The sequence below is a fragment of the Arachis stenosperma genome, chromosome 5 (assembly GCF_014773155.1).
Source record: "Arachis stenosperma cultivar V10309 chromosome 5, arast.V10309.gnm1.PFL2, whole genome shotgun sequence".
In the NCBI taxonomy this organism is placed as follows: Eukaryota; Viridiplantae; Streptophyta; class Magnoliopsida; order Fabales; family Fabaceae; genus Arachis; species Arachis stenosperma.
The window spans coordinates 10,119,117-10,191,205 of record NC_080381.1 but is presented as its reverse complement, the minus strand read 5'-3'; the positions used below and the strand labels follow the sequence as shown (position 1 = coordinate 10,191,205).

Genomic DNA, 72,089 nt, shown 5'->3' with positions numbered 1-72,089 from the left:
TTCTTAAAACTAGTGAATTTTGTTGTGCTGCATGTTCTCAGGGAAAGTTAATTTTAAGGCCATCACCAGTAAAGATTGGATTTGAGTCCCCTGAATTCCTAGAAAGGATTCAAGGTGATATATGTGGACCTATTCATCCACCATGTGGATCTTTTAGATATTTATGGTCCTGATAGACGCATCTTCGAGATGGTCACATGTGTGCTTATTATCTTCTCGCAACCTGGCGTTTGCGAGATTACTGGCTCAAATTATTCGATTAAAAGCACAATTTCCAGAAAATCCAATTAAAGCAATTCGTCTTGATAATGCTGGTGAATTTACTTCCCAAGCTTTTGATGCTTATTGTATGGCTAATGGAATAAGTGTTGAACATCCAGTAGCTTATGTTCACACACAAAATGGGTTAGCAGAATCACTTATTAAGCGCCTCCAATTAATCGCTAGACCCTTGCTTATGAGAACAAATCTCCCAACCTCGGTTTGGGGGCATGCTATTTTACATGCCGCAGCACTTATTCGTTTGAGGCCAACGAGTTATCATCAATTCTCTCCTATGCAATTAGCTTTTGGCCAGCAGCCAAATGTTTCCCATTTAAGAATATTTGGATGTGCAATATATGTTCCCATTGCACCACCTAATCGCACCAAAATGGGACCCCAAAGAAAATTGGGGATATATGTTGGATATGATTCTCCCTCTATAGTGAGGTATCTTGAGATACAAACTGGTGATGTGTTTAAAGCCCGGTTTGCGGATTGTCATTTTGATGAATCAAAATTTCCAACATTAGGGGGAGAGAATAAGCTTCCTGAAAAGGAACTTAATTGGAATGCATCATCGTTGATGCATTTAGATCCTCGATCAGGGCAATGTGAACTAGAAGTTCAAAAGATTATACATTTGCAAAGAATAGCAAATGAATTGCCTGATGCATTTTCCGATACAAAGAGGATAACCAAATCTTATATACCAGCGGAAAATGCCTCAATTCGAATTGACGTCCCAGTAGGACAAGTAGCCACTGAAGCAAATTCACGCCAGAAGCGTGGCAGGGCGGAAAATGCCCCAATTCGAATTGATGTTCCAGTAGGACAAATAGCCACGGAAGCAAATACACGCCAGAAGCGTGGCAGGCCTGTCGGTTCCAAAGATAAAAATCCTCGAAAGAGAAAAGAGGTAAATACGATTCCTGTTGAAAAAGACATAGTAAAGACACCGGCAGTTGTCCAAAATTCTGATATAACGCCAGAAGACGTTCAGGTACCTGAAAATTGTGAAAATGACGAGATCTCGATAAATTATGTCTTTACAGGAGAGAAATGGGACCGAAATAAGACAATTGTCAATGAAATATTGCATATAATGTGGCAGTAGATATCATGCATGAAAGTAAGGATCTTGAGCCAAGATCAGTTGAAGAATGTCGACAAAGAAATGATTGGCCAAGATGGGAAGCAGCCATGAAGGCTGAATTAGACTCACTTGCAAAACGTGAAGTCTTTGGACCTGTAGTCCGTACACCTGAAGATGTAAAACCTGTTGGATATAAGTGGGTATTTGTGAGAAAACGAAATGAGAAAAATGAAGTTGTGCGCTACAAAGCCCGACTTGTGGCACAAGGTTTTTCACAAAGGCCCGGTATAGATTATGAAGAAACGTATTCCCCTGTAGTGGATGCGATAATATTGCGTTATTTGGTCAGTTTATCTGCATATCATAAACTGCATATGCATTTAATGGATGTGGTAACAGCCTATTTGTACGGCTCATTAGATCGGGATATCTATATGAAAGTCCCTGAAGGACTAAAGATATCTAAACCATCCAGTGAATATTCGCAAGGGTTATACTCAGTCAAATTGCAAAGATCTTTATATGGTCTAAAGCAATCTGGACGAATGTGGTATAATCGTCTTACTGAGTATCTGGCCAAAAACGGATTCAAGAATGATGATATCTGCCCATGTGTTTTCATAAAGAAATCTGCATCTGGATTCGTTATAATTGCTGTGTACGTTGATGATTTAAATATCATTGGGACTCCTGAAGAGATTCCAACAATTATAAAAACTCTAAAAGAAGAGTTTGAGATGAAAGATCTTGGAAGAACTAAATTTTGTCTCGGCCTGCAGATCGAGCATATAAAAGGTGGGATCTTTATTCATCAAACAACATACACAGAAAAGATCTTGAAAAGATTTTATATGGATAAGTCACATCCATTAAGTACCCCAATGATTGTAAGATCTTTAGATGTGAAAAAGGATCAATTCCGTCCTAAAGAAGAAAATGAAGATATCCTTGGTCCTGAAGTACCATATCTTAGTGCCATTGGAGCGCTAATGTATCTTGCTAATAATACGCGACCTGACATATCATTCGCGGTGAATTTACTAGCAAGGTATAGTTCCTCTCCAACCAGAAGACATTGGAGTGGAATCAAACAAATTTTTCGATATCTTCATGGAACGGTTGATATGGGATTGTTTTATCCCTATGGATCCAAGTCACAACTAGTTGGCTATGCAGATGCCGGATACTTGTCTGATCCTCATAAAGGGAGATCTCAAACAGGATACCTATTCACATATGGTGGTACAGCTATATCTTGGAGGTCCACGAAACAGACAATTGCTGCAACATCCTCTAATCATGCTGAAATACTGGCGATTCATGAAGCTAGTCGCGAGTGTTTTTGGCTGAGGAGTTTGATTCAATATATTATGTCATCATGTGGATTGATTGATCATAAGATAGCTCCAACTGTCCTGTTTGAAGATAATACAGCATGCATTGCTCAACTTAAAGGCGGATACATCAAAGGCGATAGAACAAAGCATATTTCTCCCAAATTCTTCTTCACTCATGATCTTCAAAATCAAGGGACAATTGATGTCCAACAGATCGCTCAAGTGACAATCTGGCAGATTTGTTCACAAAGTCACTCCCAAAATCTTCCTTTGAAAGATTGGTACATGAGATTGGGATGCGCCGATTTCGTGACATCAACTGATGTCGACAAGAGGGGGAGACTGTACTCTTTTTTCCTTGGTCAGGTTTTTCCCATTGGGTTTTTCTTGACAAGGTTTTTAATGAGGCAGCCCCATTATTAAAGGATATTGTACTCTTTTTCCTTCACTAAGGTTTTTTCCCAATGGGTTTTTCTTTAGTAAGGTTTTAACGAGGCAATAATCCTAAATGAGCATTCAAGGGGGAGTGTTACAGCATGGATAGATAAGGATGAATGCTCATTTAAGGGTGGATCTGATTTCCTATGTAAGGAGCAAATTCACATGAAAAGTATAATTAATAAAGTTTGAATAGTTGAATTTATTTGCCTATAAAAGCATGAACGAGGCAAATGAATTGGACACAGTTACAGTTACAAATACTTCCCTTTCTCTATCTCTTTACAACAAATATTATTCTTTTATGTTGCAAACAAATACTCTTCTCCTTATATTACTATTACAATTCTTTCTCTTCTTTTATTTTATAAGTATTCTAAATTCTATTTTTTATTACTCTTTACATATAATATTAATAGCAATATTAACCATCTTTATTGTATTGAGATAATATCAAATGCAAATATCTCTCTCTTTATTTTTAATACTTTTTCTTATCTTTGTATATATATACACAATACAACATATAATATTATTATATATATATAATAATTATTGAGCTAATTATATTAATAATAGAGTCTTCTATTTATACATCTTTATTTGATATATCCTTTATTTTACAACATTTATCAGGCAACATTTTAAATTTTTAGTAATACGGTGGCTGGTGGGATTTTCAAACAACCACGAATGGATGCTTCTGCATTATTTTCAGCGTCCTCAGAACCAATAATAAATTGGTTATCAAATCAAAGTAACCGATCAATTAGGAATGTTAGCGTAGCAGGATAGAAGTGAGAATATTGTTGTGATAAGGATACTATCACACCTTATGTGGATGTTCATTTTTTATAAGGTGTAATTTTTCAAGGATGATTATTATTTAATATGATCTTGAAAAATTGCTCATGTACATATATAAATAGGCTTAAGCCTCTGAGTATTATACACAAGTGAAAAATAATAATAAAATAAAAGCAAATGTTATTCTATTTCTCTTTATTTTTTATATTCTTTTTTATCTTTATATATATACTTATACAATTCTCTCTCTATTATACATTACAACATATAATATTATTATATATATATATATATATAAATTATTCTTGAGCTAATTATTTTAATACTAGAGTCTTCTATTTATACATCTTTATTTTATATATCTTTTATTTTACAACACGTTATCAGCACGAGACTCTGATCAAATTTTTAGGAAGACTCAGAGAATGGCAAAGATATGTAATGAAGATGTATGCCTTGCGGATAGTGCAAGTTTACACACTATTCTCAAAAGTGATATATATTTTACCCATCTTGTGCCAAAAGAGGAATATGTTAATACTATTATTAGCTCAGACAATGTGATAGAAGACTCCGGAAGAGCTATAATTTTGTTTCCTGGAGGAACAAAATTTATAATAAATAATGCACTGTTGTCTACCAAGTCTCGAAGAAACTTGTTGAGCTTTAAAGATATTCGTCGAAATGGATATCATATTGAGACTATGAATGAGAAAAATCATGAGTATTTATGTATCACAACTCATGATTCAAATAAGAAAGTTATATTAGAAAAATTACCCTCACTTTCAGCTGGGTTGTATTATATCAAGATTAGTGCAATTGAATCATGCCACTGTAAACTAGAAGTTTACTAGCCCAAATGAATTTATAACTTGGTACGACCGATTGGGTCATCCGGGAACAACCATGATGAGGAGAATTATTGAAAACTCTCATGAACATTCACTAAAAAACCAGAAGATTCTTAAAACTAGTGAATTTTGTTGTGCTGCATGTTCTTAGGGAAAGTTAATTCTAAGGCCATCACCAGTAAAGATTAGATTTGAGTCCCCTAAATTCCTAGAAAGGATTCAAGGTGATATATGTGGACCTATTCATCCACCATGTGGATCTTTTAGATATTTTATGGTTCTAATAGACGCATCTTCGAGATAGTCACATGTGTGCTTATTATCTTCTCGCAACCTGGCGTTTGCGAGATTATTGGCTCAAATTATTTGATTAAAAGCACAATTTCCAGAAAATCCAATCAAAACAATTCGTCTTGATAATGCTGGTGAATTTACTTCCCAAGCTTTTGATGCTTATTGTATGGCTAATGGAATAAGTGTTGAGCATCCAGTAGCTTATGTTCACACACAAAATGGGTTAGCAGAATCACTTATTAAGCGCCTCCAATTAATTGCTAGACCCTTGCTTATGAGAACAAATCTCCCAACCTCGATTTGGGGGCATGCTATTTTACATGCCGCAGCACTTATTCGTTTGAGACCAACGAGTTATCCTCAATTCTCTCCTATGCAATTAGCTTTTGGCCAGCAGCCAAATGTTTCCCATTTAAGAATATTTGGGTGTGCGATATATGTTCCCATTGCACTACCTAATCGCACCAAAATGGGACCTCAAAGAAAATTGGGAATATATGTTGGATATGATTCTCCCTCTATAGTGAGGTATCTTGAGATACAAACTGGAGATGTATTTAAAGCCCGATTTGCGGATTGTCATTTTGATGAATCAAAATTTCCAACATTATGGGGAGATAATAAGCTTCCTGAAAAAGAGCTTAACTGGAATGCATCATCATTGATGCATTTAGATCCTCGATCAGGGCAATGTGAACTGGAAGTTCAAAAGATTATACATTTGCAAAGAATAGCAAATGATTTGCCTGATGCATTTTCCGATACAAAGAGGATAACTAAATCTTATATACCAGCGGAAAATTCCCCAATTCGAATTGATGTCCCAGTAGGACAAGTAGCCATTGAAGCAAATTCACGCCAGAAGCGTGGCAGGCCTGTCGGTTCCAAAGACAAAAATCCTCGAAAGAGAAAAGAGGTAAATAATATTTCTGTTGAAAAAGACATAGTAGAGACACCTACAGTTGTCCAAAATTCTGATATAACTCCAAAAGACATTTAGGTACCTGAAAATTGTGAAAATGACGAGATCTCGATAAATTATGTCTTTACCGGAGAGAAATGGGACCGAAATAAGACAATTGTCAATGAAATATTTGCATATAATGTGGCATTAGATATCATGCATGAATGTAAGGATCTTGAGCCAAGATCAGTCGAAGAATATCGACAAAGGAATGATTGGCCAAAATAGAAAGAAGCCATGAAGGCTGAATTAGACTCACTTGCAAAACGCGAAGTCTTTGGACCTGTAGTCCGTACACCTGAAGATGTAAAACCTGTTGGATATAAGTGGGTATTTGTGAGAAAACAAAATGAGAAAAATGAAGTTGTGTGCTATAAAGCCCGACTTGTGGCACAAGGTTTTTCACAAAGGCCCGGTATAGATTATGAAGAAACGTATTTCCCGGTAGTGGATGCGATAACATTGCGTTATTTGGTCAGTTTATCTGCATATCATAAACTACATATGCATTTAATGGATGTGGTAACAGCCTACTTATACGGCTCATTAGATCGGGATATCTATATGAAAGTCCCTGAAGGACTAAAGATATCTAAACCATCCAATGAATATTCGCAAGGGTTATACTCAGTCAAATTGCAAAGATCTTTATATGGTCTGAAGCAATCTGGACGAATGTGGTATAATCGTCTTACTGAGTATCTGGCCAAAAATAGATTCAAGAATGATGATATCTGTCTATGTGTTTTCATAAAGAAATCTGTATCTGGATTCAATATAATTGCTGTGTACGTTGATGATTTAAATATCATTGGAACTCTTGAAGAGATTCCAACGATTATAAAAACTCTGAAAGAAGAGTTTGAGATGAAAGATCTTGGAAAGACTAAATTTTGTCTCGGCCTACAGATCGAGCATACAAAGAATGGGATCTTTATTCATCAAGCGACATATACAGAGAAGATATTGAAGAGATTTTATATGGATAAGTCACATCCTTTGAGTACCCCAATGATCTTAAGATCTTTGGATGTGAAAAAGGATCAATTTAGTCCTAAAGAAGAGAATGAAGATATCCTTGGTCCTGAAGTACCATATCTTAGTGCCATTGGAGCGCTAATATATCTTGCTAATAATACGCGACCTGACATATCATTCGCGGTGAATTTACTAGCAAGATATAGTTCCTCTCCAACCAGAAGACATTGGAGTGGAATCAAACAGATCTTTCGATATCTTCATGGAACGATTGATATGGGGTTGTTTTATCCCTATGGATCCAAGTCACAACTAGTTGGCTATGCAGATGCCGGATACTTGTCTGATCCACATAAAGGGAGATCTCAAACAGGATACCTGTTTACATATGGGGGTACAGCTATATCATGGAGGTCCACGAAACAGACTATAGCAGCAACCTCCTCTAATCATGCTAAAATACTAGCAATTCATGAAGCTAGTCGCGAGTGTTTTTGGCTGAGGAGTCTGATTCAATATATTCTGTTATCATGTGGACTGATTGATCCAACTGTCCTATTTGAAGATAATACAGCATGCATTGCTCAACTTAAGGGTGGATACATCAAAGGTGATAGAACAAAGCATATTTCTCCCAAATTCTTCTTCACTCATGATCTTCAAAATCAAGGGACAATTGATGTCCAACAGATCCGCTCAAGTGACAATCTGGCAGATTTATTTACAAAGTCACTCCCAAAATCTTCCTTTGAAAGATTGGTACATGAGATTGGAATGCGCCGTTTTCAAGACATTAAATGATGTCGGCAAGAGGGGGAGACTGTACTCTTTTTTCCTTGGTCAGGTTTTTCCCCATTGGATTTTTTTGACAAGGTTTTTAATGAGGCAGTCCTCATCACTAAAGGATATTGTACTCTTTTTCCTTCACTAAGGTTTTTTCCCACTGGGTTTTTCTTTAGTAAGGTTTTAACGAGACAATAATCCTAAATGGTCATCCAAGGGGGAGTGTTGTGATAAGGATACTATCGCACCTTACGTGGATGCCTGGTGCACGAAATTGTGATCAATACTTTTCAAAACATAAACAATCCCTAGTAATGGCTCCAAAGACTTGGTGCTCAATACCATGGCATAAACACAACTTCGCACAACTAACCAGCAAGTGCACTGGGTCGTCCAAGTAATAAACCTTACGCGAGTAAGGGTCGATCCCACGGAGATTGGTGGTATGAAGCAAGCTATGGTCATCTTGTAAATCTCAGTCAGGCAGACTCAAATGTATAATGGTGATGAACGAAAATAGCATAAAGATAAAGATAGAGATACTTATGTACATCATTGGTGTAAGAGCTTCAGACAAGTGCATGAAGATGCCTTCCCTTCCGTCTCTCTGCTTTCCTACAGTCTTCATCCAATCCTTCTTACTCCTTTCCATGGCAAGCTCGTGTAGGGTTTCACCGTTGTCAATGGCTACCTCCCATCCTCTCAGTGAAAATACGTCCCTGATGCTCTGTCACAGCATAGGCTAATCATCTGTCGGTTCTCGGTCAGGCGCGGAATAGAATCCAGTGATTCTTTTGCGTCTGTCACTAACGCCCCGCCTTTCGGAGTTTGAAGCACGTCACAGTCATTCAATCATTGAATCCTACTCAGAATACCACAGACAAGGTTAGACCTTCCGGATTCTCTTGAATGCCGCCATCAGTTCTTGCCTATACCACGAAGAGTCTGATCTCACGGAATGGCTGGCTCGTTTGTCAGGCGAGCACTCGGTTGTCAGGCGATCAACCATGCATCATGCAATCAGAAATCCAAGAGATATTCACCAAGCCTCGAATGCTTGTAGAACTAAGAATGGTTGTCAGTCACCTTGTTCATAGGTGAGAATGATGATGAGTGTCAATCATCACCTTCATCAAGTTGAATAACAAGTGATATCTTGGACAAAGAACAAGCGGAATTGAATAGAAGAACAATAGTAATTGCATTAATACTCGAGGTACAGCAGAGCTCCACACCTTAATCTATGGTGTGTAGAAACTCCACCGTTGAAAATACATAAGAACAAGGTCTAGGCATGGCCGAATGGCCAGCCTCCCAAAGTGAGCTCAATCATCAAAACATGATCAAAAGACTCTCTATCTCAAGATGTCTAATACAATAGTAAAAGGTCCTACTTATAGAAAACTAGTAGCCTAAGGTGTACAAAGATGAGTAAATGACATAAAAATCCACTTCCGGGCCCACTTGGTGTGTGCTTGGGCTGAGCAATGAAGCATTTTCGTGTAGAGACTTCTCTTGGAGTTAAACGCCAGCTTTTATGCCAGTTTGGGCGTTTAACTCCCAATTAGGTGCCAGTTCCGGCGTTTAACGCTGGAATTTCTGTAGGTGACTTTGAACGCCGGTTTGGGCCATCAAATCTTGGGCAAAGTATGGACTATCATATATTGCTGGAAAGCCCAGGATGTCTACTTTCCAACGCCATTGAGAGCGCGCCAATTGGGCTTCTGTAGCTCCAGAAAATCTACTTCGAGTGCAGGGAGGTCAGAATCCAACAGCATCTGCAGTCCTTTTCAGTCTCTGAATCAGATTTTTGCTCAGGTCCCTCAATTTCAGCCAGAAAATACCTGAAATCACAGAAAAACACACAAACTCATAGTAAAGTCCAGAAAAGTGAATTTTAACTAAAAACTAATAAAAATATACTAAGAACTCAACTAAAACTACTAAAAACATACTAAAAACAATGCCAAAAAGCGTACAAATTATCCGCTCATCACAACACCAAACTTAAATTGTTGCTTGTCCCCAAGCAACTAAAGATCAAATAAGATAAAAAGAAGAGAATATGCAATGAACTCCAAAAACATCTATGAAGATCAGTATTAATTAGATGAGCGGGGCTTTTAGCTTTTTGCCTCTGAATAGTTTTGGCATCTCACTTTATCCTTTGGAACTCAGAATGATTGGCTTCTTTAGGAACTCAGAATCCAGATAGTGTTATTGATTCTCCTAGTTAAGTATGATGATTCTTGAACACAGCTACTTTATTGGGTCTTGGCTGTGGCCCAAAGCACTCTGTCTTCCAGTATTACCACCGGATACATACATGCCACAGACACATAATTGGGTGAACCTTTTCAGATTGTGACTCAGCTTTGCTAAAGTCCCCAATTAGAGGTGTCCAGGGTTCTTAAGCACACTCTTATTGCCTTGGATCACAACTTTATTTCTTTCTTTTTCTTTCTCTTTTCTTTTTTTTCTCTTTTTTTCTTTTTTTTCGATTTTTTTTTTCGTTTTGCTTCTTCTTTTTTTTTTATATTCACTGCTTTTTCTTGCTTCAAGAATCATTTTTATGATTTTTCAGATCCTCAGTAACATGTCTCCTTTTTCATCATTCTTTCAAGAGCCAACATTCATGAACCACAAATTCAAAAGACATATGCACTGTTCAAGCATACATTCAGAGAACAAAAGTGTTGCCACCACATCAAAATAATTAAACTGTTATAAAATTCAAAATTCATGCAATTCTTTTTCTTTTCAATTAAGCACGTTTTTATTTAAGAAAGGTGATGGATTCATAGGACATTCATAACTTTAAGGCATAGACACTAAGACACTAATGATCATAAGACACAAACATGGATAAACATAAGCACTAAAATTCGAAAAACAGAAGAATAAAGAACAAGGAAATCAAGGAACGGGTCCACCTTTAGTGATGGCGGCTCTTCCTTCCTCTTGAAGGTCCTATGGAGTGCTTGAGCTCCTCAATGTCTCTTCCTTGCCTTTGTTGCTCCTTTCTCATGATTCTTTGATCTTCTCTTATTTCATGGAGGAGAATGGAGTGTTCTTGGTGCTCCATCCTTAGTTGTCCCATGTTGGAACTCAATTCTCCTAGGGAGGTGTTTAGTTGCTCCCAATAGTTTTGTGGAGGAAAGTACATCCCTTGAGGCATCTCAGGGATCTCATGATGAGAGGGGTCTCTTGTGTGCTCCATCCTTTTCTTGGTAATGGGCTTATCTTCATCAATGGTGATGTCTCCCTCTATGTCAACTCCAACTGAATAACAGAGGTGACAAATGAGGTGAGGAAAGGCTAACCTTGCCAAGGTAGAGGACTTATCCGCCACCTTGTAGAGTTCTTGGGCTATGACCTCATGAACTTCCACTTCTTCTCCAATCATGATGCTATGGATCATGATGGCCCGGTCTAAAGTAACTTCGGACCGGTTGCTAGTGGGAATGATTGAGCGTTGGATAAACTCCAACCATCCTCTAGCCACGGGTTTGAGGTCATGCCTTCTCAATTGAACCGGCTTGCCTCTTGAATCTCTCTTCCATTGTGTGCCCTCTTCACATATGATTGTGAGGACTTAGTCCAACCTTTGATCAAAGTTGACCCTTCTTGTGTAAGGATGTTCATCTCCTTGCATCATAGGCAAGTTGAACGCCACCCTCACACTTTCTGGACTAAAATCCAAGTATTTTCCCCGAACCATAGTAAGATAATTCTTTGGATCCGGGTTCATACTTTGATCATGGCTCTTGGTGATCCATGCATTGGCATAGAACTCTTGAACCATCAAGATTCCAACTTGTTGAATGGGGTTGGTAAGTACTTCCCAACCTCTTCTTTGGATCTCATGGCGGATCTCCGGATATTCACCCTTTTTGAGTGAAAAGGGGACCTCGGGGATCACCTTCTTCAAGGCCACAACTTCATAGAAGTGGTCTTGATGCACCTTGAGATGAACCTATCCATCTCCCATGACTCGGAGGTGGAAGCTTTTGCCTTCCCTTTCCTCTTTCTAGAGGTTTCTCCGGCCTTGGATGCCATAATGGTTATGGAAAAACGAAAAAAAAAAGCAACGCTTTTACCACACCAAACTTAAAATGTTTGCTCGTCCTCGAGCAAAAGAAGAAAGAAGAGAGTAGAAGAAGAAGAAATGAGGAAGAGGGAGATGGTGGTGTATTCGGCCAAGGAGGGGGAGAAGTGGTGTTTTGGTTGTGTGAAAATGAAGGAGTGAAGAAGGGTATTTATAGGAGAGAGGGGAGATGGGGTTCGGCCATATTGGGTGGGTTTGGGAGGGAAAGTGGTTTGAATTTGAAGGGTGAGGTTGGTGGGGTTTTATGAAGGATGGATGTGAGTGGTGAAGAGAAAGATGGGATTTGATAGGTGAAGGGTTTTTGGGGAAGAGGTGTTGAGGTGATTGGTGAATGGGGGAAGAAGAGAGAGAGTGGTGGTGGGGTTGGTGGGGATCCTGTGGGGTCCACAGATCCTGTGGTGTCAAGGAAAAGTCATCCCTGCACCAAATGTTGCTCAAAATCACGTTTTGAGCCATTTCTGGCGTTAAACGCCGGGCTGGTGCCCATTCCTGGCGTTTAACGCCAGGTTCTTGCCCTTTTCTGGCGTTTAACGCCAGTCTGGTGCCCCTTTCTGGCGTTAAACGCCCAGAATGGTGCCAGACTGGGCGTTAAACGCCCAACTGCTAGGTTTACTGGCGTTTGAACGCCAGCAACATCTTCCTCCAGGGTGTGCTATTTTTCTTCCTGTTTTTCATTTTGTTTTTGCTTTTTCAATGGATTTTGTGACTTCTTATGATCATCAACCTACAAAAAACATAAAATAACAAAAGAAACTATATAAATTATAATCATTGGGTTGCCTCCCAACAAGCGCTTCTTTAATGTCAGTAGCTTGACAGAGGGCTCTCATGGAGCCTCACAGATACTCAGAGCAATGTTGGAACCTCCCAACACCAAACTTAGAGTTTGAATGTGGGGGTTCAACACCAAACTTAGAGTTTGGTTGTGGCCTCCCAACACCAAACTTAGAGTTTGACTGTGGGGGCTCTTCTTGACTCTGATTTGAGAGAAGCTCTTCATGCTCCATCTCTATGGTGACAGAGGATATCCTTGAGCCTTAAACACAAAGGATTCTTCATTCACTTGAATGATCAGTTCACCTCCATCAACATCAATCACAGCCTTTGCTGTGGCTAGGAAGGGTCTGCCAAGGATGATGGTTTCATCCATGCACCTTCCAGTCTCTAGGACTATGAAATCAGTAGGGATGTAATGGTCTTCAATCTTAACCAAAACATTCTCTACAAGTCCATAAGCTTGTTTTCTTGAGTTGTCTGCCATCTCTAGTGAGATTTTTGCAGCTTGTACCTCAAAGATCCTTAGCTTCTCCATTACTGAGAGAGGCATGAGGTTTACACTTGACCCTAAGTCACACAGAGCCTTCTTGAAGGTCATGGTGCCTATGGTACAAGGTATGGAAAACTTCCCAGGATCTTGTCTCTTTTGAGGTAATTTCTGCCTAGACAAGTCATCCAGCTCTTTGGTGAGCAAAGGAGGTTCATTCTCCCAAGTCTCATTTCCGAATAACTTGTCATTTAGCTTCATGATTGCTCCAAGGTATTTAGCAACTTGCTCTTCAGTGACATACTCATCCTCTTCAGAGGAAGATACTCATCAGAGCTCATGAAAGGCAGAAGTAAGTCCAATGGAATCTCTATGGTCTCATTTTGAGTCCCAGATTCCAATGGTTCCTCATTGGGGAACTCATTGGAGGCTAGTGCACGCCCATTGAGGTCTTCCTCAGTGGCGTTCACTGCCTCTCCATCCTCTCCAAATTCGGCCATATTGATGGCTTTGCACTCTCCTTTTGGATTTTCTTCTGTGTTGCTTGGGAGAGTACTTGGAGGGAGTTCAGTAACTTTCTTGCTCAACTGTCCCACTTGTCCTTCCAAATTTCTAATGGAGGACCTTGTTTCATTCATGAAACTTTGAGTGGTTTTAATTAGATCAGAGACCATGGTTGCTAAGTCAGAGGGGTTCTGCTTAGGATTCTCTGTCTGTTGCTGAGAAGATGATGGAAAAGGTTTGCCATTGTTAAACCTGTTTCTTCCACCATTATTATTGAAACCTTGTTGAGGTCTCTCTTGATTCTTCCATGAGAGATTTGGGTGATTTCTCCATGAAGAATTATAGGTGTTACCATAGGGTTCTCCTAGGTAATTCACCTCTTCCATTGAAGGGTTCTCAGGATCATAAGCTTCTTCCTCAGATGAAGCCTCCTTAGTATGCTTGGTGCATTTGCATTCCAGACAGACTTTGAGAAATCAAATTGACTTGTTGAGTCAATATTTTATTCTGAGCCAAAATGGCGTTCAGAGTGTCAATCTCAAGAACTCTTTTCTTCTGACTAGTCCCATTGTTCACAGGATTCCTTTCAGAAGTGTACATGAATTGGTTATTTGCAACCATTTCAATTAATTCTTGAGCCTCTGTAGGCGTCTTCTTCAGATGAAGAGATCCTCCAGCAGAGCTATCCAAGGACATCTTGGATAGTTCAGAGAGACCATCATAGAAAATACCTATGATGCTCCATTCAGAAAGCATGTCAGAAGGACATCTTCTGATCAATTGTTTGTATCTTTCCCAAGCTTCATAGAGGGATTCACCATCCTTCTGTCTGAAGGTTTGGACTTCCACTCTAAGCTTACTCCATCTTTGTGGTGGAAAGAACTTTGCCAAGAAGGCATGACTAGCTTTTCCCAAGAGTCCAGGCTTTCTTTAGGTTGAGAGTCCAACCATATTCTAGCTCTGTCTCTTACAGCAAAAGGGAATAGCATCAGTCTATAGACCTCAGGGTCAACCCCATTAGTCTTGACTGTGTCACAGATTTGCAAGAATTCAGCTAAGAACTGATGAGGATCTTCCATTGGAAGTCCATGGAACTTGCAATTCTGTTGCATTAGAGAAACTAATTGAGGCTTAAGCTCAAAGTTGTTTGCTCCAATGGCAGGGATAGAGATGCTTCTCCCATAAAAATCAGGAGTAGGTGCAGTAAAGTCACCCAGCACCTTCCTTGCATTGTTTGCATTATTGTTATTTTCGGCTGCCATGTCTTCTTCTTCTTTGAAGAATTCGGTCAGGTCCTCTAAAGAGAGTTGTGCTTTGGCTTCTCTTAGCTTTCTCTTCAAGGTCCTTTCGGGTTCAGGGTCAGCTTCAACAAGAATGCCTTTGTCTCTGCTTCTGCTCATATGAAAGAGAAAGAACAAGAAAATGTGGAATCCTCTATGTCACAGTATAGAGATTCCTTGAGGTGTCAGAGGAAAAGAGAAATAGAAAGAAGAAGGAGAAGAAGAATTCGAACTTTAATTAGATAAGGTTCGAATTGTGCATTGAGAAGGAGTGGTACTCCATAAATAGAAGGATGTGAGAAGGAGGGAAGAGAATTTTCGAAAATTAATTAAAATATCTTGAAAACATTTTTGAAAAACACTAATTGATTTTCGAAAATAAAAGTGGAAAAGAAATCAAGTGATTTTTGAAAAAGATTTTGAAATTAGAAATTAAAAAGATTTGATTGAAAACTATTTTGACAAAGATGTAGTTAAGAAGATATGATTGGTTTTAAAAGATGTGATGAGAAGATATGATTTGAAAACAATTTTAAAAAGATATGATTTGAAAACAATAAAAAAAAAGATTTGATTTGAAAATAAATAACTTGCCTAACAAGAAAAGATATGATTCAAACATAAAACCTTCCTCAACAGAAAAGGCAACAAATTTGAGATGTTCAATCAAATCATTAATTGTTAGTAAGTATCTTTAAAGAAGGAAAGAAATTAATTTGAAAACATTTGATTGAAAAGATATGATTTGAAAAAGATTTGATTTTGAAAAACTTTGAAAACTTGAAAAAAATTGATTTTGAAAACAAAATCTTCCCCCTAGCACCATCCTGGCGTTAAACGCCCAGAATGGTATCCATTCTGGCGTTTAACGCCCAAAATGCACCCTTTTTGGGCGTTAAACGCCCAACCAGGTACCCTGGCTGGCGTTTAAACGCCAGTCTGCCTTCTTCACTGGGCATTTTTGAATGCCCAGCTTTTTCTGTATAATTCCTCTGCAGTATGTTCTAAATCTTCAATTCTCTGTATTATTGACTTGAAAAGACTCAAATTAAAAATATTTTTGGATTTTTAATAATCAAAATGCAACAAGAATCAAATAACAATGCATGCAAGACACCAAACTTAGCAGTTTGTATACTACTGACACTACATGAGACACATAAACACTCAAGTCAAGAGAATTCAAAGATCAGAGTAAGAAATCATCAAGAATTACTTGAAGATCCTTAAGACACAAGAATGAATGCATGCAATTGACACCAAACTTAAGATGAGACACTAGACTCAAGCAAGAAATATTTTTGGTTTTTATGATTTTCTAATTTTTTTTTTGTGTTTTTCGAAAATTAAGTGGAAAAAGATATCAAAATTCTTAATGAGAATCCCAGGAATCAGTGCAATGCTAGTCTAAGACTCCGGTCCAGGAATTAGACATGGCTTCACAGCCAGCCAAACTTTCAAAGAAAGCTTCGGTCCAAAACACTAGACATGGCCAAAGGCCAGCCAAGCCTTAGCAGATCACTGCTCCAAAAGCAAGATCAACAAGCTCTTGTGATGATAAGTTGAAACCTCGGTCCAATGAAATTAGACATGGCTTTACAGCCAGCCAGATTTCAGCAAATCATCATGAAACTCTAGAATTCATCTTCAAGAATTTCGAAAAAAAATAAATGCCTAATCTAAGCAACAAGATGAACCGTCAGTTGTCCATACACAAGAACAATCCCCGGCAACGGCGCCAAAAACTTGGTGCACGAAATTGTGATCAATACTTTTCAAAACATAAACAATCCCTAGTAATGGCTCCAAAGACTTGGTGCTCAATACCATGGCATAAACACAACTTCGCACAACTAACCAGCAAGTGCACTGGGTCGTCCAAGTAATAAACCTTACGCGAGTAAGGGTCGATCCCACGGAGATTGGTGGTATGAAGCAAGCTATGGTCATCTTGTAAATCTCAGTCAGGCAGACTCAAATGTATAATGGTGATGAACGAAAATAGCATAAAGATAAAGATAGAGATACTTATGTACATCATTGGTGTAAGAGCTTCAGACAAGTGCATGAAGATGCCTTCCCTTCCGTCTCTCTGCTTTCCTACAGTCTTCATCCAATCCTTCTTACTCCTTTCCATGGCAAGCTCGTGTAGGGTTTCACCGTTGTCAATGGCTACCTCCCATCCTCTCAGTGAAAATACGTCCCTGATGCTCTGTCACAGCATAGGCTAATCATCTGTCGGTTCTCGGTCAGGCGCGGAATAGAATCCAGTGATTCTTTTGCGTCTGTCACTAACGCCCCGCCTTTCGGAGTTTGAAGCACGTCACAGTCATTCAATCATTGAATCCTACTCAGAATACCACAGACAAGGTTAGACCTTCCGGATTCTCTTGAATGCCGCCATCAGTTCTTGCCTATACCACGAAGAGTCTGATCTCACGGAATGGCTGGCTCGTTTGTCAGGCGAGCACTCGTTGTCAGGCGATCAACCATGCATCATGCAATCAGAAATCCAAGAGATATTCACCAAGCCTCGAATGCTTGTAGAACTAAGAATGGTTGTCAGTCACCTTGTTCATAGGTGAGAATGATGATGAGTGTCAATCATCACCTTCATCAAGTTGAATAACAAGTGATATCTTGGACAAAGAACAAGCGGAATTGAATAGAAGAACAATAGTAATTGCATTAATACTCGAGGTACAGCAGAGCTCCACACCTTAATCTATGGTGTGTAGAAACTCCACCGTTGAAAATACATAAGAACAAGGTCTAGGCATGGCCGAATGGCCAGCCTCCCAAAGTGAGCTCAATCATCAAAACATGATCAAAAGACTCTCTATCTCAAGATGTCTAATACAATAGTAAAAGGTCCTACTTATAGAAAACTAGTAGCCTAAGGTGTACAAAGATGAGTAAATGACATAAAAATCCACTTCCGGGCCCACTTGGTGTGTGCTTGGGCTGAGCAATGAAGCATTTTCGTGTAGAGACTTCTCTTGGAGTTAAACGCCAGCTTTTATGCCAGTTTGGGCGTTTAACTCCCAATTAGGTGCCAGTTCTGGCGTTTAACGCTGGAATTTCTGTAGGTGACTTTGAACGCCGGTTTGGGCCATCAAATCTTGGGCAAAGTATGGACTATCATATATTGCTGGAAAGCCCAGGATGTCTACTTTCCAACGCCGTTGAGAGCGCGCCAATTGGGCTTCTGTAGCTCCAGAAAATCCACTTCGAGTGCAGGGAGGTCAGAATCCAACAGCATCTGCAGTCCTTTTCAGTCTCTGAATCAGATTTTTGCTCAGGTCCCTCAATTTCAGCCAGAAAATACCTGAAATCACAGAAAAACACACAAACTCATAGTAAAGTCCAGAAAAGTGAATTTTAACTAAAAACTAATAAAAATATACTAAGAACTCAACTAAAACTACTAAAAACATACTAAAAACAATGCCAAAAAGCGTACAAATTATCCGCTCATCACAACACCAAACTTAAATTGTTGCTTGTCCCCAAGCAACTAAAGATCAAATAAGATAAAAAGAAGAGAATATGCAATGAAATCCAAAAACATCTATGAAGATCAGTATTAATTAGATGAGCGGGGCTTTTAGCTTTTTGCCTCTGAATAGTTTTGGCATCTCACTTTATCCTTTGGAACTCAGAATGATTGGCTTCTTTAGGAACTCAGAATCCAGATAGTGTTATTGATTCTCCTAGTTAAGTATGATGATTCTTGAACACAGCTACTTTATTGGGTCTTGGCTGTGGCCCAAAGCACTCTGTCTTCCAGTATTACCACCGGATACATACATGCCACAGACACATAATTGGGTGAACCTTTTCAGATTGTGACTCAGCTTTGCTAAAGTCCCCAATTAGAGGTGTCCAGGGTTCTTAAGCACACTCTTATTGCCTTGGATCACAACTTTATTTCTTTCTTTTTCTTTCTCTTTTCTTTTTTTTCTCTTTTTTTCTTTTTTTTTCGATTTTTTTTTTTCGTTTTGCTTCTTCTTTTTTTTTTATATTCACTGCTTTTTCTTGCTTCAAGAATCATTTTTATGATTTTTCAGATCCTCAGTAACATGTCTCCTTTTTCATCATTCTTTCAAGAGCCAACATTCATGAACCACAAATTCAAAAGACATATGCACTGTTCAAGCATACATTCAGAGAACAAAAGTGTTGCCACCACATCAAAATAATTAAACTGTTATAAAATTCAAAATTCATGCAATTCTTTTTCTTTTCAATTAAGCACGTTTTTATTTAAGAAAGGTGATGGATTCATAGGACATTCATAACTTTAAGGCATAGACACTAAGACACTAATGATCATAAGACACAAACATGGATAAACATAAGCACTAAAATTCGAAAAACAGAAGAATAAAGAACAAGGAAATCAAGGAACGGGTCCACCTTTAGTGATGGCGGCTCTTCCTTCCTCTTGAAGGTCCTATGGAGTGCTTGAGCTCCTCAATGTCTCTTCCTTGCCTTTGTTGCTCCTTTCTCATGATTCTTTGATCTTCTCTTATTTCATGGAGGAGAATGGAGTGTTCTTGGTGCTCCATCCTTAGTTGTCCCATGTTGGAACTCAATTCTCCTAGGGAGGTGTTTAGTTGCTCCCAATAGTTTTGTGGAGGAAAGTACATCCCTTGAGGCATCTCAGGGATCTCATGATAAGAGGGGTCTCTTGTGTGCTCCATCCTTTTCTTGGTAATGGGCTTATCTTCATCAATGGTGATGTCTCCCTCTATGTCAACTCCAACTGAATAACAGAGGTGACAAATGAGGTGAGGAAAGGCTAACCTTGCCAAGGTAGAGGACTTATCCGCCACCTTGTAGAGTTCTTGGGCTATGACCTCATGAACTTCCACTTCTTCTCCAATCATGATGCTATGGATCATGATGGCCCGGTCTAAAGTAACTTCGGACCGGTTGCTAGTGGGAATGATTGAGCGTTGGATAAACTCCAACCATCCTCTAGCCACGGGTTTGAGGTCATGCCTTCTCAATTGAACCGGCTTGCCTCTTGAATCTCTCTTCCATTGTGTGCCCTCTTCACATATGATTGTGAGGACTTGGTCCAACCTTTGATCAAAGTTGACCCTTCTTGTGTAAGGATGTTCATCTCCTTGCATCATAGGCAAGTTGAACGCCACCCTCACACTTTCTGGACTAAAATCCAAGTATTTTCCCCGAACCATAGTAAGATAATTCTTTGGATCCGGGTTCATACTTTGATCATGGCTCTTGGTGATCCATGCATTGGCATAGAACTCTTGAACCATCAAGATTCCAACTTGTTGAATGGGGTTGGTAAGTACTTCCCAACCTCTTCTTTGGATCTCATGGCGGATCTCCGGATATTCACCCTTTTTGAGTGAAAAGGGGACCTCGGGGATCACCTTCTTCAAGGCCACAACTTCATAGAAGTGGTCTTGATGCACCCTTGAGATGAACCTATCCATCTCCCATGACTCGGAGGTGGAAGCTTTTGCCTTCCCTTTCCTCTTTCTAGAGGTTTCTCTGGCCTTGGATGCCATAATGGTTATGGAAAAACGAAAAAGCAACGCTTTTACCATACCAAACTTAAAATGTTTGCTCGTCCTCGAGCAAAAGAAGAAAGAAGAGAGTAAAAGAAGAAGAAATGAGGAAGAGGGAGATGGTGGTGTATTCGGCCAAGGAGGGGGAGAAGTGGTGTTTTGGTTGTGTGAAAATGAAGGAGTGAAGAAGGGTATTTATAGGAGAGGGGAGATGGGTTCGGCCATATTGGTGGGTTTGGGAGGGAAAGTGGTTTGAATTTGAAGGGTGAGGTTGGTGGGGTTTTATGAAGGATGGATGTGAGTGGTGAAGAGAAAGATGGGATTTGATAGGTGAAGGGTTTTTGGGGAAGAGGTGTTGAGGTGATTGGTGAATGGGGGAAGAAGAGAGAGAGTGGTGGTGGGGTTGGTGGGGATCCTGTGGGGTCCACAGATCCTGTGGTGTCAAGGAAAAGTCATCCCTGCACCAAATGTTGCTCAAAATCACGTTTTGAGCCATTTCTGGCGTTAAACGCCGGGCTGGTGCCCATTCCTGGCATTTAACGCCAGGTTCTTGCCCTTTTCTGGCGTTTAACGCCAGTCTGGTGCCCCTTTCTGGCGTTAAACGCCCAGAATGGTGCCAGACTGGGCGTTAAACGCCCAACTGCTAGGTTTACTGGCGTTTGAACGCCAGCAACATCTTCCTCCAGGTGTGCTGTTTTTCTTCCTGTTTTTTCATTTTGTTTTTTGCTTTTTCAATGGATTTTGTGACTTCTTATGATCATCAACCTACAAAAAACATAAAATAACAAAAGAAACTATATAAATTATAATCATTGGGTTGCCTCCCAACAAGCGCTTCTTAATGTCAGTAGCTTGACAGAGGGCTCTCATGGAGCCTCACAGATACTCAGAGCAATGTTGGAACCTCCCAACACCAAACTTAGAGTTTGAATGTGGGGGTTCAACACCAAACTTAGAGTTTGGTTGTGGCCTCCCAACACCAAACTTAGAGTTTGACTGTGGGGGCTCTTCTTGACTCTGATTTGAGAGAAGCTCTTCATGCTCCATCTCTATGGTGACAGAGGGATATCCTTGAGCCTTAAACACAAAGGATTCTTCATTCACTTGAATGATCAGTTCACCTCCATCAACATCAATCACAGCCTTTGCTGTGGCTAGGAAGGGTCTGCCAAGGATGATGGTTTCATCCATGCACCTTCCAGTCTCTAGGACTATGAAATCAGTAGGGATGTAATGGTCTTCAATCTTAACCAAAACATTCTCTACAAGTCCATAAGCTTGTTTTCTTGAGTTGTCTGCCATCTCTAGTGAGATTTTTGCAGCTTGTACCTCAAAGATCCTTAGCTTCTCCATTACTGAGAGAGGCATGAGGTTTACACTTGACCCTAAGTCACACAGAGCCTTCTTGAAGGTCATGGTGCCTATGGTACAAGGTATGGAAAACTTCCCAGGATCTTGTCTCTTTTGAGGTAATTTCTGCCTAGACAAGTCATCCAGCTCTTTGGTGAGCAAAGGAGGTTCATTCTCCCAAGTCTCATTTCCGAATAACTTGTCATTTAGCTTCATGATTGCTCCAAGGTATTTAGCAACTTGCTCTTCAGTGACATACTCATCCTCTTCAGAGGAAGAATACTCATCAGAGCTCATGAAAGGCAGAAGTAAGTCCAATGGAATCTCTATGGTCTCATTTTGAGTCCCAGATTCCCATGGTTCCTCATTGGGGAACTCATTGGAGGCTAGTGCACGCCCATTGAGGTCTTCCTCAGTGGCGTTCACTGCCTCTCCATCCTCTCCAAATTCGGCCATATTGATGGCTTTGCACTCTCCTTTTGGATTTTCTTCTGTGTTGCTTGGGAGAGTACTTGGAGGGAGTTCAGTAACTTTCTTGCTCAACTGTCCCACTTGTCCTTCCAAATTTCTAATGGAGGACCTTGTTTCATTCATGAAACTTTGAGTGGTTTTAATTAGATCAGAGACCATGGTTGCTAAGTCAGAGGGGTTCTGCTTAGGATTCTCTGTCTGTTGCTGAGAAGATGATGGAAAAGGTTTGCCATTGTTAAACCTGTTTCTTCCACCATTATTATTGAAACCTTGTTGAGGTCTCTCTTGATTCTTCCATGAGAGATTTGGGTGATTTCTCCATGAAAAATTATAGGTGTTACCATAGGGTTCTCCTAGGTAATTCACCTCTTCCATTGAAGGGTTCTCAGGATCATAAGCTTCTTCCTCAGATGAAGCCTCCTTAGTACTGCTTGGTGCATTTTGCATTCCAGACAGACTTTGAGAAATCAAATTGACTTGTTGAGTCAATATTTTATTCTGAGCCAAAATGGCGTTCAGAGTGTCAATCTCAAAAACTCTTTTCTTCTGACTAGTCCCATTGTTCACAGGATTCCTTTCTGAAGTGTACATGAATTGGTTATTTGCAACCATTTCAATTAATTCTTGAGCCTCTGTAGGCGTCTTCTTCAGATGAAGAGATCCTCCAGCAGAGCTATCCAAGGACATCTTGGATAGTTCAGAGAGACCATCATAGAAAATACCTATGATGCTCCATTCAGAAAGCATGTCAGAAGGACATCTTCTGATCAATTGTTTGTATCTTTCCCAAGCTTCATAGAGGGATTCACCATCCTTCTGTCTGAAGGTTTGGACTTCCACTCTAAGCTTACTCCATCTTTGTGGTGGAAAGAACTTTGCCAAGAAGGCATTGACTAGCTTTTCCCAAGAGTCCAGGCTTTCTTTAGGTTGAGAGTCCAACCATATTCTAGCTCTGTCTCTTACAGCAAAAGGGAATAGCATCAGTCTATAGACCTCAGGGTCAACCCCATTAGTCTTGACTGTGTCACAGATTTGCAAGAATTCAGCTAAGAACTGATGAGGATCTTCCATTGGAAGTCCATGGAACTTGCAATTCTGTTGCATTAGAGAAACTAATTGAGGCTTAAGCTCAAAGTTGTTTGCTCCAATGGCAGGGATAGAGATGCTTCTCCCATAAAAATCAGGAGTAGGTGCAGTAAAGTCACCCAGCACCTTCCTTGCATTGTTTGCATTATTGTTATTTTCGGCTGCCATGTCTTCTTCTTCTTTGAAGAATTCGGTCAGGTCCTCTAAAGAGAGTTGTGCTTTGGCTTCTCTTAGCTTTCTCTTCAAGGTCCTTTCGGGTTCAGGGTCAGCTTCAACAAGAATGCCTTTGTCTCTGCTTCTGCTCATATGAAAGAGAAGAGAACAAGAAAATGTGGAATCCTCTATGTCACAGTATAGAGATTCCTTGAGGTGTCAGAGGAAAAGAGAAATAGAAAGAAGAAGGAGAAGAAGAATTCGAACTTTAATTAGATAAGGTTCGAATTGTGCATTGAGAAGGAGTGGTACTCCATAAATAGAAGGATGTGAGAAGGAGGGAAGAGAATTTTCGAAAATTAATTAAAATATCTTGAAAACATTTTTGAAAAACACTAATTGATTTTCGAAAATAAAAGTGGAAAAGAAATCAAGTGATTTTTGAAAAAGATTTTGAAATTAGAAATTAAAAAGATTTGATTGAAAACTATTTTGACAAAGATGTAGTTAAGAAGATATGATTGGTTTTAAAAAGATGTGATTGAGAAGATATGATTTGAAAACAATTTTAAAAAGATATGATTTGAAAACAATAAAAAAAAAGATTTGATTTGAAAATAAATAACTTGCCTAACAAGAAAAGATATGATTCAAACATAAAACCTTCCTCAACAGAAAAGGCAACAAATTTGAGATGTTCAATCAAATCATTAATTGTTAGTAAGTATCTTTAAAGAAGGAAAGAAATTAATTTTGAAAACATTTGATTGAAAAGATATGATTTGAAAAAGATTTGATTTTGAAAAACTTTGAAAACTTGAAAAAAATTGATTTTGAAAACAAAATCTTCCCCCTAGCACCATCCTGGCGTTAAACGCCCAGAATGGTATCCATTCTGGCGTTTAACGCCCAAAATGCACCCTTTTTGGGCGTTAAACGCCCAACCAGGTACCCTGGCTGGCGTTTAAACGCCAGTCTGCCTTCTTCACTGGGCATTTTTGAATGCCCAGCTTTTTCTGTATAATTCCTCTGCAGTATGTTCTAAATCTTCAATTCTCTGTATTATTGACTTGAAAAGACTCAAATTAAAAATATTTTTGGATTTTTAATAATCAAAATGCAACAAGAATCAAATAACAATGCATGCAAGACACCAAACTTAGCAGTTTGTATACTACTGACACTACATGAGACACATAAACACTCAAGTCAAGAGAATTCAAAGATTAGAGTAAGAAATCATCAAGAATTACTTGAAGATCCTTAAGACACAAGAATGAATGCATGCAATTGACACCAAACTTAAGATGAGACACTAGACTCAAGCAAGAAATTTTTGGTTTTTATGATTTTCTAATTTTTTTTTTGTGTTTTTCGAAAATTAAGTGGAAAAAGATATCAAAATTCTTAATGAGAATCCCAGGAATCAGTGCAATGCTAGTCTAAGACTCCGGTCCAGGAATTAGACATGGCTTCACAGCCAGCCAAACTTTCAAAGAAAGCTTCGGTCCAAAACACTAGACATGGCCAAAGGCCAGCCAAGCCTTAGCAGATCACTGCTCCAAAAGCAAAATCAACAAGCTCTTGTGATGATAAGTTGAAACCTCGGTCCAATGAAATTAGACATGGCTTTACAGCCAGCCAGATTTCAGCAAATCATCATGAAACTCTAGAATTCATCTTCAAGAATTTCGAAAAAAAATAAATGCCTAATCTAAGCAACAAGATGAACCGTCAGTTGTCCATACACAAGAACAATCCCCGGCAACGGCGCCAAAAACTTGGTGCACGAAATTGTGATCAATACTTTTCAAAACATAAACAATCCCTAGTAATGGCTCCAAAGACTTGGTGCTCAATACCATGGCATAAACACAACTTCGCACAACTAACCAGTAAGTGCACTGGGTCGTCCAAGTAATAAACCTTACGCGAGTAAGGGTCGATCCCACGGAGATTGGTGGTATGAAGCAAGCTATGGTCATCTTGTAAATCTCAGTCAGGCAGACTCAAATGTATAATGGTGATGAATGAAAATAGCATAAAGATAAAGATAGAGATACTTATGTACATCATTGGTGTAAGAGCTTCAGACAAGTGCATGAAGATGCCTTCCCTTCCGTCTCTCTGCTTTCCTACAGTCTTCATCCAATCCTTCTTACTCCTTTCCATGGCAAGCTCGTGTAGGGTTTCACCGTTGTCAATGGCTACCTCCCATCCTCTCAGTGAAAATACGTCCCTGATGCTCTGTCACAGCATAGGCTAATCATCTGTCGGTTCTCGGTCAGGCGCGGAATAGAATCCAGTGATTCTTTTGCGTCTGTCACTAACGCCCCGCCTTTCGGAGTTTGAAGCACGTCACAGTCATTCAATCATTGAATCCTACTCAGAATACCACAGACAAGGTTAGACCTTCCGGATTCTCTTGAATGCCGCCATCAGTTCTTGCCTATACCACGAAGAGTCTGATCTCACGGAATGGCTGGCTCGTTTGTCAGGCGAGCACTCGGTTGTCAGGCGATCAACCATGCATCATGCAATCAGAAATCCAAGAGATATTCACCAAGCCTCGAATGCTTGTAGAACTAAGAATGGTTGTCAGTCACCTTGTTCATAGGTGAGAATGATGATGAGTGTCAATCATCACCTTCATCAAGTTGAATAACAAGTGATATCTTGGACAAAGAACAAGCGGAATTGAATAGAAGAACAATAGTAATTGCATTAATACTCGAGGTACAGCAGAGCTCCACACCTTAATCTATGGTGTGTAGAAACTCCACCGTTGAAATACATAAGAACAAGGTCTAGGCATGGCCGAATGGCCAGCCTCCCAAAGTGAGCTCAATCATCAAAACATGATCAAAAGACTCTCTATCTCAAGATGTCTAATACAATAGTAAAAGGTCCTACTTAGAAAACTAGTAGCCTAAGTGTACAAAGATGAGTAAATGACATAAAATCCACTTCCGGGCCCACTTGGTGTGTTGCTTGGGCTGAGCAATGAAGCATTTGTCGAGAGGAGTTTAAACGCCAGCTTTTATGCCAGTTTGGGCGTTTAACTCCCAATTAGGTGCCAGTTCCCCGGCGTTAACGCTGGAATTTCTGTAGGTGACTTTGAACGCCGGTTTGGGCCATCAAATCTTGGGCAAAGTATGGACTATCATATATTGCTGGAAAGCTCAGGATGTCTACTTTTCAACGCCGTTGAGAGCGCGCCAATTGGGCTTCTGTAGCTCCAGAAAATCCACTTCGAGTGCAGGGAGGTCAGAATCCAACAGCATCTGCAGTCCTTTTCAGTCTCTGAATCAGATTTTTGCTCAGGTCCCTCAATTTCAGCCAGAAAATACCTGAAATCACAGAAAAACACACAAACTCATAGTAAAGTCCAGAAAAGTGAATTTTAACTAAAAACTAATAAAAATATACTAAGAACTCAACTAAAACTACTAAAAACATACTAAAAACAATGTCAAAAAGCGTACAAATTATCCGCTCATCAATGCCCATTTTCCATAAGATGTAGTTTCTCAAGGATGACTATTATTTAATATGATCTTGAAAAGCTACTCATGTACATATATAAATAGGCTTAAGCCTCTGAGTATTATACACAAATGAAAAACAATAATAAAACAAAAGCAAATGCTATTCTATCTCTCTTTACTTTTTATATTCCTTTCTATCTTTATATATATACTTATGCAATTCTCTCTTTATTTACTTTTTATACTCCTTTCTATCTTTGTATATATATATATACATTACAACATATAATATTATTATATATATATATAAATTATTATTGAGCTAATTATTTTAATACTAGAGTCTTCTATTTATACATCTTTATTTTATATATCTTTTATTTTACAACAAATATCTTCATTTTTTATAGGATCTCATTTTTTGCAAGAATTCTATTTTTTATTTTTTTTGTCTGATTAATTATTAATTTTCATAAAATTTTATTTTATACAAAAAGTCTAAATAACAAGATGGTGAATAAGATAGTAATTTCTTTTAGAATTGTGAAAAGAAACGCCACAGATATAGAAAATGACGCAATAATATATATATATATAGCACATATAAAATGACTAAAAAATATATATAAAAAATAAACTATTAAGGACAATTAAATACATTTATTAATTTCGGAGACTAACGGAGATGGAACGGGGATCTCCGCTCAGGTCCTCGCGCTTGTCTCGGGAGAATTTCGCTCTCCGTCTCCATTCCCATAGAAAAAATTTCCACAATCGAATTTTCATTTGGAGCCGTCTCTGCAGAAATTCCTGTGTCTTAGAAAGTTTTGTCATTTCTACGAAATAATCAGTTAATTAATCAAATAAGTATAATTTTTAAAAAATTAATTAATTTACAATAATAAAATAAAAAATATTTTATATATAAATATATTGTTTTATTATATTCAATTTAATTTCAATTAAATTTTATTTAAATCTTTAAATTTTTTAATTTTTAATTTTTCTGTTTCTAAAATATTGATTATTTTACCTTTCAAAATACTGATATGATAATATATTTGTAAGTGATAATATAAAATTTTTATTTGGTAAAATTTTTACTTTTTAAAAAATAATTTATAAAAATTAGTTTTGAAAAATAGGATAAAGTATTAAATTAAGGGGACGATTCAAATAAAAATATTTATTTTATTTTTTGCTAAATATATTTTTGTATTGTATTTTAATTGATTTTTAACTAAGTTATTCGGTGTTTCTCGTCAGATATTATTATATCTTTCAAAAGATTTTCTTCTAAAAACAATAAAAATATTTAGATTGGATTAAAACCAAAAAAAAATAATAAATTAATTATTAGATTTTTTCTAAAATTATTTATATAAAAAAATGTCACACTCATCAAAAAATATATATATATAATTTTTTAAAAGTAAAATTTATCATACGAGTTATATCAATAACAAGGTTCAAGTCTCAATAAATTTTTGCAAAAAAAAATAATAACTAGTTTATATTTGTGCGATATATAAAATAATTACTATATTATTATTACATTAAAGATTAAAATTTATTAATTTAAATTTATTTTTATTTTTAATATAAGTATTAGAAATAAATAAAATTTTTATACCTAGATATCATGTAACAAAATATATATAATATTAATTAATTTTTAAAAATTCTTAAAAATAGTTTCTTTTTGTTTAATCATATAACTATTTATTAAAGTGGACAGACTAATTAATTTCTTCTCATATATATTTTTTAAAAAACAATAAAAGTAATTAATTAGGACATTGGTTGAGATAATTAAAATTACTATTTCATTAAATTTTAATTTAAAGAGAAATCTTAGTTAATTTTGATATAAAAATTTTGATTTTGAAAGCATTGATAAAAATTATGTTAAATTTTGATTTATTTTATTCTCATTAAAATTAATCACTATATAGGTTAAAGTTCTATTTTAAAGTTATACTCGAACTTCAATCTGATTTTTAAAATTTTAATTTACTTAAGTTAAAAAAAATATTTATATTTGTGTGACATATAAAATAATTATCATATTATTATTATTACATTATATATATATCGGCAAAAAAAGTCCAACTTATTTAAAATATAATTTTCTTCTAATATTTGATTAAATTGTTCTTATATTTAGTACTCTTTTTATTGTTGAGACTTCCTCTTAGCTAAAAGTATAATCATTATAAATATTTTAATTACTATTGCTAGAGGTGTTCGCAGATCGGATATGGCCAAAATTTTGATATGATCTGCACTAAATTCATCAGATCAGATTCGATATCCGCACATTTTATTTTTTAATCGGATATTAAATATATCCGTAATATAAAAAATATTAAAAAAATTATTTCTATAAAAAAATCAATAATTTTTTTTTACTCTTTTAAACATATTTAGTTGTTTACTCCTATCTGATTAGAGTTTGGATCAGATTCAATCCAATCCGATCATCTTACGGATCGGATCATATCCACAAATTATAGACTAGATACGGATAAATAACATGAATTTGTGGTTATAATCCGATCTATAAACACCTTTAACTACTGCTATAAGTTCGTTGCTGCAAAAGTATATTTTTTTTATTATAAACCATTATTAGATCTTAATTATCATTAAAAGCCTTAATTGTCAATAAAGAGATAATACTTTTATTAGTTTATGAAGTTATGTTCGTATTTCAATCTAATTTCGAAAGTTTCGATTTACTCAATTTAGTCTCCTAACTTAGTAATTATGATTCACGTTGGTTCCTGTCTTATTTTTGTCACGGTCTCATAGAACCGTTAACGGCATGTTGAGATGAACTAACGACGACTATGCTGTACTTTCTAGTGACTATTTGATATGACAATTGAAGCTTTTTTACCTTGATTTTTTTCATAAAACACTTAAAATCCTAGTGTGAATCATGGATACCAAGTTAAAATATCAAACTAAGTAAATTAAAACTTTAAAAATTAGATTGAAATTCAAACTTAATTTCAAAACAGAACTTTAACTTATGTAGTGATTAATTTAAATGAGAAAAAAAACCCAAAATTCAATATAATTTTTATCAATGCTTTTAAATTCAAAATTTCTATACCAAAATTAACTACGATTTCTCTTTAAATTAAAATTTTAATAAATCAGTAATTTTAATTATCTCAACTAATGCCCCAATTAATTAATTTTATCGTCTTAAAAAAAACTGTATATGAAAAGAAATTAATTAGTTTGTCCATTTTAATAAATAGTTATTTGACTAAAATAAAAGAAATTTTTTTTTCAAATTTTTTAAAAATAAATTAATATTATATATATTTTGTTACATGACATCTAGTTATGAAAATTTTATTTATTTCTAATACGTATATTAAAAATAAAAACAAATTTAAATTAGTGAATTTTAATCTATAATGTCATAATACTATAGTAATTATTTTATATATCGCACGAATATAAACTAGTTATTTTTTTGCAAAAATTTTATGAGGCTTGAGACTTGTTATTGATATAATTTGTATGATAAATTTTATTTTAAAAAAATTATATATATTGATGAGCGTGACATATTTTTTTATATAAACAATTTCAGAAAAAATCTAATACATAATTTATTATTTTTTTGGTTTTAATCCAATCTAAATGTTTGTTATTGTTTTTGAAAAGAAAATTTTTTAAAGAATTTAATAATATGTAACGAAGAATACCAAATAAGTTATACAGAAAATAATTAAAATGTAATACGAAAACATCTTTAACAAAAGATGAAATAGGCATCTTTATTTGAGTCGTCCCTTAAATTAATCCATTACGTTTGGACTTAATCCTGTTTTAATTCTTAAAATTAAAGTGTCTTATTTAAAATAAAAAAATCATTTAACTTTAATATAGTTCTACCGTGAGTTCAAGATTAAATAATTAATAGAATGTCTTGCGTCACAGTAGTACAAGAACAATGTCGATAATTTGGAAAAGATGTACAAGTTCGAGAGGTACAGCAATGGATGCATCTCCGCGAGCCGCTAACCTTAACTCAAGCACATGGAGAACATTGTCGGAAACTCGCTTTCCGTGAAAAAGTTCACCAGCGACAACGAGGACAAAGTCATTGTCATCTTTATCACGGAACTCACATCGGTTACCGAAGGGGTTGATTATGAGTTTTTCAGATTTGGAAACTTAGCTTCGTTGATGATTTAACTTTGACTTCAACAATGAAATTAAATGAAATTTTTTTGAATTCAAATAGAATATTTTAAATTTTAGAGATCAAAACAGAATTAGACTCAAACATAACAGACCGATTTTACCCTAAAAAATAGCTTTTTAAAAATTTTAGTATTTATATTTGGTAAATTAAATTAAAAATAATTTTTAATAAACATGAACAACAATAAGTATTTAGTAAAATAATTTTTAAATTTAAAAATACTATAATAAATATTAATATAAATATCAATTTTAGATATTAATTAATGAATAAGATTATATTAGACTTTTTAATTTTGATAAGTACAAATTAACTTTTAAATTTTTTTTTTAATTTTAAAATATTACAAATATAAGTACATGAATTTTTATAAGAGAATATCTCAAAAACTAACACTTTTATTAAAATTTAGCCAATATTTAACTATAAAAAATATAATTTTATACTATTAAAAATATTAATAATAATTAATTAACAACTATAAATTATAAAATATACTAATTTCTTAATACTACTATTTGTTTTTTTAATTTATCAAACACAAAACAGTCGCTGTACTTCAAAAAACTTTTCCAAACAAACAAAGTCTAAGTATATACTTAACCATATTCAATCATGTTGTTAATTCTAGAAAATTCAGCGACGGAATCAGATTATGCAGCATCGACGACTCGTTAATTTATGGCAGCATCAACAAGAAACGTTCAGCAACGTATTTAACAGCCAGGTTGTATTATGTAGTTATGTACAGCCAAATACTACTACTTGGGCTTGGGCCCACTTGCTACAATATTCAGCCAGCTACATCGTACGCTCATTCATGCTGATGTTGCCAGTGCGATTTTCTATATGAAAAAAGGGAGCTAGTATTATTTATATAAACACTACATCTTATATCATTCATTTTATACAAAATTCACAATACAAGATAAATAAATGGTATAAGATGTTCAGACAAAAGAGTTTAAAGGATCAAATGTGAAGAATTAAGTACCTAATTAATAATTAATTTAATATGGACTGCATCAATTACATGGGTATGGAAACATATACAGAAAGAAATGGAATAGAGCAAAAGCGAAGTTAATTAACGCCGTTGAACAGAGTTGGTGGTGGCGGCGGCGAGTGCAGAACTCGCTTTAACGGCGAGATCACAGAGGAGAGGCAGAGTTAACGGCTCACGAGATTTGGAGGCGGGAACGAGGAAGTAGATTCGGCCAGGGAGAAGTTCCTCGTCGTCGGGAACGCGTGGCATGCACGTGCCTACATGCAATGACTCTGCGTTGCAGAGGAAGCAACCGGGAGTCTCTGAAGCCACGTGGCTGGCTGGGATTGGGCGGTGGTACTCCCTGATCCCTTTACCCTCCATGTCCATCACCATGATGCTCGACGGTCTCCGGAAAGATTCGAAAACTCCTGCTTCGCGGCGTTTGCTGGCGGTTAGCGATGATGACGAAGGTGCCTTTGTTTTTGACGGTGTGGTCGGAAACTTGGAGTGAGAATGAGAAGACGCACAAACACCCATTGGAGATGTATGATGTTTATGACTTAATGAGTTCGTAACTTCACCACTTGCTTCTACCTTTTTATTGCGGCTTCCTTTTTAAAAAAATATTAAAAAATTATTGAAATTTATTATTTTTATTATTATTAATTCATTATTAATATTTAAAAATATAAAATAAAATATATTATTAAATTGTTAGACTAAAAAATTAAATTAATAATTACATAATGATAAAAATAAATAAATTTTAATCATTTTAATATTCTTTAATTTTTTATTATTTAATTTGTTTTGTAGTGTGGGTTGTGGATCTAGTTTGTTCTATGGTGCGTGCGTCCAAAGATTAGGTTGCAAAATGTAACTGGGTCAGGGTCTCTCACTTATATATATTGACATAACACAAGTGCATTATGTAGGAGACTTTAGCAATTGATAATCAAATGTGAATACTATATACTTAATATAGTGATATGTACATATGAGATGAGTTGTCCCTATCGTGTGTGCGCGTGCGTCCTCGCTCTGATGTGCCTTCAAGATTAATCGTTATCAATTCCACAAACAAGATTAAAAAGAGAAACGGCAGATACACCTAAAATTATTATGTGTACTGTAGAATGTGGATGGTTGATTTTGTTTTTCAGTATTTCAAAATGTAATCTCTTGTGTGTGTGTGCTGCTTTCCCGCAGATACAGATTGAAAATAATCAAATATACTATTTGTTTTGTTAGTATTAAACTATGGGATTTTTTGTCGGACAATAGTTGAGGTTACTTTTGTTCTGAACCATTATCCACTGTGAAGCATTCTCCACCAATTGAGACAATATAATAGCTCAACCCAAAGCTAGTTACCAATCCCATCATCGCTACTAATGACGATCCCATATTTCCCCCAACTACTTCTAGCATTCTCCCATGATTTGCTCTCTTTTTTAACTCCGTCGTCACTTCTTCAAAGCTCGCAAGATAATATATTACGAATTGGTCTCTTTTTAACCCATTCGCCCTCAGCCCTCTTTTTAACTCATTCTCCCATGATTTGGTCTCTAGCACTGAACGAATGAGTGATTTAGAACTTGGAAAACAATCGTACACATTTGTAGTATTAATATTAGTATAGATCTATTATTAATTTATTATATCAGCACTCTGGACTTTGGAAATTTTTTTCATAATTATGTGACACTGAAACTGATGACAAACTCGATATATTTTTATCTAATAATATAAATTACTGAAAATAATATTGATACTTCTTGATGATGATGATATATCAAACTATATAACAATATTCTTCCAAAATAACATCAAGGAGATTGAGAATTATTATTTTAAAAAAGATGAGTGATACATAAAGTATTAGTATACAAAAAATGTCGAGTATTAGATATGACCAAGAGAAAAGGGAGTGCCATTTTATGAAAGGACTATGCTATACAAGAGTCAAAATGAGTGTGTTTTTTAACCACTTTGTTGGGGACGGATTCGGTGTGTCGAGATTCTTTGGCATACCAGTGCACATGATGTTTATGTTTGGCTGATCGGTGCGTCATTTGAGGGTGGCCGTCGGATCTCTCTGTTTTTTCAATCCAATGGTAGAGATTATTCTTTCTCTCTCCTCTTATGATTGGTTAGTGGTGTAGGTGTGTCAGAGGGGTTAGTTTGCAAATTTCACTTTGTAGCTGGTTATTTTTGTTATAATTAAAAATTAGTTGGGTTTATGTGGAATTATTTTATCATGTTTTAAGAGCTAAATTAATGACTGTTAGTGACTCTGTTTAACGCCAAATCTGACATGATAGAGGAGGGCTGAGAGGGAAGGAAAAGCGCCGTGGACGTCGTCCGACGCATACAAGATAAGCTGCGCTGGATACGTATCCGTCACTGACCCATCAATGGAGTAACGGAGTTGCAGGAAGCTTTCTCCCGCGGAGTCACACTACAAAGCTGCCTGCTCTCCGAAATGCCGCCTCTGTCGCGACTCGTTGGTTCGGAGGATGAAGATCTGCATAGCGTCCTTGCCGGAGCTGGATACGGTGACCGTCCGATAACAAGGAGTGATGTTTCGGCTAGATGCATGGCTTTGCCGGAGACGCCCAACAAGGAAAGATCGAAGCGGCGCGGGGATGGTGGGCGACAGGATGACGAAGGAGAAACCCATCGTGTTACGGGTCGGGCGGGTTAGGTTAGAACACAGTTGGTTGAACTTGGGTCAGTCGTGATGGGCCTATGGATTTTTTTTCCTGAGATGCACATTTTTTCTGAAACCAATGCTGGGCTGAAGTGTTGGGCTATTACAAGTGTTGTTAAAACAAGATAAATGGTCTAGTATGGTAGTCCTTTTCACCGGACGAGCTGGTCCGGTGTCGAAAGAGGCAGAGAAAGGAAACGATGAAAGGGGGTGCAGAGGTGCGGTCTTTGTCGCCAGACAGGGCATGATCGAGTTTCCTCCCACTTAAATCCCAACACCAGAATGAACACACAAGAGGGTGCATCATACTTTAGTGGTGAGGGCGTCGGTGAAACTTGCAGAAGGGAGGACTCGTCTGCGGAGGATGAGGTAAGACTTTGCCAACAAATTTGTTTAGTCGTCTTTTTCAATTTATGTATTGCTGTTCATCGATTCCGAGTTAATGGCTAACTGAAAGTATCGTCGTAGCTGGCATGGGACGATGCATCGGACGTTGCCTTGGACGATGGTTATGATTCACAGGGCACAATTTGGTAACCATTCATTATTTTTAGTGCGCTCACAGCTTAATCCAGTGGGAACCTGGGTCTTCAAATTAGGCAAAGGTTTGGTGATGCAGCAGGTGTTTTAGCTTCTTAGAAGATCATGCGTGATGTTCTATGTTTGGACAAAGAATAGGTAGCTATAGTAAACTGTTTTGGACTGTTATACTTCCAATTTGACCATATCCAGGCCGCTATATGACTTTATTTTGTAACGCCCTATATTTAAACTGGAAATTATTTTAGAGCATCCATGGTGCTGTATGGATTGAAATTGCAAATTAGTGTAGAGAGCATCCATGCTGCTGTGTGAATTGGAATTGTAAAGTAATTTAAGGAACACTGATATTTTGAAAAGTTCTTAGTTACACCGGTCATAAGATTATATCATGTACAAAAAGAGTGAAGTCTAGCAGTTTGCAACATCGACAATCAGAACACAATAGTTGTTGCCAAATCAGAAAAGGCAATCCAAAATAACATGGTCAGCTAGGTCATCAACCCAGTTGGATTCATTCAAAATCAAGAAATTTGACCAACAGCTCCACTTCTGGGTGGGTACTGGAGATCTCAAAAACGGCCAGCTTGGGCACACTTATGTTACACTTGCGCAAGAAACCCACCCACCCTTTGCTAATGGCCCCACAATTGCGCCTTCTCTTGCCCCCGTATTTGTTGTAGACGGCCCGGACGGAGATCTCCCCCGATCTGAGAGTCACCATGACACAATCGTTGACGTCGTCTCCAAAGTGCGGCACATTTGGCTGGGCAAACCAAAATGGAGCAAGGAGATGTAGTTAATGAGATGTGTAACATGAATGCAATGTGCATGCAGTCAAACAGAATGAAACGACAACTACTGACGATGGCATCATGAACAATTAGCATGCAGAGGAACAACACTTTATGTAGAAGGGCACACATGCCTACAAAGTAAGGACCATCGAAAGAACAAAACTTTATGTAGACCAGGTATTGGCCGCCACATTACTTCTAATAGAGGGCACAGCAGGGGAACAAAACAGATAATGCGGTCCCCAAAGTTAAACAACGTAACACGTGTATATACAGTGGAGAGGGAAAGCCATTACCAGGAAGTGGGTGCCCAAGAGCCTTTTCGTGATGTGCATGATGAAGAAGGGGTGCTCGGACCGAAATGTCTGCTCCACCTCAGCTGCAGCTGCGGTCCTGGGGACATTGATGCACCCCGTTCGACGCCGGGGCGCTTCAGGAGAGTGTGTACGGATCCGTCGAACCTTCTGGGGTGTGACGTCGACGACTTCATCACCGGACGTAGCATACGTCCTCTCGAAACCCGGTGACTGAAAGATGCGAACGCTGAAGTCGTCTCTGCCCTTGTGCTTGAAGAGCAGAATGTTAGGGTTGGAGCTTGTATTCACGATAGAACCTTTGCCATCCCGTGAGAGCGATCTCTTCCACCCGTTGGGTCTGCATTCAATCTTGTAGGTATGGTTTGACCCATCGGTGACCGTGACGTAGAGATGGTTGCTACCTTTCGGCAGGAGCCGATTCGGAAACGGTAGACGCTGCATATAAGGGCACATGAGGAGTCGGCGTCAGAGATAGAACACAATGCGGATAGGAGAGTCAGAAATAATGGAAAGAACAGAAGAGCAAGCTTTAACCTACCATCGGTCGCGACGGATCTCCTGCCGCTTTGATAACCCTAAGGACGTCACCTTTCGCGTTCTCGTACCATTTTCTCGTCCAGGCACGAACAGAGAAGAAGGGGATATTCTTAGTTAGGAGAACACCAAGAGAGTGGACAGCGTGTGAATCGAGCGGATATGAAGGCTGAATCCTATCTAATTAAATAATTTAGTCAGAGTTCCACCCCCTTAGCACTGTGCGCCATCACCCTTCCATGAAGTCTTCCTCTAGAAGCCAAAAAGTTTCGTCCCTGAAGAGGATAGGAGCTTCGAGTGGGGTCGGTTATTAGGGGTTGGGTTTCTGGCGAGTTCGGGTTTTCGTTTTTGGGTCGAGTCTATTTCTCTGGCCCAAATACCAGATAAAAAAAAATGTTATTTTTCAGGATGACCAAACCAAAAAAAAATTTAAAAACCGTAAATATACAAAATAATAAGTGTAATTATGAACAACTTACCTGCTTCCAAGGACTACATCAATCCGTGCATCCATCAACGGGTCAAGGCTGACAACACGAAGGGATTTTTCACTGACTCACTGAAGTGGAATGATTGATAAGATTTGGTTAAGGCTATAATTTAAATTTTGAATACATTCGGTGGTAATAGCTTTTTTTAGAAATCCGTTTATTGCCGTTGGTAATTGCACCCACATTAATTCCCAATTAATGACCAGTCTAATCAGGTTTAAGGGTTATTTATTAAAAAGATAAAAAAATTTTAAAAGGCGGGAGGTGTTTCGCCAGATTAACGCGCGTACGTTTACGTTTTTCACAACCCCCCAAAAAAAAAGTGCGTACTTTTCAAAGAAGGAAATCACACTGAGGTTCGTACTTGTATAAACCAGTCCCTTCGTATTCTTTGTTGATCCAAGCATTTTAGTTCGAAACAGGTTTATCCTTTGTAAAGGAACGGAATTTGGCATAACATAAGGATACGCTAAATGAAAATAATTCCGAATGTTTATTCCGGTAGTGTAAAACCGTTTTGCAAGGATAACTCGATAGACAGATCTTCCATAACGCACCCGTAAATACTTGACGTAATGTTCTGGAATCATGAGTTGGAAACGTTAAATGCTAACGGCTCTAGGCAATTCCGTGATTTTATTTAAACCGCTCAAACGACTTGTTTTATTTGGGTGAATTACAGGCATAGGGGCTGAGTTATGAGTAACAACAAACAATTTACGATAAGAAGAGAATGAACCGCTGGAAGTAGATATAATAATCGCTACAGAGTTTTAATTACCTTTTCATAAGATCAAAAGGACGACGAAACAAACAAACCAGATAGATCATTCAAGGCTTTAGTCATCGACAAAAAACCAAAACAACATGAAGATGTCACTCACGTGAACCACTTGAAATACCTCCGTCACTGTCTTCATCCTGCTCCGGTCGAACGCCTGCCTGGCGGGACAAAGATTTCTCCTTGGCTTTCAAAACATCGACGACACTGTTTGCCAGGAGTCGCCAATTTGAGCTTTCCGCCAACATTTCGGTTGCTTTGTCATACAGTCGTCGACCGGCCCAGTCGTATTGTTGCAACCTCCTGCGAAGCAACTTTTCATCCCGTCGCCGTGCCTTCCTCTCTTCCTCCAGTTGATCCTCCTTTTGCTTCAATTTGACCATTAAGTCTACGTTCTTGGCATCGACCTGGAAGAGTTCCTCTGCCGTTTTTTCAATCCTAGCCTTCCATAACTCCTCCCTCCTGACAAATTCGGCCTCAACGAGGTCAAAATCCGTGGACTGTTCATTTTTACGGAAGATGTTGATCAGATTAGACATCGGCTCTTCCGTGAGGTCGACGGGACTAATGGTGGGGTCGGTGACGGTGTCGTTCGACATTTTCTCAGAAGTACACAGTGGATAGAGCGGTGGAGGGCGGCAGAAAAAAGGAAGAGGATAAGGATAGACGGAGAGGTGAGAGAAGGAGTTACGGCAGACAAGAACTGGGAAAGAAGCATTGGCACGTATAAATTGGGAAGCTTCGTCGAATAAACGACTAATTAATGTACTTGGTTTATTTTTGGGAAAATAAACGATTTATATTTAAAAACTAGTTGGATGGTAGAAATAAAAAAATGAACATTTTGCGTTAATATAGTTTTAAATTTGTTTTTCAAATGGCCTTCAATGCTCAGCTTTAGTAATTACGTCTAGGATCTCCTCGATTCACGTGCCAAATCCACAGATGGAGCATCGGTTACAGTGGGCGTAAATGAAGATGTACGTGGCACGGTATCCGACTTTTCTGGTAAGGCGTTTTACAGTATATAATCTCCCTCCCCAGCGTTCCCTCATCGCGTCTGGTCTTCCATGCTAACACCGCAAGATAATTCCCTACTTATGTATCAAACCCTCAGATAATTCCCCGTTTTTTGCTTGGTCCTGTAAACTATCAGATACGTATACATTTAATTGATACAAAACAGCTCAGAAAATTGTAAACTCGATGGCGAGTCGCCGAAATGCGTGTTTTGCGTATTTATGAGAAATTATTTCAATTTAAATCGACTCAAATTATTACTAACAATACAGGAGATGAGAAGATATTGATAGTTAACCGCATCTGGATTAAACGAAATTGTACTGACTAGAAGCATAGAGTATTAATCTACCGAAACAATGCCATTCAAAATGGAAATGACTCAAAAATGGTTGTTGACGTGTAGTCGTCATTGGCGAGGAAGGATAAAGTGATTAACAATTCAATATTAACGGATTTTTGAAATCGAACCGATGAAAGTAGATATAATAATCGCCGCCAAGTTTTAATTAGCATTTCAAAAGATCAAAAGGGCGACCTAACAAACAAACTAAATAGATCGTTCAGGGCTTCAGGCTTCGACAGAAACCAACACAACATAGAGATGCCACACATGTGCACCAGGTCAAATTCCTCCGTCCCTGTGTTCAGTCTGCTCCGGTTGAACGCCTAATGGAGGGGACAAAGATTTCTCCTTGACCTCCAAAACATCGACGACCATTTGTGCCAGGTCACGCCACTTTGAGCTTTCGGCCATCATTTCGTTTGCTTTGTCATACATTCGGCGAACGGTCGCGTCACACTGTTGCTGCTCCATGCGCAGAAACTTTTCCTCCAGACGCCTTGCCTTCTCCTCTTCCTCCAGTTTATCCTCCTTCTCGTTCAACTTGACCATTAACTTCAAGTTCTCGGACCTGACCCGGAAGAGTTCCTGTGATATTGTTTCAACGCTACCCTCCCAAAATTCCTCCCTCCTGACAAGTTCGGCTTGAACGAAGTCACATACCAGGCACTTTTCATCTGTACGGACGATGTCGATCAGTTTGGCCGTGGGCTGTTCCTTGAGTTTGATAGGACTGGCGCCGTTGTCGTTGACGGTCCCCTTCGACATTCTCTCGGTAGTACACAACGGAGAGAGCAGTGGAGGGTGGCAGAATTAAGGATGTGGACAAGGATAGACGGAGAGGTGAGAGAAGGAGAAACGGCAGAGAAGAACTGGGAAAGAAGCATTGAGAGGGATAGGGTTTGTCATTAACGTGCACGTATACCTATATAGTGTAGGCCTTATAGTGTAAAGTGAGAAGCTGCTTCGAATACTTTTTTTTTTAATAGAAAATGTGTTATTAATTAATGTAAGTCGTTTGTTTTTTGAAAAAATAAGATATTTATATTTAACGAAAAACAAGGGATAACAAATTTAATGTAGTTTTAAATTTAAATTTAAAGTTATTTTTCAGCGTTCAGGTTCTAAACCGACGTTTAAGATGTCTTCGATTCCCGTGCCAACCCTAAAAATGAAGCATCGGTTACAGACTTACAGCTGGCGTAAATGAAGGCGTGCGTGGCACGGTTCCTGACTTATCTGGTGAGCCGTTTTGCAGTTTATAAGTTCAGTACCCAGTTTTCCTTCCTCGCATCTGGTGATCCATACTAACAACGGTCCTCCTGTAAACTTCCCCTTCCAGCACCTATTCAATAAATTTAGATCAAATAGGATGAGATCTAGTGCAACCACCGAGAAAGGCAGAATAGGAGAGAAGGCCGAATATGGGAGAAGGAAAGGGAAAGGGAAAGGGAAAGGGAAAGGGGTCCCACCGCACGTCTGTCCGCAGACTCTTCTGCCTCGCGAAATATGGGAGAGAATTGCATTAAGGGTTGCGTCGTCGTCCATCCAGGATCTGTTTAACATGCAGGCGACCTGCAAGGTATTTTTGGACATCTGCCGCTCATCTGCGGTGTTCAAGGTGGCCTCCATGGCGGAGATACCCGTCGTGTTCGGTTATGACTTGGAGGACCGTCCTGAGGATGGGTTCCTTTGTGTCAGCGCGCGCGCAGAAAATCTGGGCGCTATATTCCGTATAGGGATGAGAGAATTCTGTTGGATGGGCCGACACGTCGCTGGGGTCGACACCCTGCTTGAGGCCGCCAATGCGGGTGATGTCCAAGCCCGCTACATTTGTGCGATGCTGCTGCTGACGCCAGGTGTTGGGGACGGGGTGGACGCTGGAAGGGGGGTTGAAATGTTTGAGAACGTGCTGGCTGCTGGAAAAATCGAAATGTGCAGAGAAATCTTCGGTCATAGTCATGGCAACCAGATGGATGATCTGGCAACGAAGAATAGACAAAGATATAAAATAAACAAAAACCCCGACGATGTCTCGCAACACCATATATGTGTTTTTCCTACTCAAAACAAGCATAAACAGGTGCCATACCTTGTCATCAACGTCATTTCCCGGTAGTAAGCTGTGTAAATCAACCCTGTCCGCGGTCTTGACTCTAATACAGACAAGTTCCTCGCTATAGTCAGAGGAAAGTGTTAACGATTTAATATAACCGCGATAAGCACGTTTAAAGATAACATAACTCGAGTTTTACCATGGATCAAGGTTTTCGTCGAAGACGTACGCGAATAAGGCCGATTGTCGGTTGTTAAAGTCCATGGCAGGTGTGATCTTGAACCTCATCTACGACACATGTTTGTCAAACGTCAGTAGGTTAGCGCAGTTTTCGATAAACAAACTTACCGATTAGTTACCTTCTTGCTCGTTGAATGGCCAGACTTTTCCCTGCTGGAACCAGATCGCATAGAACTGTCAGTTCCATCACCGGAACGTCGCTGTTTGGCGTTCCTTGTTGCCGATGGTGGTGTGCGAAACAGCTTTCTCATGATGCTGTCCGTTCCTGAAAGGGGTGGAGTACTATTCTCAAGCGGATCTGGGACAGTAGGCGTTCCACTAGCGATGCCAGATGCAAATTTCATGGACTGCGGGGTTGACTGTTCATCCGTCTCCCCGTCGGAATCCAACAACACGATGGTTTTCTCGGAGATTGCCGCAGCTGCGTTGTCGGTCTCCTTCTCGAGATCCCTCTGTCGGAGAATAACCAAAACCGGTTTAGTATCAGGGACACCTACATGACACGTTACATACATGGCTATGAGTGAAACCTAACCAGAACCTTTTCCACGAAGCCCCTCATCAAGTCTTTGACGATGAGACCGATCTTCGAAAACGACCAGTCCTCTTCTGACTGGATCTGGTTACCTTTGACCGCATTAACATCATCCGGCTGGGGAGCTTCGGCTGAGTTTTCCAACTCAGATTTGGGTCCACCGGGGACTTACAGATAAAAAAAAATAAAACAATATCAAATCAGTTATTTGTTTAAAGAATGTGTGAAGTACACCTGATCAGAAGATTTACCTCAGACGCTTGCCGGGGCTGCGACTGCTCAAGTGTATCTGCGTCGTGGACCTCTTCGCATACGTCCCTGCATGTACTCCGTACGTGGCTGTTAACGCGAATATTCGTCTACCATGCATATGCAACGTAGTGCGTTTTGTTGTATTCTAAAAGTCATAAATGAAACATGTCTAACCTGCTGTGTGTGTCACCGTCGGAGCGTGCTTCACCGTTGCCCATTGTGTTTGTTTTTTTCGTTTTTTTTTTGTGTTTCGAATATTGATCGTTTAGCACGGTACGTGGGTTTATTTTAAATGCGAAGGAACTTGCAAATGCCTACGGCTTTATCCTCCGTTTACGGAATGTGATGCGTCTATGTTAACGGTACTCGGGTGTTGTGGATGGAGTCACGGCTATCTGTTGTAATCGTCAAACTCGCGACAAATCTTTCACTCCAATGGTACGTTGTTATTTGGGCTCGTTTTATGGTGTGTTCCGTATCCAAAAGTGAAAGTTCTGAGTGACACTATACTACAAAACTTCCTTATGCAATCACTCATGCTGTGACCACTGCGGTCAAATCAATCCAAAACTATGGACTGGCCTCCAATCAGGCGCTAAGTCACACCATGCCTTCCCCACCCCCCTCGCCATCATTATTTTAATTCATTATTTCGTAGAGGCATAGGACTGCGCGCTGTATATGCGATGGGCGTAATGCTAAATTTCCTACATAAGTAAACCGTCAAAAGGCATTCGTTGGGAGATGGGACAAAGCCAAAATGGCTAATACATTCGCTTCCTTCCGGTTCCCTTCCCAGCGATCGTATTAACCTTTTGTCCAAAGTTGTACCATTGTTGTTTAAAGCATAAATATCTACAGAAAGCGTATTGTCCCATACCCCGAATTGACATATACACATGCTCCTCTGCAGCTACCCATGCTCTAGGTCAGCACGTCATAAAGTTTCGCCTCGGGGGCATCACGACGAAATGAGTGGCGGAGGTTGCTTTCCACTATCGTGCGCGGATTAGTTGCATCTAGTTCTCTCCCGGTTATGACCACCATTGCCAACCAATCTGGTTACGTTTTTTTTTTATGCATGAAGCACAAGGTTTACGTATAGGTGGACTTTCTAGCGAAGTCTTGGAAAAACGACCGTTGGATAAAATTTCAGATTGAAGATTTGATGAATACGTGTCCTTTTTAGTAGACCAAAAAATTAAAGTCGGTGTAACATAAACCCGAAACACTAAACCTTAAACCCTAAACCCCAAACCCTAAACCCTAAACCATAAACCCTAAACCTTAAACCCTAAACCCTAAACCATAAACACTAAACCCTAAACCCTAAACCCTAAACCCTAAACCAAACATCCTAAACCCTAAACCCTAAACCCTATACCCTAAAAAATGAGATGTAAGCCCTAAACCCTAAACCCTAAACCCTAAACCATAAACCCTAAACCCTAAACCCTAAAGCCTAAACCCTAAACCCTAAACCATAAACCTTAACCCCACTAAACCCTAAACCGTAAACCCTAAACCATAAACCCTAAAACCTAAACAATACACCATAAACCCTAAACCCTCAATACTAAACCCTAATCCATAAATCCTAACCCCATAAACCCTAAACCCTAAACCCAAAACCCTAAACCCTAAACCCTAAACCCTAAACCATGAACCCTAAACCCTAAACCATAAATCCTAACCCCACTAAACCCTAAACCGTAAACCCTAAACCATAAACCCTAAAACCTAAACAATACACCATAAACCCTAAACCCTCAATACTAAACCCTAATCCATAAATCCTAACCCCATAACCTAAACCCTCAGCCCTGAACCCTGAACCCTAAATCCTGATCCCTGCACCATGCACCTTAAACCCTAAACCCTAAACCATACACCATAAACCCTAAACCCTAAAACCTAAACCCTCAACCATAAACCATAAATCCTAAACCCTGAACCCTGAACCCTAAACCCTAATCCCCAAACCCTACACCCTAAACCATAAACCCTAAACCATAAACCATAAACCCTAAACTCTAAACCATAAACCATAAACCCTAAACCCTAAACCCTAAACCCAAAACCCTAAACCCTAAACCCTAAACCCCAAACCTAAACACTAAACCCTCAACCATAAACCCTAAACCATAAACCCTAACCAATAAACCATAAACCCTAAACCCTCAATACTAAACCCTAATCTATAAATCCTAACCCCATTACACTAAACCCTAAACCATAAACCCTAATCCATAAATCCTAACCCCATTACACTAAACCCTCAGCCCTGAACCCTGAACCCTAAACCCTGAACCCTGCACTATGCACCCTAAACCCTAAAACCTAAACCCTCAACCATAAACCATAAATCCTAAACCCTGAACCCTGAACCCTAAACCCTAATCCCCAAACCCTACACCCTAAATCCTAAACCGTAAACCATAAACCATAAACCATAAACCCTAAACCATAAACCATAAACCCTAAACCCTCAATACTAAACCCTAATCCATAAATCCTAACCCCATAAACCCTAAACCCTAAACACTAAATCCTAAACACTAAACCCTAAACCATGAACTCTAAACCTTAAACCATAAACCCTAACCCCACTAAACCCTAAACCGTAAACCCTAAACCATAAACCCTAAAACCTAAACAATACACCATAAACCCTAAACCCTCAATACTAAACCCTAATCCATAAATCCTAACCCCATAACCTAAACCCTCAGCCCTGAACCCTGAATCCTAAACCCTGATCCCTGCACCATGCACCCTAAACCCTAAACCCTAAACCATAAACCATAAACCCTAAACCCTAAAACCTAAACCCTCAACCATAAACCATAAATCCTAAACCCTGAACCCTAAACCCTAAACCCTAATCCCCAAACCCTACACCCTAAACCATAAACCCTAAACCATAAACCATAAACCATAAACCCTAAACCCTAAACCCTAAACCCCAAACCTAAACACTAAACCCTCAACCATAAACCCTAAACCATAAACCCTAACCAATAAACCATAAACCCTAAACCCTCAATACTAAACCCTAATCCATAAATCCTAACCCCATAACACTAAACCCTCAGCCCTGAACCCTGAACCCTAAACCCTGAACCCTGCACTATGCACCCTAAACCCTAAACCCTAAACCCTCAATACTAAACCCTAATCCATAAATCGTAAACCGTACGCAGTAAAGCCTTAACCCTAAATGATTTTGCAATTTTTGCTTGTTTTTTATTTTAAATATTATAGTAAGTAATTTTACATTGGCTTATTAACTTGATACACTATCTATATTGAATGACATATTAAAATGACATGTAATAATAACAATAGTAAATGTTGATGATGTAAGCAAGAACAAATAATCAACATAAAATTAGTTAAATTATCAATTATTTAGATTTGTTAATTAAAGACAATAAATTTAAATTGAAAAAATTTTAAAAACATATATTTAATGAGAAGAACTTAATCCTGTATAAAATTTGTAAATTATATATAAATATGCTTGTTATATATAAATTTAAGTTTGTCGTTATTGTCAAATTATTATTTAGAGTCAATATTTTTTTAAAAATTAAATTAAGATAAATAAAATACAAACATAATCTAATCCAAAACTAGAACCGCTTCTAATGTTCATTAACAAGCCCACGTTTTTGAAATAATAACTCACACATTAGACTTTAATTACATACTTTAATTACACCCTCATAATCTTTGCATTAAAAGCTGCAAGAAGTGTCTCTTCGATTGAACACATGGAAGTATAACAACAAAACCAACAAAATTCCTGCACGTGTAGAAAAAATTGATGTTCTTCACCGTAGCATTGCCCTGTGTTCATTATTTCGTTCATTGGATAAGCCTTTTACAGTATCCAGATCATACAGCCCTACCCATCAAATCCCAAATCCTCCTCTTATAATGCATCAAACCAAGGTGAGCCAAAGGAGCGACAGTAATGGGATAACACAGCCTGTAGGAGGACGACGAGCAAACATATGGTTGACAGTCGGGCATCATCTGGAGCCGGTGCGGGAACCTTATTGGATTCGGGCGGATCACTGCTATAGAGTTGGTTCGGGCCGGTCTGCTGACCCTTAACTGAGGACAAAAAATTTAAAAAAGCTTTCCTCGGTATTGTGGCAACACTCTTCCGTTTCGTCTTCTTTGAATTAAGAATAAATCGAATTTATTGTCGCCTAATATCAGGATATTTCTTGAAAAACGATGTTTAATATTTTATTTTATTTAAGGGGAATTGACGTCTGTTGATATGATGTGAGTGACTGCTCCAACGGACCGCAGAACAAGATAGTCAGAATAACCACGTTGCCCAACGCAACGCGCTCAACAACTATATAATACAGCAAATGTGGAAACTGTATAATATACGCTTCCATCTACTCGATTGTCACTGTTGTCGCTAGTCTAAAACACGGTATTGAAAGAAAAAAAATAAATAGAAAAAGAAAAGCAACTTGGGTATGGAAAATCAATTTCCGGATTCCTTGGCTGCTATGGGGGAGCAGATCCTTCCAGACGATCTTTTGATGGAGATTTTCACTCGCACTGACCCGAAGACGGCGGCGAGATGCAGAACCGCAAGCACAACCTGGCGTGTCCGACTGTCTTCCGAGAGATTTAGGATGGACAACACGCTGACAAACATTGGAAAATACCGTAATGTGTTGCTCCAGATTGGTGACCCGGAGAGGTACGGTTCAACCCAGGCTTTTTGCATTGTCGACTGTGTAGGCGAAGAAAGAGTAGCCGCGCTGATGAGCGGATAATTTATACGCTTTTTGGCATTGTTTTTAGTATGTCTTTAGTAGTTTTAGTTGAGTTTTTATTATATTTTTATTAGTTTTTAGATAAAATTTACTTTTCTGGACTTTACTATGATTTTGTGTATTTTTCTGTGATTTCAGGTATTTTTTGGCTGAAATTGAGGGATCTGAGCAAAAATCTGATTCAGAGACTGAAAAGGACTGCAGATGCTGTTGGATTCTGACCTCCCTGCATTCGAAGTGAATTTTCTGGAGCTACAGAAGCCCAATTGGCGCGCTCTCAACGGCGTTGGAAAGTAGACATCCTGGGCTTTCCAGCAATATATGATAGTCCATACTTTGCCCAAGATTTGATGGCCCAAATCGGCGTTCAAACTCACCCTCAGGAATTCCAGCGTTAAACGCCGGAACTGGCACCAAAATGGGAGTTAAACGCCCAAACTGGCATCAAAGCTGGCGTTTAACTCCAAGAAGAGTCTCTACACGAAAATGCTTCATTGCTCAGCCCAAGCACACACCAAGTGGACCCGGAAGTGGATTTTTATGTCATTCACTCATCTCTGTACACCCTAGGCTACTAGTTTTCTATAAGTAGGACCTTTTACTATTGTATTTTCATCTGAGATCTTTGAATCTTTTGATCACTGGGAGGCTGGCCTCACGGCCATGCCTAGACCTTATTCTTATGTATTTTCAACGGTGGAGTTTCTACACACCATAGATTAAGGTGTGGAGCTCTGCTGTACCTCGAGTATTAATGCAATTACTATTGTTCTTCTATTCAATTCCGCTTGTTCTTGTTCCAAGATATCACCTGTTCTTCAAACTTGATGAATGTGATGATCCGTGACACTCATCATCATTCTCACTTATGAACAAAGTGACTGACAACCACTCTTGTTCTACAAGCATACGAGGCTTAGTGAATATCTCTTGGATTCCTGATACACGATGCATGGTTGATCGCCTGACAACCGAGTGCTCGCCTGACAAACGAGCCAGCCATTCCGTGAGATCAGAGTCTTCGTGGTATAGGCGAGAACTGATGGCGGCATTCAAGAGAATCCGGAAGGTCTAAACCTTGTCTGTGGTATTCTGAGTAGGATTCAATGATTGAATGACTGTGACGTGCTTCAAACTCCTAGCAGGCGGGGCGTTAGTGACAGACGCAAAAGAATCAATGGATTCTATTCCGGCCTGACCGAGAACCGATAGATGATTAGCCATGCTGTGACAGAGCATAGGAACGTTTTCACTGAGAGGATGGGAGGTAGCCACTGACAACGGTGAAACCCTTGCATAAGCTTGCCATGGAAAGGAGTAAGAAGGATTGGATGAAGACAGTAGGAAAGCAGAGAGACGGAAGGGAAGGCATCTTCATACGCTTATCTGAAGCTCTCACCAATGATATACATAAGTATCTCTATCTTTATCTTTATGTTTTATTCATATATCATCTATACCCATTTGAGTCTGCCTGACTAAGATTTACAAGGTGACCATAGCTTGCTTCATACCAACAATCTCCGTGGGATCGACCCTTACTCGCGTAAGGTTTATTACTTGGACGACCCAGTGCACTTGCTGGTTAGTTGTGCGGAGTTGTGATAGAGAGTTGAGATTGCAATGAGCGTACCATGTTGATGGCGCCATTGATGATCACAATTTCGTGCACCACGCGCCAATGCCAGAGTAACTGGGTCCAGGCGGATGGTGGAATGTTATCGGATCCGATTGCGGTGTGATCTGAGTCCAGTATAGCACGAATGGTCCTGATTTGAGGCTACTGTTATGGAACCCGCTGCTGCGAACCGCTCGTCAACTAGACGATCCGGCCGACAAACTACTAAAACAAGCAGTAATCGGATACGCCTTTGGATACCGGGCGGGAACTGACAATTATTGCGTCGTCCATATGTCAAAGAGGCACGTCCTAGACAGGTTTTTGCACTGTAATGTTTTCAATTCGGCAGAAGGAAGCTGGAAGCACGCGTACATAAACGATCAACGACTCACTCACCTCGACGAGGGCTCAGCTTTTCACCTTGGTAAGGCCGTGTGGGTAAACTGGGGAGGACGTGGTTTGACGATTGCAACGCATGTGGTAGTGTTGGATGCAGACACATTTATTCTGAGCAAGATAAGGATAAACCGTAACTTAATTCAGCACGTGCAGGCATTGCGTGTGCTCGACGGCATCCCACACCTGGTCAGGTATGAACGATCGCCGCACCGAGGACTATCGACCATATGGTGCAAGATTGACTTGGAATCCATGTGCCTCGTCCCGTTTATCAGGCGAAGAGTTGCCGGTCAGTACGGCGTTCCATGGAATCCTGTGACGATCATGGGTGATCGTATGATAACAGTGCGCGAAAACAACCACAAGCGGGCAAGAGATGCTAACGGTGGTTTTCTGACGGAGATTTCGTTGGTTCAGATTAATTTACTTAACCGACACAGAGTCACCGCATTCAATGGTGAGTGGCCGAGTGACATGAACCTTCAGCGCGTTATAACTGTGGGAGTGGGTTGTCTAGTTCCCTAATAGAGCGGCCGATATTGTGATTCGATCAGTTGTATCGTTGTTTGTATTCCGGGCATGCTTAAAATATGTTTTTCAAATGGATTGATGTGTATCATGTTTTATTATACTTGGTAGAATGAATATGCGAAATGAAATTTATCTTATTGGATTGAGAACATATAGTACGGGTGCAATCAAATCCACACAACAATTAGGGCTAATGAAATCCATTAAACTAGTCATGTTTTCCAGTCGTGAATACCGAATCAAAAATAAATTACAAATAAAAATCCTCATGAAGCGATCTTCACCGGTAAAAAAACCAACAAAATGATCGCGGATATCAGCACGGTGATCAGAACACCTAGCCTCTTCGTCGTCGCGACACTCGCAAGCATGTTGTCTTCCATGGCCGTAGATGATGAAATCGCGGCCTCCAGATATGCCCTTGTTTCAGACAAACTATGTTGCAAAGAACGCAGCTCGTCTAGGAGTTCCTGTCTTGTCTTCTTCAACTCCGTGTTCTCGCTTCTAATGCCCTCGTTCGTTTCTAGCAACCTGCGAATGACGTCGGAGTAACGGGGCGGGGGCTCTGGATCGTACCACTGAAAGAATGAGCATTTCCTGCTGGTTCCATACCCAGAACATCCATAAAATCTTCTGCCCGGATAGTCACATTTCCAAGCGGTTCTGATTGGCGACCTCACGCCACAATGACATCGAGGCGTCGGTGCATCGACGGAGGACGAGCTTATGGAAGAGGATCCCTGCATTATGTGTTCAGTAGTTCACGAGGAGAGTAAAACACTGGCTTTTGAAATAGCCGTGCGCAACGAGGTTTCATATTCACCTCTCTGCTAATGCCATCATGTGTTCGCATCCCAACGACCTTCTTGTTGACTGACACATGTGACGCCAACTTGGCACGGAACGGTCGATTATAGGCCCCAACCGCGGGCCGGACGCATGTTACACCATGTAGTTGTTAGTCGACGATCCAAACCATCAACATTAAATATGTGACCCGTTTTTCTCTGCGTGTTATAATCTTTCCTCATGAAAAGTTTCGAAGATACTAATTCATATGTAATTATCTTACTGTCAAATAATCTCTTGTTATTCCTTGTTGTTAAGGGATATTGATTAATTAGTTGTTTTATATGTTTCTGTATTTAAGGGGCATTTACGTTTTTTTGATATGACGTGATTGACATACCCATCACGATGCACAACTGCGCGTCTGAGCGCTACATTGTAGCAAAAGTAAAGAAGTGTATAGGAAAACTGACATCATGCCCCCTCATGCTACGGCAGGTCACCTTTTGCTATCTTAGGAAGCACATTGCAAGGCCTTGAATATTGGACGGCACCCGTGGTTGCCTAACCGGTGCAATTCTAAATGCATGTGATGCATCCTGCCTGGATGGACCTGACCGTCTTCAGACTCCAAGAAAGGTGTTTGCAGACCCAACTTTATGACCGGCCAACAGCTAGCCTAGTCAAATATCTTCACAAATCAAAGCAACTCAAAACACAACCATATCCACGCACGACCAACACGGACCAACTCATCGGACGCCGACGACCGATACTGCAACCAACAATGGCAGAGAATGGGACACCCGCTGCATCTAACAACGTCAACCGCGAGACGTCCCAGGTACGGTTGCGGTGCATCAATCGTTTTTTGTTTATTTATTTATTTATTTCTGGTAGTTATGATTACTCTACTACCGATTCTTCTGAGTTAGTAGTATACCCGAACGAACTAACAAGCACCCAATGCTAGGGGGAGCAGAGAACACCGGGCCCCACCGACACCACTCCAAACGACGCGTTGCTGGAAATAATGAGAGAGGTGCTCGAGAACACAAAGGTTGGTAACACTTGTCTCACTGTCTGCTCTAACTGAATCGGTAAATCCAACCATCTGACAGATATGTTACGATTTTCTATTGAAGAGCGCGCAACGCCGAATGGACAGGGTCGAAGCGGAATTGGTGACGATTCGGTTGTTGGTGGGCGGTCTCAGAGAGCCTGTGACCCACAGGCTACAGGAACATGCGGATCAAGTCAACGCAACGTCCGATGGAAACCGGATCGAGAAGCAGAGACAACCTGTGCCCGAAAGGGTACACATGCACAACCCGATGTCACGCACCTCCATTACCAACCGTAGACAGTTGATGTATCCAGGAACGATGAAGAAGAGACATCATCAATCGTCGATAATAAGCGACGGCGGAGACGTCGAAATGTCTGTTAACGATGAAGACGACGATCCGAAACGGGCCATGTACCCAAAGATGTGCAGGTCAAATACGCTCGTCGACGAAAATAACTCGAAGGGTGGCTTGGCTACAAACTTCTTCAATCGATTCAAGGAAAAGGTGTACGGGGGTAACCGAGGGACTATATCCGCCGAACGGACCAACAATGCAGCCAACCCGACAGAACGCAATGGACTGCAGCCAACGCAAAACAGAAAATGCAGTTTTCCATTTAACACAATGACGTCATCCGACGAGAGCTCATCGAAGCCTGAAAGCAGCCACGGACGGACAGCCGACACCTACAAGCATATTCCGCGACGACCCCCCTCAAACCTGACCAAGAATGGAACAAACACCACCAACGCATGGCCCATCTCTCAGCACGCGATGGACATCTGTAGCTACGTCTACGACCATGATTCTGACCCAACGTGGGTATTGTATCCGAACATCAACGGCTGAATATGCCGTGCGGCGTCATTAGTGCCGGAAGGCAGTTAAAATTGCCCTCAGAGTGTAACATCTTCCATTTATTGACCGCAGGGAGATCGTTGTACGCATCGGGTCGCAACATGCAACTCGTTCTGACATGGGATGCCTGTTAGACGGGCGGCAACCAACCCAGAAGGCACGTAGCAATCGATCGGACCCTCTTCGAATAAATGGATTTACTTCCGCTGACCCGGGTTTATTACTTCCATTTGAAGTCTGAATTTTTTTTTGTCGGATTTCACTTGCAGATAATGGAGATGATCACGATCATGGTTGCATCGGAGGGAGAAACCGATGGAGATCACCGTCGATCCGTGTGGTGCTTGCACCCGAATTTTGCGGTACGACCAAAACAAACTTTCCTACTTCATTTTAATGCATAACTATGATTTAACCGTAGCTGTTATAACACGAACCTTGTACCGTTGACATATGCCGGTCACTTGTTTCAACCTCTGAATACTCCCTGAGTAACCAGTCCGATGTAATGGATGGCGTCCACCCTGAAATTTTGGCACAGCGATACGGGAAAGAACACATGCACCCGACTGAAGACCTGCGCATTGTAAGCTACCGACCAATAAGATTCTTGTACGCATGTTCTGGTCATGGTCAGACTGAATTTTGAGTCTCTTCTGGTTTTCGGCTTTTTCTATCGATCGCAGGTCTATATGCCAGTACTAGAAAAAGACTATGAGAAGCACTGGTTCTTGGCCGTGGTTGACCTGTCGGACAAGCAAGTCTATCAATTTGACACGAATGCGACTAAAGAATCAAAGGCAAGAAGGAGACGTGTCATACAATGCATGGTACGCGACGAACATAAGTAAGATCATCGTCCTATCCAAATACGCTAATCTGTTTTATGTTTTTGAATATGTGCCAGCTTACTGCCCTGGATGGAATTGTTGCAACTGACGGGTATAAAAACTTACGCTCTAAGGCCGCTCCCGAGTTTGCCAGTATGGAAATCATGTCCGCACCCGGAGTACCCAAAAACAGCAGCAGTACAGACGCTGGCATTTGGGTCATGCAGTGGATGGCAATGGGACGCAGGTTCACGTACGCGGTGTTGCCAATTGTAAGTTAACGCATGCAAACAGGTAAAATGCATGCAATTGCAGTAAGTGTCTCTAATAAACGCGGTATTGACCATTGTAGCTGGACGAAGAGAAGATCAGGATAAAAATGGCAATTGCACTGCTAACGGGAAGATGCAACGAGGAAAGTGGTGCATTGCTTGCTAAGTCGGCCGCGAAGAAGGGAAAGCGCGAGTAACATACGTCTGAAGGGGCGGAATTCAACGTCTTTTTTTTTTTTTGGTTAACTCATGCACTACAGTTTTTTTCGTGGACTGATTATATCATGGGCCATACTTCTTATTACGGTTATGGGCCCCTACTTTTACTCTATACTTATCTTGGGTCCCTTTACGTTATTCGATGTTGGGTGGTTGGACGAGTACGGAATCTGGGTTTTGACTCGACTCGGTTTTTCCAGACCATCACCAACACGGAAGAAAATGTTATCTTCCAGCACGTGCAAACAATTTTAAAAAGGTTTTTTTCAGGGAAAAAAATTAAAAATGGTAAATGTACAAAAAGTAAAAAATTACGTGATTATCTACGTCGTTCGAAAACATCAATCCATCCATCCATCAACAAGTCCAGGCTGACAATACGAACTCATTACTCACTGACCCACGCAATGGAATGAATGATAACACTAGAATAGGCCTAAATTTAAATCCTATGCTCATGCGGTGGTAATCGAATTTTTTTTTTTAAATCCGGTAGTTGCCATTGGTAAGTGCAACTATATTAATGCCCCATTAATGTCCACTCTAATCAGGTTTAAGTGTTACTTATTAAAAAAGATAACTTTGAACGGCGGGAGTTGTTTCGCCTGTTTAACGCGCGTAGGTTCGTACGTTACCCAAAAAATAAAAATCACATACTTTTCGAAGAAGGGAAGCCATTGTTGGATACTCAACAGCTTCCGGCAGTAAAGAACCCAAAACCGTCAAAGAAATCGCAGACGAGGTATCACCATGACGCAGCTCGCTGATTTTCGCTTCTTCAGATTCATAATCCCCAACATGGAGAATCAAATTGTAAGTTTTCACTTTTTATGTTCTACTCACATAACCCCAAGGCCAGCATGCAAGCCCACATCATTATCGATTTTTTGCTCCTGCAGAGATTGCCGGTGCCCTTCTCCAACGTTGTACGGAATAACATGAGGAACCCCGTCGAGGTAATCACCACAAACGGTCAGTCGTGGAGCATCTTGTGGGTTGTGGAGGAGGAGCATCCGCATCAAATCGTATTCACCGGCGGCTGGCGAGCCTTTTACGAACACTACCACCTGCGAATCGGTGACTCAATGCTGCTATCGTATCACCAACCCAAGTTTTTCTATGTGGCCATCCACGACACAACATACTTCGAGATCAACTACGGAAGGTAACAATATCATTCTAGCGGGTTATTGGTATGCAATCAGCTAACTCGTTTGTTTTATCCTGTTTACGTTCCACCAGAAACTTGAGAAACGGAAGTCTTCCGGCAATACCCGCACATGGCAACTATACAGTCCGGTTCTTCACGATAATCCCGGTGAACGCCCCTGATACACTGGTATGGAACCCAATTTCAATTCCTTTAACACCTGCAATCATCAATCCATCCATCTGTGGCACATTGTAACCTTTTTTTTCCACCATCCACTACAGAAGCTCCCGCTATGGTTCTCCCGGGAATATGGCCGGTCCCTACCGCGACCACTGACCCTAACCACGCCTACAGGACATCGTCATCGCGTGGGCTGGAATATGCAACCTAACGGGAGGATCGTGCTTCATGGAGGATGGGACGGTGTCCGGGCACGCTATGGCCTAAGGGATGAGTGGCTTGTGCTGTTCCGTTATCACGCCGTTCAGAACACAATGTACGTCATGTTCTTCAACGGCCAAACAATGGAAATCAACTACTTCGCCCATGCCGGCCCCGGGACGGACTCCACTTGTATAACCGATCCGTCGGCCCCCAGGTCAAGGCACATAGCCGATGGGTTCAGATCGCCCAATCCGTTCTTTGTAAGTCCAATCGTGCACCGCCTGGCAAACCGTTTTCTCGTAAGTGTGCCGACAATTGTTTTTAAGGGCAACTATTTCATATCCTATTGTTCTAGTCAACTATTTTATTGATCTAACCAAAGAGATGTCTTCACTTCCAGCCGAATGTCCCCCCTCTGCCGGGAGTATGCGAGGATAGCCCAATTACGATTACCAACGACAAGGGCGCGTGGACCGTTCGGTATACGCACTATGTCGGGAAGACGAACGGATGCTTTGGAATTGGCTGGTCTGCCTTAGCAACTGCATGCCAACTAAGACACGGCCATGTTTGTGTCTTCGAACGGCTTGCGCCGCAAGAATACCGGCTGCATATATATTGACAACTCCGGTCCCCTAAACCCCAAGCCACCGTCCCCATCCCCATCCAAGTCACTCGGTCAAGTACGGTGGTGCAACCTGCATGTCCAGACATCTGTATCTTGAATGTATATATTATTAGGGCCCAGGAATACAATTCTACCTTCCCGTCATTAGCTTATGTTTTGGATGATAAACACGGTTATCGTTTCTGTCGTTAACGTCCACGTAGCATTGCAAATGTACTGATGTGCCAATATTAGAAATGTATGTCAATTTGTGCCTTTGAACTTTGAATGTTATTTTAAGCTGTGAACCTTGAATGTAATCCGATTCACTTCACCTGCATTTTGTATCTTTGCATTTTTAATTTTGAATCTTCACACTGAGGTGTTAATAACCTCAAAATGCTAATCAGTAGTGGTTGTTTATTGATTCGAAGTTGTTGCCGTGCTTCATTTAGTGCATTTTACTCCTCACTTCAGGTGTTTTAAGCGTGTGTTTTAAATTACATCAACAAGCAACGATCCCTTACAAAGAACTTCAAGGTCGCGATTGAACCACATGCATTTTCCAACGAGATTTTTTATGAGACTGAACCACATGCATTTTCCAACGAGATTTTTTTTGATACGTGCATATGAATATCCACTGAACGTTACAACCAACTACATACAAAATATCTACTTACCATACATACAAAATATCCACTGAAAATAGAATGGCTGTAAAAATGCCCCTAACGACCGAATAATAATACATCAGGTTTGACAGTCGATTTGCAGCTATTCGCATGACACCACTTAAACCCTACACATCCTGAATCCCGGTTAAAAACGGTGATATCTATAGAACACTTACATACCAAGGAAAGCCAACATACCAACAACTTGTTTTAACGTGGACGACATGTAGACGGTTCTGTACCTATTTGACATGCAGACAACATTCGGCGTGCGGCTAGAACCTACCGGAGAACGTCAAAGGCTTCGACAAACCTGCCGTTGCAACACACGGTGGTGACGACTGTAGGCCCCCTTTGCTCAATCGGCGAGAGACATGACTGGCCCGGACGTCTTGGCCCCAGCGAAGTCGCTGTTAGCAAAACCGGCCTGCGTGTCACTATCGGAGCATTGGAACGAAGGAATCTCCGCGGTCGCATACAGATCGCCGGATAGGTTATCATAGACCTAACACCAATGTAAAAAACAAACGATTAGATCCATTTAACAGACCAGAAAACTTAACTACATCGTCTATAGAGCGACCAACCCACCATGTCAGTGTCCATCGAATCCATGTCTTCTGCAACTGAGCTGGATGGTTCCATTGTGCGACGCTCCGGACACGTCGTCCTGTTGTGTCCCACCTCCCGGCACAAACGACATCGCTGGGTCTTCTTTCCACCGTGACCACCGTTACCCTTTGTATTGCGCCTAGGTGGATTTCGCGCCGGGGGTCTCCCGCCCTCAGTAGGTGGCCCCTCGTGTTGAAAACTGCTGTTCCCTGCATCTTCGTTCTCGAAGTGCTTCAGCATCAGCACAGCTATGTCTCTTGCAAACTGGAACTTCTCGGTGCTGTGACATGCAATCTTGCACACTTTCCGGTACCAATCCATCAGGCACCAGTGTTGCGTCAGTTGTACAGAATCCCAAATCACGCCCATCGACTCCACCGCCACAAGTTTTGCATCCTTGGTCCATCTCGGTAATATCAGAGACCTCGGGATCCCATGAACATTGTTAAGAACAAGCACCGCAATTATATGTTCGCAGGGGACCCCGAAACATTCCATTCTCATGCACGTGCATCGGACCTCCCTCGTATCAGACGTTGCAACAACACGCCACTCCTTCCCCGGAGTGCCGTATCGAGAGACGGTGTGAATAAAATAGGAAACGTTGTTTTCAGAGTCAACCACCCTCATTGCACAGGCCCTGTCAAGAATGGGAACAAACAAATAGAATATCGCACGAGTGTAGTTGTCGGCTGCACTCCGCTCCAGCTGTTTCAGGTTGGTGGTCATAACAGGGTCACCCTTTGCGCACTCGAAATCAGCCTCCACCTCCTTTGCGCGGACGAACATCAAGCATCGATGGAAATGACGTAAAAACTCAGTGTAGCTGTATCGAGACTTAACATACCGTGATATCACAGCGTGCAAGCCCTCGCACCTTGATGTTGTTCGAAATCCGGCAAAGAACTTTCCCCGTATGTGTACTGTGGCCCAGCTGTGCCTTCTCTCGTACATGTCCTGTACCCATCTTTTATCGGCCACTCCAAATTTCTCAACCATCTCAAACCACTTTCTCTGAAATGTTCGGACCTCGTAGTCGCCGAGCATGCAATCCCTAAACATCCTGGTGAATTTGGGCTTTCCAATGTTGCTCGTGGCGTTTCGGAGTAGATGCCAAGCGCAGAGTCGATGGTGAGCCTCCGGAAAAACTTGCTCGATCGCAGACTTCATTTGCCTGTCACCGTCGGTTATTATGGACACGGGAGCCTTCCCTTTCATTGAAGTTTGCAACTGCTGAAGCAGCCAGACATATGTCTCTTCTTTCTCGTCTGCCACCAATGCAGCGGCAAAGACAACGGTTTGGTTGTGGTGATTCACACCGGAGAATACTACGAGAGGTGAAAGGTAAACGTTTTTCTTGTAAGTTGCATCAAACGCAACCACGTCTCCAAACACCTGGTAATCAATTTGGCTGGTGCCGTCACACCAAAACAAGTGTTGCAGCACGCCCTCACCGTCAACGACTTTCTTGTAGTACAGTGCTGGATCATTTGCCTTGCACTCTCGGAGATACCTCAAGCACGATTCCGCATCTACGCCACCCTCCCTTCGTTGCTTCGCATTTACATTGTGCATGTCCCTTGTTGTGTACGGGACATTATGATACCCGCCGGCCAGGCTCGCCATAAAACCGTGGATTCGGGAGACGCCAATGCCCCCTTTGCGCATGTCGTTCATCTGCTGGATGTCCGCTTCGCTCATCCTCCGATGGCCCGGGAGCATGGAAGAAAATCGCAACTCAAGAACGTGGTGGTTATGCGCGTCTGAAAAGAACGCAACGTGCCAACGTCCTGATTCATCGTCCATGCGGAGTAACATCCTCGCAGGGCATCCACACCGTGTCTCGGCCCTCGGCCTCTTTTGCCGGTTAGGCATCGAGTAGAACTTCGGGGATCGGAACCCTTGTCGGTGGCACACGAACTCCTGCCGTATCCTTACTTCGCCGCGTTTTTCGCTTCTGGAACGTCTCGCGCCGAATCCATGGTGCTTTGCATATTGCTGATAGAACTCAAATGCAAGGTCAACATCTGCGAAATTAAACCGGAGAACATCCTCCGCGCTCAAGTTCAAAAAATCAATCCAACCAATGGACTCGCCGGAATCAACGGCGTAAAATTCGTCTTCCGCATAATTCTCAGACATTCCTCCGGCGCCATCCAAACCGTCTTCCAATTCGACCGCATCCCCATTGTCGACATCGGCCTCTGCATGACGGTCGTGTTCTGTATCGTCTTCCTGAAAGTCGTTCTCCTCCGACTCCATCCCTTCAGAGCGTTCGCCCTCAATCGATCCAACTCCGTGGTCTGCTCCGTCGGACATTTCTGCTTCATCGCCGACGCGCACGCCCCCAGTGGTATCTTCATCCTAGGCAACCCTGTGCCAAACAGCAACAATGCGGTAATTTTAGCGAAACACGCAAAATTGGGGGATGTACTTCAAAGACAATTGCAGACCTATGACGAAGAAAAAGGGGGATATTTGTAAATCTAGTGAAGGGTGATAATACAACAGGTACCTTCTTTCCATTGATGGAGACGGCGAAGCCATCTACTGCCGAAGCCAACCGACAATGCAGATCAGGTACCGTGGTCGTCAGATGTGAGGCTATTTGTCGGGGGGGAAGAAGAAGTTAGCTGAGTTGGGAGGTTTCAGTCGTTCACGGTGGTGGAGATAGGAAGGGACGGTGCGATTGCGACGGAGGAGAAGGGGAGGAAGAGGGTGCGATTGCGATGGAGGTAAAGGGGAGGAAGAGGGTGTAGTTGCGACGGAGGGGAAGAGGAGGAAGAGGGTGCGATTGCGACGGAGTGAAAGGGGAGGAGAAACGAAGGAATACGGCGGCAGTAATAGTTGACTAATTCTAACAATTAAATTAAGTGTATTCATTTTAAAAAACTAAAAAGTGACCCCTATAGTGTATATAAATTTGCGAAAAAAACCCACCAAAAGCATGCATTTTAATTCTGGTCTCACCTGGCTGACCGGTGCGCCAAACAATAAAATAGCGTTTCAGTGCGCTATCTTACCCTGCGTATCGAATCCGTCCCCGTTGTTTAACTGGGATAAGCTCCAATGAACAAACTATGCACACAGGGTATGAATAAGTAAAATGTCGTGGATCTGGATGAGAATTAAAACTGAAAACTAATTAAAGCTTAACTCGATAGCATTTAGCCAGTTTAATCTTCTTGCTCATAATGTAAACTGCCAATTTCCTTGTCCACAATTTATGCTTGTTTATCCTGTGTCATAAACTCTTTTGACTTGTTCTTCACACAAGGTTTTGCTCATTCCAAGTCGCTTTCAGCCATTTGATGATTTGAAACTTGCATTGATATATATCCCTTTACTCAAGTTGAGCTATGGACAAATGACAGATCAGGTTTAATAACAAGAAGCACTTTGGAAGAGCTAAAGAGGCAACATAACTTACCAATGCTGTTCCCTAACCATACTTCTCTGTGCCCAAGTCATATGAGACTTGAGAACTAAACACATTTACATATCAGACATAGTGTTAGAGAGAAGCATCAGCAGGGTTCAACACACATTTTTAATTTGGGCCTGCATTTTAATCAGGCAACAAACAGCAGATTACGGAGAAACAAAATCTTGCCTTGCCTGTATCTAATTTGGTTAAATTTTAAGATTTTCTGAATTTCAAAAGGGTAAGCTTAGCCTTACATCGTCAGCATTCACAAAACAGACGCAGGTTTTATAGCTAAACACACAACTAATAGGCCACGACCTTACTTGAACAGGATCTGTTCTATATGTTCGTACATCTGTATCCTTGAGTTCTAAGAAGACAGGAACCAAAGTCTGGTGGATGAACAATGACTGTGAAATCAGAGCGTGATTAATAGTTCAGATGCATGCCAGCTGAACGGTGGAGGATCGTTCTTGCCACGACCTTATGGTCAAGATGGTCTCATGGTGTTCTGACAGGCCCAAAAATTTTTCTTTTATATTTTTTCGCCAAAGCAGAGTCGTCCAATAATTCTGCCATCCATTGACAATAAGTGTAGAGCCACATCCATTGACAATAAAGTGTAGAGCCAGGTAAAAAATTAAAAATAAAAGCAGATGTCGTTACATACTGCCATGGAAACTTTGCGCAATGAGAACAAGGGCATGCTAATCTTCTCTGTATCATTCCAATTTTATCGGATGTCCCCGAAGGGACAAGCCTTTGCATTTGCCTCTGATATATAAATTATTGGTTTCTCAAAACTCGGGCGATGTGAGACTTGTTTGCCATTGAGAGCAGCTGAAGAATATCAACAAGTTCTCAATCTTGCTTTATGGAAAATGAAGGAGGGGATACAACTAGTTGTGTGGTTTCTGTGTTCATTTCGGTGGTTCTGCCTTGTTGGTGGTTGCATGCATAGCCATTTCAGGTTATCCTTCTTTTATTCCTACTGCTCTTAATTTTTTACGAATGAACAAGATAAATTAGTAACTAGTAAATAGAATGAAAAGGCTATAATCAACAGAAATTGCCCTCCCACAACCAACATAAACAACTTTAAATTACCCTATAAATGTAATCAAACCTAAAATTTTTCATATAATAAAATAATCAATTATTTACGAATGTACACTACTGCCAATGTGTCTCACAAAAACAATTAAAATCTAATTCATGCTATAAGGTGCTTAATTTATTGTAATTATATCATAAATTAAAAGCGTTTTAACTAAGTGATTTAATTAATTAATTAATTTTTTAAAAAATACTAATTAGAATTGAAAAGAAATTTTATTATTGTTATTAACAATATTATAAGCATAAAATACGTATACGTGTGTATATCTGCATTAAGAGATTGAATTTCTTTTCTCTTTTTATTTTATTTTTTATTTGAATTATATTATTTTATTTTTTGTAGAATAAAAAAATAAAAAAAAATAGAAAATGAGAGAAAAAAGAGAAAAAGATAAAGATGAAAAATGAGAGTGAGAGTTTGTTAACTTTAAAAAAGAATATTTTAATTATAATAAAAAAATATTGGATGACATATTTTAATTTGTCAAATTATTAATATAAAATATAAATTATATATAGAGTAAAAATGATAGAGATAAATAGAAAAATAGAGAGAGGTAGATGAGAGAATTTAGGAAAGGAATTTATTAATTTTAGAAAAAAATATTTTTGCTCAATTTTAATGAGTGTCATGTGACACATTTGATTATTAAATTAGATAGTAATATATGATACATAATATAAGTATATTTCAAATTCAAACTTGATATTTCAATTTTAATTTTAATGCAATTAAAGAATGTCATGTTGTACATTTTGATTGTCAAATTAGTAATTAGTCATTGATATTAATATTAATAATGATATATAAAATAGATAGAGTGGTTGAAAGAATGAGAGAGATAGAGAAAAGAAGATGGAGGAGGGGAGAATTCTTTAATTTTGGAAGAAAATATTTGATTTCAACTGTAATGGGGGAGTGACATGTGGCACATTTTAATTGTAAAATTAATAAGGAGGAGAGGAGAATTTCTTAATTTTAGAAAAAAAGATTTGATTCTAATTGCAATAAAAAGTGACGTATGGCACATTTTGATTGTAAAATTAGAATATATAATAGATAATAGATAAAGTTTATTTCTTTTAAATATATGATAGTATAAAAATATAAATCTAAAACGCATAATATTTTGGTATTAAATATAGGCAAATTCTGTTGTGCCTATAATTTTGGTGTCGAAATTGCCGAACTTGTCTTTTATGATAAGTTTTAAATATTAAAAATTTATTTACTTTTATATTTTTTAATTTAAATATTTACTTTTATCTCTTTTTAGTAAGTTAGGCAATTGTATATAGGCACTATAGCATGCACCTTAAATATATGGTGTTTGCTACGGTACGATGATAAATTTATACATACCGATACATTTAAAATATGGATAAATAATAACAAGCCACGTGAAATTTATTTTCCACATCAACATTTAATTTTTATTTTTTTAAATATATATTATATCATTACTTTTACTAATACACCCATTTAATTAAATAAAAATAAAAAAATATTTTTTATTTAATTTTATAAAAAGTCTTAAACATCTTTCTTTTATTTGATTAGACAAAAATATCCTTTTAAATTAACAAAATTTTAAAATTCAATTAATCCTAATTTTATAATTTTTAAATAATTTAAACAACAAAACAAAAATATATTAAAAAACAAAAAATCAAAATTTCTTCATCTTCTCCAATTTCTCTAATCATTCGTGCCCCCTCTAAGCAAAACATATCAAAGAAACAAAAAATCAATCGTTCTTCATCTTCTCCAATTACCCTCTGAAATAAAACAGTAAAAATCTCAAACCAAAACCCTAGGTTCTTTGTATTAATATTAGCCAGCACCCTTCTTGGCCCTCCTAATCCCAACACAAAGGTCACCATTTTGGGCTCGGAGGAAAACAATAGAGTCACCGGCAACAAGCTTCTTGTGGTTAACGAAATTGTTCCAACCAGTAGTCAAAAGGTGCCTCCTTGGCGTGCCTCTATAAATGTGTCTGAACTTCCAACACTGTCCATGCACGTCTTTTGCGATTATGGTTTGAACCGGAGACTCTGCGGAATAATCAAGCCTTGGAAAAATGGTTACGGCGCAGTAACGAGACACAGAGAAACCGCCGCCGTTGTTGGCATCGGATTGTGTTAGTCTTTGCAAAAGAAGCAGGCTTTTCACCATTATTATTATTATTGTTGTCCAAGAAACTATTACGGCAGCGGTGAAGAATCTAGGATTTTGGTTTAGGATTTTCAGTGTTTTGCTTTAGAGGAGTAATTGGAGAAGATGAAGAACGATTAATTTTTTGTTTTTTTTATATGTTTTGCTTAAAGGGGCACAAATAATTAGAGAAATTTGAGAAGATGAAAAAATTTTGATTTTTTGTTTTTTTAATATATTCTTGTTTTGTTGTTTAAATTATTTGAAACTATAAAATTAGGATTAATTAAATTCTAAAATTTTGTTAATTTAAAAAGATATTTTTGTCTAATCATATAAAAAAAGATGTTTAAGACTTTTTATAAAATTAAATAAAAAATATTTTTTATTTTTATTTAATTAAAAGAGTGTATTAGTAAAAATGGTGATATAATATATATTTAAAAAAATAAAAATTAAATGTTGATGTGGAAAATAAATTTTATGTACCTTGTTATTATTTGTCCATATTTTAAACGTATCGGTACGTATGAATTTATTATCATACCGTAACAAACACCTAAATATATTGCTGTAGTACGTTTTGATGTTAGTCTTCACACGTCCATCTTTTCGGTGTTAAGTAAAAAGAATTATATATCTTATTTATTATTTATTATGTATTACTAATTTTATAATTAAAATATATTATATATTTTTTTATTATAATTAAAATTAATTTTTTTTTAAATTAAGAGTTTTTTCCTCCTCTTCTCTTCAGTTGATTATTTTTCTATTATTTTCTCATTCTTTTACTCATTTTATCTTTATTTTTTATATATCATTATTAATAACTAATTATAAATTTTATAATAAAAATATACAACATGACATTCTCTAATTATAATTAAAATTAAAATTAAAATTAACATTAACATTAAAATATAATTATATTATATTATTAATTTAACAAACAAAATATAATGTATTACATAACATTTTCTTATTAATATTAAGATAAAATATTTTTTTTAAAATTAATAAATTCTATTCTTCCATCTTCTTATCTACATCTATTTTCTTTTCTATTTCTCTTTACTCTTTTCACTCTATACATAACTTATAATTTATATTTTATATTATTAATTTGACAAACTAAAATATATCATGAGATATTTTTTATTACAATTAAAATAAAATATTTTTCTCTAAAATTAACAAATTTCATCTCTCCTTTTTCTTCTTTATCTTCTTCTCTCTTTTTTCTCTCATTTTCTATCTCTATATCTTTCTATTCTATAAAAAATAAAATTAATAAAATAATATAATTAAAAAATTCAATAATATTATTCACAAAAAAATATATTATTGTTATTATTATTATTATCATTATATACATATTTTTTAGTTTTTTAATTTTATTTTAAATTTTTATCGCTTATCTTTCTAATATATTTTTACTTCTATTCCTTCAAATATTTATTACATATAATTTGGAGAAAATACTAAATTGTAATTAATAATTAGAATCAAAATTCAATTATTTTTAAAAAATAATTTTTAGTTAATTTTATAACTATCAATATAAAATTTTTAATACTAATATCTAACTCTCTCTCTATATATATAGAGAAAGAAAAAATATATTATTTTTAAATAACAAGCATAAAATTTAGTTATTTTTATTTGTATAATAGACTTAATATCTAATTAGGATGTAAAAAAATACACATTAAAATTTTTTAAGTTTTAGATAGTGAATCTAAAAATTAATTATTAGTAAAAATTAAATTTTTTCATATGAAAATAATAACTAAAAAGTTTATTATTTAATTTTTTGTCTACGAAGACCTTGGTCTTCTTAACTGACAGAGACCTTTGTCCCATACAAATTTTTTGTAAAAGTAGTTTGATTCTATAAATTTTTTTACCATAATCTATGATGTCAAGATAAAATTGACATAATTTCAAAATATTTATATTCTCATAGTGTTATTACGAGCAAAAACACTAGTATATATTACTAACTTTACAATCAAAATATGTCACATGTCACTTTTTTATTGCAATTGAAATCAAAATATTTTCCACCAAAATTAAAGAATTCTCCCCTTCTTTCCTAAATTTACAACAAAAATATGTCACATATTACTCCATCATTGTAATTGAAATCAAATCTATCTTTCCTTTCAAAATTTAAAAATTCTTCCCTCCTCTCAACTAATTTTACAACCAAAATATGTTACATATCACTCTCTCCTTACAATTGAAATCAAATCTTTCTTTCTAAAATTAAAAAGTTCTCCCATCTTCCCTCTTCCTTTCTCTATCTCTCTCATTCTTTCAACCACTCTATCTCTTTTATATATCATTATCAATGACTAATTACGAATTTGATAATCAAAATGTACAACATGATATTCTTTAATTTCATTAAAATTAAAATATTAAAATAAAATTAAAATATACATATATTATGTATCATATATTACTATCTAATTTAATAACCAAATGTATTACATGATACTCTCTTATTAAAATTGAGAAAAAATATTTTCTTTCAAAATTAATACTCCCTTCCTAAATTCTCTCATTTACCTATTTTCATTTTTCTATTTCTCTCAATCATCTTCACTTTATATATAATTTATTTTATATTAGTAATTTGACAAATGTAAATATATCATCCAATTTTTTTTATTACAATTAAAATAAATTTTTTTCTTCTAAAATTAATAAATTCTCATTCTCATTCTTCATCTTTATGCTTCTTTTTCTTTTTTTCTTATTCTCTATTTTTTCTACCTTTCTGTTATACAGAAAACAAAATTAACAAAATAATAAATTCAAATAAAAAATATTATTATTATATACATATTTTTTAATTTTAAATTTTCATCACTTCTTTTTTTAATTTATATTTTATTTTTTTAAAAATATTTATTATATATAATTTGGAGAGAATACTAATGTTATAATTAAAAAGTTAGAATCAAGATTCAATTGTTTAAAAAAATAATTTTTTAGTTAATTTTATAACTATCAATATAATTTTTTTATACTAATATCTAATTATACTTTTATATACATAGATAAAAAAATATTATTTTTAAATAACAAGTATAAAAATTAAATATCTCTATTTGTGCAATAGATTTAATGTCTAATTAAATGTAAAAATATACATGTTATATTATTTCAAATTTTAGATAACGAATGTTAAACTTAATTATTAATAAAAAATTAGACTTTTCATATAAAAATAATAAATAAAAAATTTATTATTTGATTTTTTATCTACAGAGATTTTAGTCTTCTTAATCGGAAATTTTTGTTAATCTACAATATTTTTTTTGTAAAAATAATTTGATTTTATAAAATTTTTTGTCATGTATAATTTATACTATCAGTACAAAATAAACCATAATTTTAAAAAATTATATTTCCATAATATTATTATGATAAAAATACTAGTTAATGATCAAATTTGTTGCCAATTAATAATTAATTATATTGAGATTTATAAGAAAATTAATGATTTTATATCATATCATTTTAATAACTATGTTCCTATATCTCCAGAATATTATATAGTGTTTTATTTATAACTCATCATAAGTTCTTATAGCTCATCATGAGTGCCTCTTCTAGTCTTTTGTCTTTTTCTTTTTTTTTTATTAAATTATTTTGCACATAATAATATATCTTTGCTTTTTATTAATTTTTTTTATCAAACAATCGATATTTTTATTCCTTTATATACATAATGATTGTTTTTAATCAAATTCGATTTTTCTTTTCATTTGGTCTTGTAGTACAATTATCTTTTGTTTAGGTTTAATTATTCGGTCGATTTCTATAATTTCACCAAATTTTAATTAGGTTCTTATATTATATCAGATTTTGTAACTAAATTTCTATTGTAATAAAAGCGTTGAAATTAACAAAATATTTTGTTAAATTATATCAAATATTTAATTAAGTGTTAGATATATTTGTTTGTTTAACAGAATATTCCATTAATTCTAACATTTTTAATACGAAAGAGAGACTTAATTATAAAATCTGATATGATTACAAATTCAATAAAAAAAATCTAATTAAAAGTTCAATAAAATTACAAAAATCAATAAAATAATTAAACTGTTAATTTATAATCCATTATATCCATGAAATTCTATATTAAAGTGATACATCTAGGAGATTGAAGATGCGAATTATATAATTCATAAAATGTATACAACGTTTTAAATGTGGTATTTTCGTCTATTAAACTTATATCAAATATTTGTTACTATTTTTCAATAATATATCATATTTTTTAACTACTCAAATATATTATTATTATTATTATTATTATTATTATTATTATTATTATTATTATCTGAAAAAGAGATTACTCAAAATTGTATTACAGTAAAAAAATTTTAAAAATTTCATAGAGTTGATATTGATAGGTAAAAAATATTAAAGAGAAAAAGGTAAAGAGAAAGTTCTGGATATAAGAGTTTGTGTATTATGTTGTTTAACTAATTACAATTATGAACTTAATGTATTTATATACATTTTTCATTAACTATGATTGATTACTAGTTATACATGTTATTAGTAGCTAATTACAAGTTATCTATATTTTACTTTTTTTATTTTTCTCTCAAATTTAGAGTGCTGAAATTTTACAACTTAAGTTTGTTACGAAACTCCAGAAATTTGGTAAAAGAGACAACTTTGATCATAATATTTTTGCCATCTGAGCATCATTAGGGATGTGAGTGATTTGCAGTCTTTTTTTTGTAATATGATCTTTCAAAAAATAAAGATTAAACTCAAAGTATTTAGACTGTAAATGTTATACTAAATTGACTGCCATGAGCATTGCTCATTGATTATCACAGTATAGCATATAGAAACAGGCAGTGTAATGTGAATCTCAAACAAAAACTTTTTAATAGCAAGTATTTCAGTGGCTAAGTTGCATACCTTTCTGTACTCAGCCTCTGTACTGCTATGAGAGACTGAGATTTGCTTCCTAGAGGACTAAGAAAATAAGTTTGATCTGAAGTAAACACAAAAATTAGAGACGAATTTTCGATTTTCAATGTCCGAGACCCAATCTGAGTTAGTGTAGCCGGCAAGCTTGAAAGAAGGTGCTGGTTGAAAATGCAAGCCCAAAGTAACTGACCCTTAAAGATACCGAATAATACGCTTTACAGCTTTTCAATGTGGCACTCGAGACTGCTGCATGAACTAACAAATCTTATTAACTAGATAAGCTAATTTAAGTCTGGTCACAGTAAAGTACTGGAGGCTTCCCACAATAGAACGATAGAGACTTGTGTTCTCAAAGAGTTTACCATCAGTGAATGTTAACTTCAAATTAGATGTCATAAGTGTGAAAAGTGGATTGCAATTTTTTAAACTAACTTTCTTTAGAACATCCAAAATATATTTGGATTGGATAAGTAAAAGGCCATTGCTAATCAGTCTAACTTCAACCCCAAAAAAAAATGCAAATCACCCATGTCTTTAAGAGAAAAACTAGCATTAAAATGCTGAATAAGAATAGAAATAGTAGTTACTGATGTCTCTGTGACAATAATATCATCCACATAGAGTAGAATGAAGTTGGTACCTGAAGATGTAGTCCTGTAAAAAAGAGAGACATCGGACTTTGTTGCGGTAAAACCAAGCTTTTATAATTCACTTGTCAACCTTTTAAACCATACCTATGGCGCTTGCTTTAAGTTATAGAGAGTGTGGGTCATCTTGCACACTAATTTAGAATTACCGACTTTATAACCATAGGGCTACTGTATATAAACTTCACAAAGCTCTCCATTAAAAAAAGCATTATTAACGTCTAACTATTTGATAGGCCAATCATGAGTAAGTGCAATAGTGAGCAAAATCCTTATAGTGGTAGGACAAATAATAGAGTTAAAGGTCTCTTTAAAATCAATACCTTGAGCTATGAGTTGTGTCTTGTATTTATTTATAGAGCCATCCGAGTGATATTTTACACGAAACACCCACTTATTACCAATGGATTTTTAGTTTACAACCAACTCAACAATATCTCAAGTATGATTTTTCGTTAAGACAACATATTCTTTATCCATGACTTGCTTCTAATGAAATATGAAAAGGGCTTTTTTTGCTATTTTTGGTTCAAACTGCTTGAGTTTAGCTGGAAATAATGTGAACCTGAATTTATCACTTTTAATTCTCATGACCATAAAATAAGTGTTTAAAGTAAGACAAAGTCGAGACCAAGAAAAAAGAGGAAATAACAAACTCATGAAGAAATAGCAAGAGATTTTATTTTGTTGATATTTTGATAAATATATTTTGATTTATGGATATTTTTCTGGTTTTGTTACAAGTTTATATTCTATCCATGAATATAATCACTCCTAAAATAATTAGAAATCCAAAAAACAAAACTTGATAATATTTCAGAAAATTTTATGTGATTTCATAAATAAAAATCCAAATTCTGCGTTTCTTTTTTTTTTCTTAACTTGGCGGCGGTTTTAAATCGCCAAAAAGTCTAAAAAATATGACACTCGTATTAGAGATTGTGGCGGTTCGCAACTGCCTGTAAATATGTATACAACCAGTCCTATACTGCGAAGATTTTAATAGAGCAAAATTAATTCGAACTTACAAAAACTGAGTTGATTCGCGGCGGTTTTAGAACTGCTGATGAACAAGATAACAATCGTGGCAAACAAGTTTTGCGGCGATTTTTTAAACAACTGCTGCCAAATAAGTATTTAGCGACGGTTATACCAGCAGTTGCTGAAAATTGCTGCTGAACTCACTCCCAGCGCTCATAACTAGGACGGTCTCTGTAGCCGTCGATAACATATTTTGCGGCGGTTTAAAATCGAGGCTAAAAGGAGAAAAAAGTGCCGCTAAGCTCCGCCTCCGCTGTAGTGGTTAATCAATCTTTTCTTAATGAAAATATTTTGGTGATCACTAATAACTTTATTCACGATAAAGTACATTTTATAAATTAATTAGCATCTCAGAAATAATTTTGTAACAAACTTTACTCTAGCTAATATATTATATTTGAATCATCTTAGACGATCTATTCATTTTAAGTATTAATAAAGATGGCAAAGCATGTGCATCATCTCTTGATATCCTGTTCTATTAAAGTAAAGTAGACTTAAAATGTTAGCCTACTTTATTTTATGGCGAGTCCTAATTTTTTTTTTAAATTGATAAAACTAATTAAAATAAATTTAAAAATAATAATTAAAAAATTAAATATAAATAAAAAATAATTAAATTATAATGTAATTTTTTATTTTTTAATTTTAATATAATTGTTATAATAATATTCATTAATAAAATTATCTTTATTTAAAAATAAATCAGATTGAGTATATATATGAGAATGTAAAATAAAATAAATAAAAAAAAGTGAAGGAAGTAGATTTAAAAATTATATAATTATTAAATTTTTGTAAAATTGTAAACAAAATTCAATTTAAAAACTTATTCACAGAAATTACTCTTTTACAAACGTGTTTGTATAGATTAAGTAATGGCTTGAATTTCGTCAAAACGGCTCTTGATTTGTTATATACATACGAGTTGAATGAATGGGGTTGAAGGGAAATTTTGAGAAATGAAACTTTCAGTTTCAGTGGTGTGAAAGTAGG

General features: G+C 37.8%; 4 protein-coding genes, 2 non-coding genes and 2 pseudogenes across 6 annotated transcripts; 4 read left to right on the top strand and 4 right to left on the bottom strand.

Moving 5' to 3' along the window:
- The first annotated feature begins 14,438 nt into the window (after nucleotides 1-14,438).
- LOC130984758 (small nucleolar RNA R71) lies at nucleotides 14,439-14,546 on the top strand. The gene has a single exon (XR_009088670.1). It is a non-coding gene; the product is annotated as a small nucleolar RNA R71 (small nucleolar RNA).
- Nucleotides 14,547-23,076: 8,530 nt separating this feature from the next.
- LOC130984757 (small nucleolar RNA R71) lies at nucleotides 23,077-23,184 on the top strand. Its single transcript, XR_009088669.1, has one exon. It is a non-coding gene; the product is annotated as a small nucleolar RNA R71 (small nucleolar RNA).
- A 9,196-nt stretch (nucleotides 23,185-32,380) lies between these two features.
- LOC130980396 (uncharacterized) lies at nucleotides 32,381-32,818 on the bottom strand. The gene has a single exon (XM_057904083.1). It carries the CDS (start codon nucleotides 32,816-32,818, stop codon nucleotides 32,381-32,383), a length of 438 nt encoding a protein of 145 aa, XP_057760066.1.
- Nucleotides 32,819-50,528: 17,710 nt separating this feature from the next.
- Nucleotides 50,529-51,008, bottom strand: LOC130980395 (uncharacterized). Its single transcript, XM_057904082.1, has one exon. It carries the CDS (start codon nucleotides 51,006-51,008, stop codon nucleotides 50,529-50,531), a length of 480 nt encoding a protein of 159 aa, XP_057760065.1.
- A 4,042-nt stretch (nucleotides 51,009-55,050) lies between these two features.
- Nucleotides 55,051-56,459, top strand: LOC130980394 (B3 domain-containing protein REM14-like). Its single transcript, XM_057904081.1, has 5 exons — nucleotides 55,051-55,113; nucleotides 55,200-55,465; nucleotides 55,543-55,639; nucleotides 55,735-56,136; nucleotides 56,238-56,459. Exons 1-5 carry the CDS (start codon nucleotides 55,051-55,053, stop codon nucleotides 56,457-56,459), a joined length of 1,050 nt encoding a protein of 349 aa, XP_057760064.1.
- Nucleotides 56,460-57,479: 1,020 nt separating this feature from the next.
- On the bottom strand, nucleotides 57,480-60,052 carry LOC130980393 (protein FAR1-RELATED SEQUENCE 5-like). The gene is made up of 2 exons (XM_057904080.1): nucleotides 57,713-60,052; nucleotides 57,480-57,626 (listed from the first exon to the last, which is right to left on the bottom strand). The coding sequence occupies exons 1-2, from the start codon at nucleotides 60,050-60,052 to the stop codon at nucleotides 57,480-57,482; spliced, it is 2,487 nt and encodes an 828-aa protein (XP_057760063.1).
- Nucleotides 60,053-61,473: 1,421 nt separating this feature from the next.
- Nucleotides 61,474-61,681, top strand: LOC130984544 (small nucleolar RNA U3; annotated as a pseudogene).
- A 179-nt stretch (nucleotides 61,682-61,860) lies between these two features.
- On the bottom strand, nucleotides 61,861-61,916 carry LOC130983464 (U6 spliceosomal RNA; annotated as a pseudogene).
- Nucleotides 61,917-72,089: the final 10,173 nt, after the last annotated feature.

Coding starts and splice junctions, on each gene's coding strand:
- LOC130980396 (XM_057904083.1), bottom strand. CDS start 32,818: ATGGGTGTTTGTGCGTCTTCTCATTCTCACTCCAAGTTTCCGACCACA.
- LOC130980395 (XM_057904082.1), bottom strand. CDS start 51,008: ATGCAGGGATCCTCTTCCATAAGCTCGTCCTCCGTCGATGCACCGACG.
- LOC130980394 (XM_057904081.1), top strand. CDS start 55,051: ATGACGCAGCTCGCTGATTTTCGCTTCTTCAGATTCATAATCCCCAAC. Junction 55,466..55,542: donor TTCGAGATCAACTACGGAAG/GTAACAATATCA, acceptor ACGTTCCACCAG/AAACTTGAGAAACGGAAGTC. Junction 55,640..55,734: donor TGAACGCCCCTGATACACTG/GTATGGAACCCA, acceptor CATCCACTACAG/AAGCTCCCGCTATGGTTCTC.
- LOC130980393 (XM_057904080.1), bottom strand. CDS start 60,052: ATGTCCGACGGAGCAGACCACGGAGTTGGATCGATTGAGGGCGAACGC. Junction 57,627..57,712: donor ATTCGATGGACACTGACATG/GTGGGTTGGTCG, acceptor CATTGGTGTTAG/GTCTATGATAACCTATCCGG.